The following is a 72,089-nucleotide window of genomic DNA, read 5'->3' as shown; positions in this document are numbered from 1 at the left end:
CCAGAACATAGCTTAGTATGGTTTTTGCAGTTTTGAAATCTTCCCCTTTTGAACCTAAAAGGACCTGCAATGTATACAATATGAAGAATAAGAAAAAGTATATACTTCATATCCTGGCTTCTGCTGATAACTTTAACTAAATATTTAGTCAAATTTCTTACATAGGTAATACATATTGGTTTGAGTTCTGCTTTGGGTAAGGCATTTATTTGCACTAACCAAAAGGCTCAAGCTTTCAAAGCTTTTGATATGGACTAATCTAGGTAATTGATTTTCAGGTGCCACGTTAGCGACACAAAGAAACGTAAACAAGGCCAAAGTTACTGATATGTTAGCTCGCACATCATTTATTTTGACCTAGTAACCGACAAACTACAGTTGTTTGAAAGTTTGGGGAGTTCTATTGAAACATTAATAGATAGAATGATAATGTGAACTGTTCAGTTCATCATACCTTAACAACAGCATTTAGAATCTGATGTTTTGTCTCAACCGACTCAGAAGGAAAGCGTCGAGCCAGATATCTTAGAATCACGGGTACCATCTTTGGAATGATATCGCCAACAGAATTGTATTCACCCACTAGCCAAACAATCAATGCACGGGCAACAGGAACCTTGATTGAATCCAAATTCCGGGCCAAAAATATAATGGCCTGTAGTAGAAGTGACTTGTCAGAATGCACTAACATGAAAACCATAATAAAATCATGAACAATAGAGGTGGCAATCAAAACTAATTTACAAATTATTTAAGCGTGTTTAACTAGTAAAAAAAGGGTAATGGAGGGAACCCTAGCCCCAATACCACAAATGGATAGGCATTCGACTTAATACCTAAAACATATTAGCATCATAAAGAACCTTGAACAGCATGATTGTTTAATAAGTTAACGATATACCTGAAATGTACTTGTAAGTGAGAAGTATTACAAGATCCGATCTGTAAGAAGGTAATGCAAGTACCTTATCATGCCTAAAAGGATCTTGTTTTATAATATCTTTGATGGATGTAATTGCTTGAATCAAAACAGCTGCATCATCTTCCATGGATCCAGAGGTACAATTTACAGATTCTACAGGTGTTAAATAACTTTAAGCTTAAAACTGAATATATTTTCCAGATAAAACAGACAAAGGATTGGTAACTGACTGGGTGATGTTAGAGCCAGTAGTCCCTCCAAGCAGGTGGTTGCTACTTGTGAATTCTGCTTAGCACACAGACCAATAGCAGCAACAGTATCAGCAGCAAATCTCCTGTCTGGATCTCTGACATAATCCTATAAGAAAGAATATATTCGATACAATTATATTAATGTAAACTGCAAAATTTTTAACACTGATTGACATGTGTGAGAAAGTAATTGCAATGCTCTAGACCTTCCGATAGAAGTGAAACTGTAAAAGTATTGACAAATTAACACAATTGCAACAGCAAAAAGTACCTGGAACTCTTGAAATATAACTGAGATTGATGCATCTGTGGCGATGGAAGAAAGGATCTCAAGCTTCAGTGCTTTAACTTGGTATGCATCAGAAGAGCTTACAAAGAAGTCTTCAAAACTTGGAGCGAAAAGAGAAGGCATCACTTTAGCAAAGACTTGAATGTTGCATAGGACCTGCATCAGTGATAATAACCTACTTAAAATAGTTAAGTAACCGAAAGTTATTACCAGTATGATACATATAAAAATATCGTAATCTCTGAGCAGTCTCATCTACGTTAAAGGTGGCAGAAAGTATAATCAATGGGTCACATAATGGTGCAAAACAGATACTTCTTTAACTGGTCAAACCTGACTGGTTCTGGTTCGATTGATCTGAAACACTTTCCATTAAATCGTTTAATCTTTTTTTACGATTAATAAAAATAAAACTTTTTTCAATAAAAGGATTCAGGAGGGTTATGCAAAAATAAATATTCTTTAGAATGCAAAGACTCAAACACATGTAATACACATACACTTGTGTCTCAATTAAGATTACTGCTCACAACCTCTTGGTTGACAGGCCACAAGATTACGTTAAGTCAAGGCCTGTTTGTAGGAGGGTTTAGGCATTAATAATAAAATAGACTAGTCATGATCAGTTTGACCTGTTTGACCCATTTCTTTAGAAAATATTTGTTTAAGTAACCCACTTGACCCATTCGAGAAAAAAAAAAAAAAACTCCAAATAGGTTTCATGAGTATTAAGGTTGTCAATCCACCTCTAGCATATGGGAATCAGGGAGCATAGGTCTACAAGATAATTTACCTAGCCACCTAGGCATGTAAAGCAGACATAATTCAAAAAACAATAAATACATGAGTTGGAATGCAAGAGCAATACCACATATTTTGAGGCAGTGGATGATCTCAAGAGAAACAAAAGAGGCTTGACAATTTTTGGAATGTCTTCCCGTGGAGCCATAATCCAATGTACCCCAGCAGCAGCAAGCACCACTGCACTGTTCCGACTCCATAATAAAGGTGAAGTGCACTGTAGCAGGATCTTCACATCATCGTCACTTTTGGATGATGTGAATCTCGATGAATCAAATTCCGGTGGTATCACATCTGCAGTAGTCGAATGTGGCAAGTACTTATCTAGTCCTGAAAGGTAACTTCGGGAGACCATAGCTACTAGCTCAGGATTCTGAATAACACTGTTGGCTTCATATGTTTTCTTGATTCCTAAATAGTTGGTATCCGAGTCTGAACCACTTTTTACATCATTTAAGTCTTCGGGACATAATGATGCCATAATAGATTCTTTTGCAAGCCCATGTCTTGCAATCACATAACGGAGCAGAATTCCTATTAAAATGATCTGACCCCACTCCTCTACATCAGGAAGAATCTCACACAGTCTTTTGTAGCTTCTACCAATAAGGGGTAAATTATTTGGGCACACAGAAGCAAATGCTGCTGCAGCAGCTCCAACTACTCCAGGGGAATTGTCATTCAATAGTATTCCAATAATCTGCAATTAACAGACACTACACGTTTACATGTATGTATTTTCCCTTCTAACTCTCCTCTATCTTTCACTTGAGAACTGAAACAAACTGTCTCCAACTTTGGAACAATCTCTACTTCGGGTAAGTAGTAACTAGCTTGTTTAAGGGCAGCCATATTTTCATAATATTTGGATTTATAGTAACCAAATTTAAAAAAAAAAAAAAAAAAAAAAATTAAATGCAGGTATCTGATCCACTAACAGGGCACACAACTTAGTAACTGACGTGTAGGTATTTTTTTTACCATGTTGACTTCTTCCTTTGACATGACACTGATTTGGCACTTAAAAAGCGGTTTATCTCAAGTAATTAAACTTAAAAAAAAAAACTAAAAACTATAATGTTTTTTATCTGGCCAATAAAGAGACGACTACCAAAAAAAGGTTCATACCAAATTTGGTTATCTTTTACCTAACTTGCCTTAGAAAATTAGTAGCACACTACAATGACTAACCTCGATAATTGCTGTAGCATTTTCTTCAAGACGCAAATCATGAAGCTTTGGGAGAGCATTAGCAGCACATTTTCGCACATATACAGATGGATCACGGGAACATTTCCTTACTGCCACCAAAACAAGAGGCGAGATCACATGCAGACGAATACCAGCCATAGTACGCAGTGCCCAGGCCCTCACTAATGGGTTCTGGTCCCCCAAATCTCTCTGGAAAATATTAATTGACAACAATGCTTCATTCGGACGCCTAATATATGGAACAAATATGATCAAATTATGCCTAGCATAGTTGTATATTGTAAGTTTGTAACTATAATTACTAGAATGGATAAAACAAAACTATGCTGACCATCCTCCTATCCACTGTTGTAAATTTAAAAGTATAGCACAAAACCAAATTGCAGGCCATGGTTTATAACTTAAAATCCTAGTAAACTAAAGCCTCTAAGAGAAACTATCTCGTCTTCACTAACCATGCAATACTTTACAAAGGAAAAAGGGTTGTGTATCATAAATTGTAGCACTTATGTAAGTTAATGGAATCATATATTCAACTAAATACAAGGTTTGGTTCAAGAATTGATATTACAGGTAAAGATTCATAAACAAAGAGCTTGCCTTTCAGCATAATGCAGCAGATATAAGTAAACTAGCTTCTTAACCTCCAACGACTGAGATGCAACATTCTTAACAACCTGTAAAATGAATCATATACACCATTACAAGTGAACTTCTCTGAATTCAAACTGCCATATACTTGTAACAATTAGAAAAACACAAACTTTTTCGGTGAACATATGTATATATCAGATTTACACACTCGCTAACCATGTATACACTTTTTTAAGTATTATCAAAGCTTGTTAATATTTAATATTGAAAGTACAACTTGACAGAAATTTTTTTATGATCAACTATTAGGTATTATAATCATATAAGTGTAGACGATGTAAGGTTTCAGGCAGTGGAAGAACTAAGCACACCATAACCGTGTGACCACAGCAGGTAAAAAGTGGTCCTGAATGTGGCAACTTTTTTCGTTGTTCTGGGTATGACCATACCTTCTACTCTAAACCTTCCATATGAACTCATACCAAAATGGCTACAAATCATCTAAACCTACATCTATATCTATACTTTTACATAAAGCATTTACCGCTGCACAGTTGAAGGTTCATCATTACATCATCATAAACAACTCAAAATTGGAGTGAAGCTGCTAATAGCTAGAGCTTAAACCTCCGATTTTTAGAGCCTCACTTTTGCGTACCTAAATGCCCGTTTTTAATCACAAATAAAACCAACTCAATTTTCACTCTCGAGACGAGTTGCAAGTCAAAAATGTACTAAGCTCTAACATACTATAGTAACTTTACGTAAAAATCTCTAACCGAAAAGGCCTTATTTTAGAAAGTCCCTCCTATTTCCAATGAACAAGTTCGTGAAATGTAAGTAGTAGTTATGATCGATTTAATTTCGGAATCGCCGCTTTTCTCGTCCTTAAAATGCTAGTTTGTTATTCTAACTAATTTCAGCTATAATTCAATTTTTGGTAAAATTTTATCTATCTATGAAAATATAACAGCAAAATAATCACAAAATTAGTGAATTGATTAATAATTAACATAAAAATAAAAATAAAAATGATGTGATAATTATTAGATTAAGTTACCTGAGGGAAATAATTAGATACATCTAAACCCTGTGCGATTAAGGCGAGTAATCGTTTAAGAGCTTCACATTTTTCGGAATCGTATTTGCTGTCTAAAAGCGGCGAGATGCTGACGTCATCTGGATCGTCGTAAAGATGAGCGTCTGTTCCGATCCGGAACACCATTGTTGATGCCTTGCTGAAGTTCTCAGCGGTGGTGCCGAACTGTGTGAACATTTTAGGTGTGTTTAGTGCGTGTGTGTGATTGAAATACACAGATCGGAGATTATTATAAGTGTATCTATAGTTGAGAAGAATTCGGGTCGGTCGGATTGGTGGCGCCGGCGAATGAGTACGGAGACACTGAGTTTTTTGTTTTTTTGTTTTTAGTTTGATGACGACAACGATGGGGGGAAATAATGAAGAGAACAAGTATGGACCTTGTAGTATATACAAATGCTTAAATTACCCCTTTTGATCATATCAAACCTTTTCTTTTGTTTCCTTTAGAAATATCCATACAATGCAACAACGACGGTGATAACAACAATTAGTGGTAGTGATATCTTAATGGTGATGGTAGCACCACTAAATAATGTAGGTAGCTCATATAAATGTAATTGATTTAAAGATAAATAATGTAGATATAATAAAAAATAATGTAGTATAAATATGCGATTTATGAATGTGCAAATTGTTTATTACTATCAGGTGGCAAGTGACAAAACTCATAAATTTTCTCCTCTCATGTATAGTGTGTTGACATCAATCAGTTAAGCCTCTCACTTTTGTAAAGGAGGTTTAGCACTTCAACATTTAAACGTTAATATGATTCTTATTTTGTTTATGTTCCATCTTCTATAGTGATTATTGGACAAATATGGGATGGAAGATTCAGATAGATTACTCAAAACTTGTTACAAGATACTGTTGAAGACGGCAAAGTCAAATAAAAATATAAGACAATGTTACCTTAATGAAAGTTATCTAATGGTCATAATAAAAGAGAAGTGTACAAAATCTCAGCCTAAAATATAGATTTGTAAGCTCTTATCAGTGTAATTCATGATTAGTTATCTAGTGTTAATGATATGTACTAGAATGTTACCGAGCCTTCATTTATCCTCGACTTTTAATTTTTCCCGATCATTCGTCTGACCTTTTCGAGTCCTAATACTTGTATACTAGTTTTATTACATCATTTTTAAGAACATTCTAATTGTCTTTTATTGATTTGAAATTTTTTGATTTTTCACAAAAAATTACATTATTTTTCTAAGTATAAAACTTATTCAAATTGTTCTATATTTTTTGTCTGTAAATTATGGGTGTTTTAATATTACGTTAAGTATGCAACTATTTAATATACTTTAAATATAACGTTAGGGTTTTGTTTAACAAAACCAGTGTAATTTCGAACTAAGAGCATCTCCAATGAAGAGTTAATTAGAAGTTTTTTTTGTGTGTGAAAAAAAGTCTTTCAAAAGTTTTTTTCCATTGTAGTAGATGACTTATTATTGAATAGGTCGAAGAACATCAATATAAAATTAAAGCATCTCTTTCATTTATACTTAATAACAATTAAATGTTTTTTAAGGTACTTTTCAAAAGCTAATTTAAAAGACTTTAAATGATTTATGTTATTTACTTGGGACTATGGCATAAGAGTGTAACTAACTATGACTCAATGGTTATGTAATGTAGTGACCTTTTAAAAAGCTTATCTGATGTAAGTACCTTACATTTTTGTTCTTTAAATGTATCGGGTGACCGGTTGTACCATTAGCCGGTAATAAAATTAAGAGCTTAAGGCACCAGAATGTAATCAACCATAACTGAATGGTTATGTAATGTAGTGACCTACGAAAATGTTAAATCGATGTAAGAACCTCTCTGTTTTGTTCATTCGATGTAATGGTTGACCGGTTCTATCAAATAAATAAGTACTACAGTATTATCTATATCTTTTTCTTCATATATTTTACCTATATCTATCAATGTGGAGGTGTCGTTCAAAAGACCATGCCGCCACCGGAAACAACCATTCTCTGATCATCGCCACCATTCTACAAATCCATACACACATCATCATACAGTGCATTTATAATTGATACAAATATTATATAATTTGACACTAATATATTGATACAAATATTATATAATTTGACATTAATTGATACAAATATAATACGATTGGTACGTACATAGCTATTTGTATGTTTTGGTGGGGTTAAAGATTCAAAGTTTAGAAATGAAAGTTATATCATTATTATTGAATCGTGTTCTAAAATCAATAAATATATATATAAATCTATGTGTATCTAGTGTTGAATTGTGTTCGGGATTGAAGTTAGACATTGAGTTACAGTTTCACATTTGTTCTCTGGGAAAACAAGTTATTGCCAAAGATAGTGTCAGAAAATTAGCTGGAAAAGATGATCGGAGTATAAAGTCGTCGGTTTAACCCGATAGCCGAGTGAACAAAAGAGAGAGGCTCTTACATCAATTTAACACTTTCGTAGGTCACTTCATTACATAACCATTCGCTCATAGTTGGTTTCATTCTGGTGCCTTAATCGTTATCTTTTTATGTCCAACGTGGCATTACCGATTACAAATAGAATGTTACCCGGTAGAATATATTAAAAGAACAAAAATAAAAGATACTTACATCAAACGACCATGGTACCCGCGCGTAGCGGCGGATATCGTAAACGAAGGTGGTCGGGGTGTTGGTGATGTTGGATGACGACTGTGGTTATTGACGGAAATAAACAGAGTGTGTGTTGTTTTGATACATTGTTTTGGTAGAGAGATAAAGAGAATAGAGATATTTGTGTTTTGTTATAAGAGGAAGAGTAAAAGGGTAAAATCGCATGTCCCACATTTGTAAACTTTTCAACACCCCAACATAACTTTTAATAAGGAGTATAGAAATATAGATAGTCATTTTAAAGAATCACTGTAACATCCCGAACTTTTAATTAACGGTTGACTTAAGTCGTTAAGTCAACACAACGTGTTCGTTAAGTCTCTAAGAGATTTAATGTTTATGTGTGATTAATGTGCATTATGTGTAAGTTTTAAAGCCTTAATGATTCATGTGTTAATTTGTTTAAGATGATTAATTGTGATTAAAGTGTTAGTAAGTATTCCCAATAGGTGTTTTGAGTTAAATATGAGCCATAAGGAAGCCTAAGGACTAGTTTTGACATAGGTGGAAACTAAAAAACGGGATTAGGGTCTTGGAGCAGGCCATTAGCTTCTAATTACTCATATTATCCTTTTCTCTTTGAGCCCTAACCATTCCCCATTGCCATAATCAATTCCTTGTTCGATTTCATCTTCGTTTGGTTGATTCGAGAGTGTTTTGATCAAGTTTTTACATTCTCTTTATAATCTCCAGGTATCCCAGGTATAATAACATTGATTTCATGTCCTTTCAATCCCTTGATTCGATTCATAACTGATCTAGGTCTTTAGAGGGTTGATTGGAGTCAAAAACGTCAGTTTTAATCAATTCGGTAACCTAAAATGATTGTTGTTGTGTTACAAATCAATTGGATGTTAAGGGTTGTTTTCATGACATCATTAGAGTCTTAAAATGATGAATTTTGAGGGTTAAAAGTCGTTCATAAGGTTTGGGGTCGTTTGGGGTGTGTTTGGTTAAGTTTTGGAGGTTAAACAATGAGGTTTGTGCAGAATCGGGGCTAGCTGCGGCGCAACTGGAAACCAGTGACACATAGCTGCGACGCAACTTGGTAGTTGCGACGCAATAGCGACGGAATTTTTCAAATGGCCATAACTTTTGAACCGTAACTCCGTTTTTGACAAATAAGATATCCACGGAATCGTGAGAGAGTCTACTTTCTAATGGAAATGTTTTTGAAAGATGATTGTAATGTCAAGTTTCCAGAAAGGTTAATTTAGTGAGTGTATCCCGAGTTTCGTCGAGTTATGTAAACTTTAAAGTATTAATCGAATGTCCGATGCATCAAGCATTGTCATGAGTCATGTTTATAGGTATTTAGACGTGAGTCATGACCATAAGTGAGTGGGTATTTATTAGCTCATTATGTCGTTTAATGATTATAGGTAGTCGGGAATACTTGCAAAGATCGGTAACTTACGTTATCTTTTGTTGTGTGCTTCTACGAGCTAAGATACACTACTTTGACATACTGAGGGTTCAACAAAAGATGGTTTTCATATAATAACTTCCCCTAATGATATCTTGGTTGCTTATGGGTATTCGGGATTATACGGGAGGTGATATGGGCTATGTAGATGCATATAAAAGCCTGAAATGCTACCCCAATGATACGTATTGCTATGAGATGTTATGTATGCTTAATAGATGATATGATATGAAATGATGTACGATCTAAGATGATAAATGTTATGCAATGTTGTAATGATATACGATATGCAATGATATATGACGATGTACGTGATGTAACAATGTATGCGATGTGATGATATGAAATGAAACGCTATGAAATGTGATGTATGATGATGATATGTGAAATGTGCATGATTACATGGCTTGTTCATCTAGTTCACTAGACTTATTAAGTTGCCATGACACGTGCACGTTTAAGGGCCCAAACGTAATGATGTATATGTGATGATTGTTTAGGTTGTGTAAACACCTAAACTATATGTGATGTGAAATCGAGCTCGTAAATTTGATGTGAAAGTGTTAAGCTTAACCCGTACTTGCCCTTGCCCGGTGAGTGCGTATATGGTTGCTTGGGTGGCTCCTTGCAACGTAATTACGTGGTTTGAGTATCTCTGGGTGGAGTGATTACCCACCAATGTCTTTGAACACACGGACTACTCCTGGATTGGCTTGCCATTCCTTAACGACATTGATGTACTACTGAATGGTGGTTCATCTAGTCGGGTGCGACTTATGTCACACTTAACGAGATGCATATGTTATATGAGATGCGTGACTTTTGTCACAATTATAAAGATGTTCAAATGTGATATGTGATGATGCAAAAGATGACTAGGCACATTTAGGATGACCCATCCTAATATAAAAGATGTTGATGCTATGATATGTATGTGAGATGATATGTTGATGATATGTGCCTTAACGACTTAATATGACTTTTATATAATGTTTTAAATGGACAAACGTTTTATAAACCATGTGTTAGCTTACTTAGCTAATTCGTTAGCTAACACTTGCTCTTTAAAAATGTGTTGTGCCCTCAGGTCCAACAATAGTGAGCAGGTAGATGTGTAAAGATGTGAGGCATGGGTAAATGATCTTGAAGCTAGCTATAGATTACCCATAGTGGCTGCTCGCTTTAGACATTTGCTTTATGTTTAAATATTAATGACTTGTATTGATAATGTACTCGGTTGTTTAATGTTGGGCAACCGATGGATTTCCATTTAGACTTATTTTGATGATATGGCTAGTAACACCATTTAATGAATAAACCAAACAGATTTTACTGGTTTGGACTTTTAAAGTTAATTCCGCTTCTTTTAACGCCGTTAGGCAAAAGTTTTTGGAAATCCTTATTTTTAAATGTTGGGTGTTACAATCACTATTTTACATAAGGGTTAAGTGCACGGAAATGTAATCAACTAAGGCCGAAAAGTTATTGTGTACATGAACTTACAAAAGGTTTATTGTATACATGAACCCTGCTAATTTTCTATTTTATACCGAAACCGGCTAAAGGCTTGATGTGGGCCGGTTAAGTGCATGAAAATGTAATAAACTATGCCCAAAAAGTTATTGTGTGCATGAACTTACAATCAATATTTATTGTATCAAGATTTTTACAATTTCCATTTTTTTTTTTCATCTCCTACATATAGATAAAATAAATAAAATCAAAGAGAAGAAGAAAAAACAAAAGACAGTAAAAGAAATATGTGTGGTGGTTTGACATCGTTTTTCATCAGTTGATTGTGTTTGTTATTTATTTATTTGACATCATCATCATCAAGATATAAGATCTTATTTTTTTTAAAAATTCTTATGGTTCTAAATTTTGATTAATGTGTGTAGTTAGAACTAGTTTTTTTGACCCCGGAGGGATGTTATTCGGGATCGACACTGCGTCATGCAAGCATTTATACAACCTAAAAGTTTGGACACTTAAAATTTACTATAGTTTAGTTAAAAACCTTAAAATAAGAGATAAAAAGTAAAGAAAAAAAAAGATTTGATGATTAAAGTTAAAAACTCAAAGTTATTTGATAAAAATTAAAAACTATAAAACTAAACTATAATTAAGTTTGTATACAAAAAGTTAGACTAAAGTTAAAAAACCAATAAATTAAGTAGTACAAATAAGTTAAAAGCGTTAAATTAAAAGATAGAAAGTAGAAAATAAAATTAAAAAAAATGATGATTAATGTTAAAATCCAAAGTTAATTGATAAAAATTAAAAACTTTAAAAGTAAATTATAATTGTATATAAAAAGTTAGACTAAAAAGTGATAAAAATAAGAAACTATAAAAATATACAATCGTTAAAAAAAAATGCAGAAACTGACAAAATAAGAATAAGACAAAATTGCTGACGTCAGCATGTTGTCAGCCGGTAGCTAAAAATTCAAAAAAGTTACCGGCTAAGAGAATAGCAGGTCAATCGTGTATTCAATAACGTTTTTGATTTTGTTCATGCATACAATAAACGTTCTGTAAGTTCATGCACACAATAACTTTTCGTCCTTAGTTGATTACATTTCCGTGCACTTAACCCTTTACATAACTATTGAGTCATAGTTGGTTACACTCAGGCTGTTTACCTTTAATACTCGTATTATTTATTTGGAAACTCAATGGACTTCACTGTGATTGGTCTCACTATCGACTCTTCCATCATACGCTTACAGTTTGTTTGTAACTTGGTATAAAAAGGTCTAGAATCTTGGGTAACATTGGGTTTGTTAAAGAGCTTGCTTACTGTACATTATATTCATGGTTGGAACTTTGCGTGTGTTTCTCCCATAGTGATCAAGGTTCTACTTGGAGCCTATATATACATTTTTCTCCAAAGTGAAATCTCTTCAAGGGTATGTTGTTTCTTGTATTCATTTCTCTTGTAAAAAGAATTTTATTTGGTCACCTATAGTTTTTAATCCTGCATGCTTCCGTTGCGTTATGGCACCGAACTCGAACAATTTAATTAAATCGTAAAATCGTAGTAACCGATATCAAATAGAGAGTAGTTGGATATACTTTTATGTAATTGATCTTGATGAAACTGTACCGAAGGTACCACATTCTTTTACCAAATTAGAATAAATTACTAATGTAGGCCCTTTTTTTTTCCGTTTGTGTAAATGGGAAACTGGGAAACCACAATGAGGCAAGTAAAATTTTTTTGTATGAGTAACTTATGTGGGCTTTAATGCATTGCCTATTATCAGTAGGACGAAGCTAGAAAAAGTTTCAAAATGATAAAAAAGTATCCCATGATAGGCCCACATCAAGGTATAATTTAGGTGTAGTACTCACTCCAAAAAGCAATACACAAACTAATTGTTTTTATCACGTCATTCTATTTATTGGTTTATCTATATCTATACTACATAAAGCATTTAGTTCGTTTCATTTTTTTTTTCTTGTTGATACCCCCAAAATGTTCCTACCTTTTTATTTGTTATTATAAAACCTCTCTATTTGAAATACCTATAATATATACTTGAAATACATATAATACCATTAATGAACTCAATTTAAAATGTCTACCCTTAATTCTTAAATAACTAGACTACCCTCTTTTACATCGATATTTTTACAACAATAACCACAACGGTATCGTTGCCGCCACCCGTCACCACCGCCGCCGCCGCCGCATCACGAGTGCATATGCCTAGTTGGTTTTAAATGGGGTTTAAACGTTGAAAATTGTTATTTTATCAAAAAAATAAATTAAACTGGTAAATAAAGGTGGTCTTTCCTGTTCATGTTAGGATGATAAGTCTTTGACTCAGATGTAGGTGTCCCAACCTAGATATCCTTTGACCTTTTCCGAACCCTTTCCATGGCCACCCCAAGACGTTAGCTAGGAAAGTTCAAAACAGATACCTCTTTTAAGAACATCAAGAGGACTTACCACTAGGCCATGTTGGCGGTGGTTAAAAAAAGTTTACACTATGTGTTGAAAACTGTGTGGAGGCTCTACTTAGGCTGCCCCCAAGTTGTCTCAGCTCTTGGTACACAAAGTATTTTCCATGGGATGGGTCATGTGGACCTTCAACATTGCCTGTAGTTCTATACAGGAAAGGATGTTGGTAGTGGGCGGCAGTTGTGGTGCAAGAGAGAGGGAAAAGGGTGATGTATCACACTCTTGCTGGATGGAGAAGAGACTATGATCTGTTATATTTTGATTATTAGTTTTGAATCTTGAATTGGGGGTGGGTGAATGCTTTTATCATTTTTAAGGGGAATATTTCACATGTACACTTGGAACTTGAACCCAAAATCTTTTGATAGACGGGCTACCTCGATAGCACTATGTGCTAAATGCATATTATACTATGGACAATAACTGGATATATATGTCAGTATTTAAGGGATGTATAATGTTTACCTTATTGGACTGATAATATAGTTGACAGAGATTATATATCACCAGCAGATGTAAGGATGGCCCTGCTGCAGCAGTTTAGTTACTTAAAACACCATTGAATTGCTTTAAGTTGTAATCTCTTTTAAAGATTTTGTTTGCTAATATGTATACATACCATTTTCAGGGTTAATAGGCTTTTGCTCGTTGATTCATAATGGAGGGTTGTATGCTTCAAGGTGTTGGAAAAGACGGTGCCTCAAGTAGTTGTGATATCAGGATCAAGACACATCCATGCGAGCTTTCCGACATTAGGACCATCTCTGAGATCATGGCTGAAAAAGGTCCAAAAGCAACTAAGCTCATGACAAATTTGACTAATATTATTGAATTCAAGAATAGGTGTTTGGAAGCCATGGAAAGCAAATACATGGAAACAAGAGACACCATCAGCAAATTAGTTGCTGAATGTGATGAGATTCATCAAGCTTACTACAAAGGTTTGTGCTTTTTTCCAAGCTTTATTGCTGTTTGCAAGTACTTGTTATAGTATTAAATTATGTAATCTTGTTTTGTTTACCTCAAAGGGACAATAACGTCTTTGGATTTTATTTATTCAAAGGTAGTACTCCTAAAATATAGAGTTAAGATATTGTAGCGACAGTAAATCTGCTATAATTTTATTTCTATGGTCTTACGTGAAATATATGTATTGATCAGAGATGAAGGAGATGCAATTTAGCATTCGAGAACATATCCGGTGGATCTATAATGACCATGAATTGATGGACTTAAAACTAGAAAGGCAAGAGAAAGAACTTGAACTTCGAGGCATTGATCTGCACAAACGTGAGGTTATAAATGAAAACAAACGGAAAGAGCTCGCCAACGATATTGAAGAGGTGTGACATACATGATTGTTATGAAAGTTATATAATCTAGCTGTTTGTTAGACTACTTATGCAGTCCTTTACCAATCGTTCCTGGAATTTTTTTCATTGATATGGGAATTGTCAACTAAAGATGCATCATTTTCTCACTTGTCAGAATGCTGCAAAAATTAGTTCACTCGATGAACAGATGAAAGCTAATACAAGAATGATGACACTTGCAGAGGATCACAAGGTGGTTTTCTACTATTACTATATATTACAGTATGTATATAAAGTTGAACATGTTTGTGCTTTATTATTTCTAATATTATGTGTTGTGGGGTGTGGTTATTTGTCGCTTTCAGAAGGAAACGGAAAACCTTCAGGAGAAAATATTCTATCTTGAGAACCAACTAAATGAAAAGCAAGCTTTGGATGCGAAAGCAGAACGTTTTATGAGGCAGTTAAATGTTGTGAAGCGCACCAAAGATGATAATTCAAAGGTTATGAAGAGAATATAGGAGATGGAAAAGAACTTAAAGGAAAAGGAACAAGAGCTTGAGGATTTGGAAAGCTTGAATCAACGTTTGATTCTCAAGGAAAGGAGAAGCAATGATGAGCTGCAGGAGGCTCGTAAAGAGTTAATTGAAGTAAGTGTTTTTTGGGTTCTAGTTATATTTCTTTTTCAATGAACTCTTTTAGTTTCAAGACTTATTTGTGCTTATTTTAAATGACCATGAAGTTTTGACTAAAATATTATGTTTATATTGGTCTCCACTCAATATGTGATAGGAAAAATTACAGTCTGTGTTTGAATTTGCTTTTTGAAAGATTTATATGTAGTCAATAATCTGCTTCTAATGTCTGAATAAATAGATCCTGCAATTTTGCATTTGACAATATGATTATTTAACAGTCAATTATAATCTGGTACTGGTTCAGATAATTAATTTTATACCAGTTGCAACATAAATGAGTTTCAAGGTAAAATGAAATCACCTATGCCTTCTTGTAAGCTAACTGGAGAGACTTTTAGTTTCCATCTCATTGTGTGTCTTCTCTTTTTCGGTCATTTTATCTATTAAGTTATTAAGTAATTACAATTTGTCAACTAAGTTACTTGAAACACACCCAAACACTATCTCCTTGACGCGTTGTATCTCACTCGAATAAATTGACACTGTAATTTAAAAACTAGATAATATTTATAAAATGCAACTCCAATCACCACCTTATCTGTTGGTTCTTTTATTCAGGTTTGAAACATGTATTCGTCAAATTGAGTAACTTGTCATTGTTTGTCAATTGGTTGAATGGTTGATATCTATGGTTTCTTTTCGCTTGTTAGCTCTTGATATATCATGCAGTATTTTGTAGCATGGTTTAAAAATCTTTGCATGATAATACATACAAAAACATATGATCTGACTAAATATAATACATGTTAGAACAGGCGTGACAAGCTTTGCTTGTTCTACTTTTTGGTTACTCCTAAAGAATGTTTATTTATTCAACTGTATCTCCATAATATGTTTTTATAAAGGGTTTCAAGGAACTACCGAAATCTGGACATATTGGTGTCAAGAGGATGGGAGTGCTTGAGAGTAAACCTTTCTATGAAGCCATAAAACTAAAGTCCAATAAGACAGAAGCAGAAGCTAAAGCTTTGGAAGTATTTCTATGTTATGTGTGGGAAGGGTACATTAGAGATCCCGATTGGCATCGCTTCAAAGTAATCACTGTCAATGGAGAATCACAGGTATTATTATCGACATTGTGATATTTTAAATCAGTTTGTATGTGAAGTTAAGAAACATATTGTAAGAAAATAATAAAAAAAATGAAATACATATTGTAATCACTCAGTGATCTTCTTAACCGATCTGAGTTTCACCGACCTATCGCCGTCACTTCCGTAACAAGTTCACCGATACAATCATCTTTTTCACCTACTGCTTTAACCGACCTTTACAATTGGTCTTAGAGGTGGCAAAATGAACGGGTTGAACGGATTATATAAAGGGTCAAATGGGTTCAATTCTAGACGGTTATTGTTTTATACAAGTTGAAACCGGTTAGGTGAGATCGGTTCAACCGACAACCGGAACCACTTTTTGTCCATAACAATATAACATACAACTTTTGATACGAAGATGCAGTATATATGATACTAAAATTATATCGTTTCAATATTAACCTAATATTTTAAATTTAAATGACTTAGAAGGTTGGATGCATTATAAGTACACCTCAGGTGACTTTTGATCTGTTTGGCCTTTTTGACTTTGACCCATCTGACGTGTTTCCTTGTAAATTGCTTGCACTTCGTGTCGATGCTTATTATCTTCTTTTTTCACAAGAACGTTTTTTATGGCCATTTTATGTGCCAATCATTTTAGATGATAAGAATCTGTCAAACAGAAATAGTTGATCTAGGAGGTTGTATATATGTTTTCACTATTTATCTCCAATTTAGATTATGTAGATCTCATATCAACACACATTATATCGTAACCATGTCATAGAGTATAATAAAATTGATTATTGCTGAATTAATTGGTAAGAATGTTCATTATTTCTGACAAACATGTATGACCTCAACTAATTTTTGACAAAATTGGTGCAGGAAATCATAGATGAAGATGATGAAGAGTTGAAAATCCTAAGGAGAGACATGGGTAAACAAGTGTACAATGCTGTGACTACTGCTATGAGAGAAATTCATGACTATAATCCAAGTGGAAGATCTATCGTATCAGAGCTATGGAACTTCAATGACGCCAAAAGAGCTACTCTGAAGGACGGAGTTTCTCATCTTTTAAAGATGAGGGATGCCCAGAAACGCAGGAAAGTGGGTTAAAGTTCGAGTTAAGATGACGCTTCTTTTATAATATGCAATTGTTTTGCGTTTTGATGGTTTATGTACTATCCTTTACTTGTGCACGGTATGTACCCGTGGGTAGTTGCTTTTGTTAAATGCTTAAACTTTTTTATAATCGTTTGCTTTCTTAAATCAAGAAATTATGAATATTTGCTCTTAAGTCATATGAGTAGAATGTGCCAGTTTGTAGTTTATCAGTCGCGATAATCTTTTCAACAGTTCCATTCTGTCAATTATGTGGTCATGACTCCAAGTCCCATTGGGATGGTAGTCTCAAAGTTATACACTGATGCTGATTTAGTGAAATTATGATCCTTCCTACACATATACTATGGAAAGTTTTAGTCATGCATATGTTGGGCCCAGGAAGGTTAGTGACACATAAATTGATTAAAATCATATTGTATTGGTGGAATACTCCAAGGTCAAATACCTTACTAATCCTTTTATATATAGAAGTTAACATGCCATAGCTAATTGATGTGCGAACGATGCATTTTTGAACGTTATGAGTGGTGAAGCATATCTCGGTTTGTACTTTGAATCCTTATAGTCTTCTTATTTTCCACGAACCCGTTAGACTATACAATAAGTATATATAATGACAAAATTTGTCGTAAGAAACTAGCACAACTTGTATAAATGGAGCACAATTACTAAAAGCCTAGGAAGTGAAGACTGTTGGCCAAAAGGGAAAAAAAATGAGTGGATTATTAATGGAAATACAAGCTTTTACTTTAGAATTAAAAGTGTGTTTTTTGAAAACAATCATTTTAATTATGTTTATCGATGAAGAATATTTGCGCTTCTTCCCGAGATGATGCAACTTGTCTGAATGAGCTTGACCAAACCTTTTACAGGTGGCAAAAAAAAAAAAAAAACCCTAACGCATCATTAGCCTCGTCGGAAGAAGTTTCTCTTTACCAAGCTCGAACGTGAAAATGAGTATAGTCCTCGTATGTACGACAAAGAATGAGTTCGGTTTTAGCTGACTTTGACTATGTTCTTTTAAGAATCATTTTGATTCAGCTTGCTAGCCGATATATCCTACCTACTAGTCCATCCTAGTTGTGGTTCTCTGTGTGTTGGTCCATACAACTTCATTTATATAATAATGTTTATAAAACAACAGCAACATTCCTCATTTTCACAAACACATTTTTTTCTTTTTCTTTTTCTTTTCTATTTTTATCATTTTCTGCAATTAGAAACGACAAATTTGAGCTGGCCTTGCCAGTTGTCACTCTACCTCTGCTCTCCAAAACCCCCATACAATACAAACCCCCCCAAAATTTTCTCAGAATTTGCAACTTCCTTATGTAAGTATAAATTCTCTCCCTCCTTCATCTCTCATTTACTCTACAATTATTAAAAAGTAAAATTTGTTAATAAAGCTACGTTAATACGTGGTAAAGTTTTGTACATGATGAAAATTATTTCTAAAAACGATTACTTTCATGTAAATCAATATCATTATGCTCCATAATAATACCCATCAAATGTTAATAAGCGTTTTTTTCCTTTCTATTTTTAGTATAATAATTTTTTAATTTTTATGAACAAAAGTTTAGTAAATAAACTGGATTTTAAAAATGTTTTGTTTTTGTTTCTATTTATTGCGAGGCATGTTCCTTAATATACGTACATCATTATTATTAGTTCCATTTACTACTTTTTAAATTTGGGTTTTATTAATTTCTATAATGTTATTTATTTAGTATATCTAGACTATCGATTATCTGTTATTGTATGTATCTGACTTCTTATTTATTGAGTAAATGTTAAATTTTTCGATATTTGCGAAGGTTTTTTCTTGATGATGTGTCGGCCATATAAGTTGTCACGTCATCAACATTATGCGTCATGGTCTAAGAGTTATATTCAAAAAAAGTATAGTTGGATATACATCTATGTAGTTAATTTATGTCATCCAAGGAGGTTTTTCCTCTTCAGGTTATCTTGTGAACGTCCGAGTTTTTGTCTTAGATGTACGGGGTCTAAGTTGGTATCCTCATGACCATTTCTAGACTAGTTCTCCGAGGTTCGAACCTAAGACCTCTAGGACGCCTAACCATCAGGCTACATTGGTGGTCGTTTACATATATGTAGTTTTTCGTGATAAAACTTTACCGAAGGGACCACACCCTTTTGCCCAAATAGGATAGTATGCTAATGTGGGCTTTTTTCGTTTGTGTAAACGGAAAAGCAGAATGAGGTGGGTAAATTTATTTTGTAGGAGAAACTTATGTGGGCTTAACATAGCGAAAATCTAGCCGTAAATCCCTGTAATAGCAGATTTTAAGTTTTGCATATGAATATATGTAGTAACTGGATTTCTGTGTTACCCAATGACAGTACAAAAAAATGTATATATGTACCATGTTATTGTGGCAATGTAAGAACTTACTGTATCTTTGTAGTATTGTATTGATAGCCGTTTAGCATACTTAGCTGAGGAAATCATATTATATGCGACTAATTACAATATTTGAAACCAGGACCTTCAGGTCATAGATGAGTAATATGACTTTTTGTCTGTTCATCATAATACAGCATTTGAAGTTTTGAAAGTTATATCTGATGATTAACATTACTGGATTGAATTTAGTTGTATTGTCTTTTGAAAATACTGTTTGTTTATGCCAAAATACTTGGATGCATCAATAAACCCAGGTTCGGTGGGGTAAATGCATTAAAAAAGGACAAAGTTTAGCGTGTGGTACTGCTACAGTTGGTGGCGAATTCGCTTTGGGGAATAAACGTATTAGTAACTTATATGCCAGGGAATAACAAGATTTACATTTACCTTTTTCTATGGTACAAGGCTTCGCAAAAATGGCTGAGGATTATATGGAAATAAGTTCTGGAGACGAAAGGGATGCAGGCGATGTTGAAATAGAGAATTCGTATGAAGAGCTCAAAGGTGGAAAACACAATGTCAAGTTGCCGGATGAAGCTTTCACTTGCCCATACTGTCCTAATAAGAAAAAATATGATTATCAGTACAAGGACTTGTTGCAGCATGCTACAATGATTGGGAAAACTAATTCAGAAAAACGAAGTAAGAAAGACAAGGCTAATCATCTAGCACTAGCTAAGTATCTTGAAAAAGATATAGTAAAAGTTTCTAGCCCATCACAACCTAAAGACGACGTTGATCCCCTTGCAGACCATGATGGTGATGAGATATTTGTATGGCCGTGGAAAGGAATTGTTGTCAACTTACCATTTAGATTGATACATGGACAGTATGTTTGGCAAAGCAGTTTAAGTCTGAAGGATGATTTGACAAAAAGAGGTTTTAATCCAAAGCGGGTGCATGCTTTGTGGAATTTTCGTGGTCATTCAGGAATGGCAGTGGTTGACTTTAGAGAAGATTGGATGGGGTTTGCCAATGCCATGTTATTTGAGAAGGCTTACGAGGCTGATCAGCATGGCAAAAAGGATTGGAATTCAGATAATGATCCAAAAGATGGTATTTATGGTTGGGTGGCCCGTGCCAGTGATTATAAGGCTGACAATATCCTTGGAGAGCATCTTCGCAAGGTTGCTGACCTTAAGACCGTTTCTGATATCATGGAAAAAGAAAAGCGTATAACAAATACGCTCATGTCAAGTTTGACTAATGCAATTGAAGTCAAGAAGAGGGATATAGAAGAAATGGAGAGCAAGTACATGGAAAAAGAGAATTCCCTTAACAACCTCATTGCTGAAAATGATAAGATTCATCAATCTTATAACGAAGGTTTGTGATATTTATCAAGTTCTATTATAGTTCTTTTTTGCTATAGTGTAATGATGTATACTTTGTATTTGATCAGAGATTATGAAAATGATGTTAAGCACACGAGAACAATCCCAGAGGATCTTCAATGACCATGAAAAAGTTATGTTGAAAATTGAAAGTGAAATAAGAGAACTGGAACTTCAGGGCATTGAACTGCAGAAACGTGAGGTTGTAAACAAAAATGAAAGGAAAAAGCTTGCTGAAGAAATTGAGCAGGTGTGACATATGTTTCAAACAAAAGGGTAACTGGCCAGGATTGAACCCCGGCCAATATAGTGACATTTGTTTCTACTTATTGTATGTTTTACATCTCCTTTCCTTCCATATATGTGATCAGTTATTGAAATATATTTTCCATTTATTTTAGGATCAAAATTGTATGTATTCAATAAAACATAATACTATTTTCATATCTACAGAATGCTGCAAGAAATAGTTTGCTTCAGATAGCGTCTGAAGAGCAAAAGAAAGCTGATGAAAGCATGATGAAGCTTGCAGATGATCATAAGGTAATATTAACTTTGATAATATGTACATACATATTATGTACATATATATATATATATATATTATACTTTTGATAGCGACTACAATATTTCATTTTCAATATTTTTATTTGGGTGTATGATATTAGAGGGAAAAGGAGAAACTTCACGAAAAAATAATCTTTCTTGAGAAACAACTGGATGCAAAACACGCTGCAGTGCTAGAAATAGAACGTTTGATGGGGCAGTTAAATGTTGTCAAGCACACTGGAGATGATGATTCAGAGGTTAAGAAGAAAATAGAGGAGATAAAAAAGAACATAAAGGAAAAGGAAGAAGAGCTTGAGGATTTGGAAAGCTTGAATCAAACTTTAATTGTTCGGGAAAGGAAAAGCAATGATGAACTGCAGGAGGCTCGTAAAGCCTTGATTGAAGTAAGCGTTTTTTGGGTTCTGATTGTATTTCCTTCTCAAAACTCTTTAAGTTTCAAGACTTTTTTGTGCTTATTTTGATTGTGAAGTTTTGACTAATAAGAGTATATTATTGAAGTATTAGTCTCCACCCGATATGTGATAGGAAAAGCAGTAGTCTGTGAATTTGCGTTTTGAAAGTTTTATATGTAGTCACAATAATCTGATTTTTATGTCCGGATAAATAGATCCTACAGATCTGCATTTGACTATATGATTCTCTAATGGTCAGCTATGATCAGGTAATAGTAGTTCAGATAATGGATATCATACCAGCTGCAACATAACCGGGTATAGTAAAATTACCTAAGCTTTCTTGTAAAGTAATGGGAGAGACTGTTTTATTTCCATCTTACATTATGTATATTCTCTTTATCACTAGAATGACTTTTTCAGTAATTTTATCTATTAAGTTTAAAAATAATTACAATCTGTCGGTTCTTTTTATTCAACTTTGAAGCATATATTCATCAATTTGAGTAACTTGTCCTTAGATGCTTGTCAATTGGTTGAATAGTTGAAACTTACGGTTTCTTATCGCGTATTAGCTCTTAATATGTCATGCAGTACTTGGTAGCATGGTTTAAAATCTTTGCATGATGCTACATACAAATACGTATCTATTCTGACTATGTATTACATGTTAGAGCAGTATTTTTTTTCTTTCTTTTTTGACTTTGCTTGTTTTACATTTTGGTTACTCTATAAGAATTTTAGTTTATTCAAATCTATCTCCATAATGTTTGTATAAAGGGGTTCGCGGACCTACCAAAATCTAGAGATATTGGTGTCAAGAGGATGGGAGAGCTCGAGAATAAACCTTTCTATGAAGCCATGAGACAGAAGTACAATAAGAAAGAAGCAGAAGATAAAGCCTTGGAAGTATGTTCTTTGTGGGAAGGGTACCTTGGAGATCCCAAGTGGCATCCCTTTAAAGTAATCACTGTCAATGGAAAATCACAGGTATGATTATTGACATTGTGATATATCAAGTCAGTTTGTATGCCAAATTTCAATTTCCTACACGGTATCTATATCTTTAAATTTTGTAAAGGGACAAAATGGGTTCAATTCTAGACGGTCATTGTATTTTACAAGTCGAAATATGTCAGGTCGAGTTCAACTGGAAACACTTTGTGTCCATAACATATACCTTTCTATAAATAACTTGGGTGCAAATATGATACTAAAATTATATTGTTTCAAACTCTAATGTTTTAAATTAAATACACCTGGGGTGACCTTTTTGACCCATATGATATTCCTTTTAAAATGCTTACACTTAAGTATCTTTTTTTTTTTCACAAGAACTTCCTATATGGTCAGTTTATGTGCTAATCTTAATAGAGGATAATAATTTTTTAAAAACTCAGATAGCTGATCTAGGAGATTGTATATAAGTATACACTTTGGACGAGATTCAACTTTCGTCACACTTTGAAAGAAACATCATCCTACTACAACCTATAGTTAAGTAAATGGTTCGAAATTGCCACTTATATATTTGTACCTACAACATTGAATATTTATGGCAATTATATCCCATGCTCTATTTACTTTTTTCCCCCTAGTCCTTTCCAACCAAAAGTAGTGTTTACTGCTTTACCCTTCATGAGCCTTGATAATAGAATTGCTTTAGTGAAAGAAAACTGTATTGAGTTGCTTTATTTGTTCACGAAAGTTGCACTACAGGAAAAAAAAAAAAAAAAAACTGCTTGAAGCATAAAGTAAAATGGCTTAAGTAATATAGTGGTCAAAATGTATTTTACTTGATTTAGGGGCGAACCAGGTACTTTTATGAGTTTATCTCGGCACACACATCATCGTGAAAATAATCCAGGGGCCGTTTGCAGCCTCTGTGATAAGATTCATCATGTGCAGAGATATGATATATTCATCAGTAATAAGTTCCAAGGTGCACATCACTTTACAATATTGATCACTATTAAGAATTTAATTCAAACATTATGCACACATTGTTTACGTAGGCAATACATTTCTATTATTTATCTCCAAATTGTGTAGATCTTGTATCAATTCTGGCACCTCATACAACACCGATGTCAAATCTTAAGTTTTTCTTACATTATAATATGAAAACTGAAAATGCTGAATGAATTGGCAAGAATGTTTCAGCATTTTGACAAAGATGCATGATCTTAAATAAGTTTTGACAAAATTGGTGCAGGATAACATAGATGAAGATGATGAAAAGCTGAAAAACCTAAGAAGCGACATGGGTGAAAAAGTGTACGATGCCGTGACTAACGCTTTGAGAGAAATCAATGACTACAATCCTAGTGGAAGGTATGTCATATCAGAGCTATGGAACTTCAGTGATGCCAAGAAAGCTACTTTAAATGAGGGAGTTTCTTATCTTTTAAAGACGGGCTGCCCAAAAACGCAGGAAACGCAGGAAAGGTGCTTAATGTTATAGTTAAGATGACAACGCTTCTTTCAAAATATCCAGATCTTGCTTGTTGGTGGTTTTACACACTATCTTATACTTGTTCACGGTATTAACCCGTTGATGGTTGCTTTGGCTGAATAATTAAACTTTTTGTAAAGGTTCGCTTTCCTAATCAAAATAAGTTATTATGAAGGTCTGCTCAAAGTTATACGAGTAGAATGTGCCAGTTTTGCGTTTCTCATGAAGTTATCAGTCCCGAAAGGTTTTGTCTAACTTTAGAGCTTGAGCTTCAAGGTACGAGCGAAAAAGAAAGTATTCGCTTCGTTTGTAGTATTAGAGGTTAAGATGATTGTATGTTGTCCTTCACTTGCTTGCACAGTGCTTGGACACCCCGGATGTTATAACAAGGGTCGTATGTTCGAATCTCATCTCGAGCATTGTTACTAGCCAATATTCTTAGCGTGCGAGTTGAATTTACCGAGTGGGGTGGGCGGGGGAGGGGATTGGGTAGGTTCTCGGTATCCAGTCCGGATACCCATGGTCCGAACCTTCGCTGTTCTAAAAACATAATAAAAAATGATTGAATGCTACTCAAATTAGTTTCATATCTGACAAGATTGCATATTTTTTGAGATTCTTATGATGTGTGTTTATTACAAATACAAGTGATAACAACTCACTTTTTATACCAAAATTGCAACAAAAATCACCTTTTGACATTTATACTTTGTTCATTTTAAGAACCAAACATGATTTTGGCCGGTAACCAACATTTAATGTATACTACCTATTAACAATTACAACCCCCTGTTGATAGTTACAGGGGGAAAAAAGTCTATTATACCCCACGTTACAAACGTCCCCTTTGGTAAGTATGCAATTAGTCCCATTTAGTAAAGTATGTGTAATTAGTTATGCACGTCAAAATTCAAAAGTCCATCTAGGTTCTTGATCACAATTCCCATGTGCACATATTCAAACGTCCCATATGGTAAGTATTTAATTTGTGTTTATCAATTACATAATTTCAAAATTCAAAATAACAAACATAACAAGGAAACATCGTCACTATATAAACCGACTATTGATCACCTACTTAATTGTGATCACCTACCATCATCGGTATATAAATCTTTCGATCTTCTTTATATTGTATGTCTCCTCGAATGGCAAAAAACGGACCATTTGTTTATGCTTCTTCATCGCGCGCAAGGAAACATCGTCGCCGCTCTCACATTCAGCCCCAAACGATATAACAAGGCTTTACCATGGTATCCCGTCGCAACGCACGGGTACCATACTAGTATTAATAAATAGTTAAAGATTTAAATGTTACACGTTAGTTAAAGTACATTATAAATAATATTCATCTTGAAACAAACGAAACAAATACCCATTTTAAAATTTAGCTCTCGGTTCAACAAGAAACCGTACTAGTCTCTTCGGCTCTGTTTGGTTCAGCTATCTCTGGTCTATGGTCCCGCACTCCCGGTTCGTCCGGTTTCAAGACCGTAGTATAATTTTCTAACTTTTTTATTCTTTTGCAATAAAAGTGGCAAGTGAGAAACTAGAAGGGCATAATTATAAAATTGTAAGTCATGTTTGGTCAAAAAAACATATTCAGACAGCTGAAGTTGTTAACAGAGTCATCATAGGAAAAACCAAAGAAAAATGGAGGAAAATAAGAGTAAAATGGAAACGGAAAGAGAGATGAGAAAGGCGCGTGGGATAGCGGTGAGTTTGGCGCGTGAAGTAGATATGAAGAATCAAAGGATATGGGAAATGGAGAAGTATGCTCAAGATTTATCTGCTCGTCTTAGTTCCATGATTGCTGAAAAAGATCGCATGAATCATTCCTTTTCTGAAGGTACATATACATATATTTTTATAATTTTAGTTGTTTGTTATGTTTTTTAAGCAATGTGTGTTTTTTTTAGTTGTATTATATATATGGGGTTTAATTTTGTGAAATTGAAGTTGTTGGATATAACCCTAGTTTTAAAAGAGGGGTTTTAGTGTTTTTAGGGAATAAAGTTTCAAACTTTAGCTAGAAATTATGTTCTGAAGTTTGAAGATAATTAAAGGAAATGTAGTATGATTACAGCATTAAGTATGATGGAGATGACCAATGACGGCACAGCATCGACTTTCCTGCTCTACCATTTATACCGTTGTTATCATGCATGACGAACCCAAAACGACTAAGAATACGCCTTGTTTGTTTTATTTAATGTGTGTGTCTGGGAGGGAAGATATCATAGAATGATAATTAGACATCATATATGCTGAACTACATCCATGCCAAACAGCCAGGTAGTTGCTGAATGACTTAGGACACAATGCGGTATGATGCCGAGCACCATGCCTGGGGCTCTTAAAGGGGTTTTTATATATATGTATATATATATAGTTTTATGTATGTGAGGTAGATCTGGAAAGGTTTATTGTGAACTTGGGACAAATATGAGTCATATGGAGGGAATTTGTTCAGTTGTTATGAATTTGTAGGTATATGTATTCAAAAGAACATGAGATCATGGTTGTTGCGTGTTTGAAACATGTTTGATCATTTTATGTAATTACAAGGAATACTATTTAAGAACAAGGGGTATTTTCCCTTGTAGTATTTGAGGTGACCCATCAACCACAAGGTTGTGGGTTCTAGTCCCATTGTGGACAAATTGTTAATATATGTGGATGTGTGTGGACTTTCCTTTCGAAGAGAAAGGAATACTAAACAAGATATTTTAATCATATTTTTAAGCATTGCATGGTGTTAAGAAAAGGGATGGTGATCAGTACTTTGGCTTGTTAAAATTTATTAAGCTCATTGTTAGCATACACTGATTTCCGAAAAGAGAACAACGGAAAGTGGTGCAGGACGTGTTTTCGTGACATCTTAGAGATTTGTATCTTATGTATTAAGTTTTAGTTACTCTGGTGTTATATGTGAGGGCAGCTGAGTAGCTTATGTTGTTTGGGTTAACTGGTATACAGAAGACTGAATTATTCTAGTTCCTTTTTACGTTTCTAACTTATTTTATTTAATACTACAGAAATGAGAAAGATGCAGGTGATCGGACAACAAAATGCCAAGCTGAAGACTGATTTAGAGTGTCAATTAAGTAGCATGCATTTACTTGTTCAAGAGAGCGAAAAGCTTAAGGAGGAAATGGCGTCTCAACGAAAAGAACTCGAACAACGAGCTAAAGATTTGGAGAAAAGAGAGTCACAACTTGCTAACGAGCGCACAAGTTTTTACATAGAGAAGGAAAAGGTATGACCCTTATTTTAGAACGAATTGGAGAAAAGAGTCACAACTCACCTTGGCTAAAAATATGGATGCTTTTTATGTTCCGGATGAATTTATATTTATGTAACTGACATTTAGCGTTTCTGAAGAAAGAATTATATTTCACCCTGCCTTTTGCTTGATCGGTATACGAATACTGATTGAATTTAACATCATATAGATAGCTCAAAATCCGTTCGATAGTGACTACAGTATTAGTGTCCATATCAATGGCTTAAAGGACAGGCTGACTGAAAAAGAGGAAGAATTGCATGATATGGACATCTTAAATCAAACTCTTATACTTCGAGAGCACATGAGTAACAACGAGCTGCAAGCTGCTCGGAAGGAACTAATAAATGTAAGTTTTCTTTGTCTTCATGCCTTCGAAATATGTAATTTTAGGGCTGCAGTTTCAACCCATTTACTCATGAAAGGGTTGATTTCGGTTATGTTTCATATTCAATAAGGGGTCAAATGGTTAGAATTGCATGAAATAGCTAAAAAGAGTATGGTCAAATGGGTAAAAATTGTCCAAAGTTTTTCTTGAACGCATAAAACCTTCAGTGTCTTTCTATTCAACAAGTTAGATATCTTTTTTTTTCCTGATCATAATTGACAAGCTATTCATGTGATTATGTCTAGAAAGTAACAATAAAATATTGAACAGAAAGTGTTTCAAGTGACTTGTAAGAATATGTTACTGTTTTGACCAATTATCTAACCCATCCAACCTGCCCATTTTGCCAACTTATGTGTTAATTTATTTGGAAAACTGTTTCTTATCATCTTTGGTATTTGTAATGTGATGATAAATGGTTCATTGCTTTTCTCATGAAGGTTTTACCTCAAATTCTGGAATCGACCATAATTGGCCTGAAAAGGATGGGAGAGGTTGCTCCAAAACCTTTTCAAGATGTATGCATGCAGAAATTCTCTGCTCAAGAATGGGAATTAAGATCAGTCGAGTTAAGCTCATTGTGGCAAGAGAAGGTTAATAATCCAAATTGGCAACCTTTCAAGCAAGCTACTAAAGATGGGAAATTGCAGGTATCTTTCACCCTTTCCATGGCATTGTTATAACGTCCCTTTGTCCATGAAGATCCAACGTATCAACTTTTGGAATTCTAACCGAAAGTGAAACATTTTGTTTTCTGGACTTGTTTTCAAGTTCATATCCTCCTGTATGCTCATTGTCATTGATGCTTTTAGTTTATATTAGAGAGGGTAGTTCCGACACATTTCTGTAAACGAGTCGATTTGGGCTATCTTTATGACCTTTCCCTAACTGGTCAAAAGAGCTAAGCTAAAGGAATTAGCTAAAAAGTAATGGGTCAGATGGGTTTTGTTTTGGATAAAGACGGGTCAGATGGGTTGAACGGGTCAAACAAGTTGAACATCAATCAAAGTGTATTCAAATGCATAAATGCTTCCTAAATCGTATTAGTAAAATATGTTAGATTGTGTTTGTAATCTTATATAGGCATATAGCACACTTTAATACTTAACATCCAAAGTATGGATAGTGTGTTTGTGTTTCAGCCCAACCCATTGAGCCTGACAGCCACAATTCCATCTCTAGTTTACATCCACAACTCTCCTCGCCATTGTTATGTACTCACTTCATAGTTTTTGCCTAACTATTTTTTATGGCATGTCCTGTGGGTGTTGCAACATTTTACGAAGGAAATTAAAACTGACATCATCTAAATTGTATATTGTTTTTAATAGTGTACATCATCTGCAGACTGTCTGCGTGGTTTTGTTCATTTTATTTAATAGTTTGCCATAATTTTTTAAAAATGATGTATATGGGACAACCAAATTATTTAGTATTCCAGTAGCAGTAGTAGTAATATATAGAATTCAGTGAGGGTACCAGACTCATATGAACAGAAAACAAAATGGGACAGAAAACTAAATAGATAGCTTATATTCGAGAGACGAGCCAACTCTCCCGATGATATAAAATCCGTTATTTAGCCTGGAATGAACTAGAACTAGTTATACTTGTTGGACAAGGAACTTATTCCCACATATTTAATAGTGGATATAAAAGTTTATGTTGGTCCAACCTAACCTGACCTTGTTCGTTAACCGATGCTAACAAATTCAGCCGTTACCCCCACCCCCAATCCATCCTTTCCATCTCTACAAAACACTGACAATGTTCAGGTAGCCTTTCACTAACCTAACGCACAATTTCAAAGGTTTGGAATGATCACATTAAGCATTAACCTAAGTTACACCCGCTTTCTTTTGGAAAGATGCTAACTTCCATGATTAATAAGGAGTATATCATATATGGCTATATATTCTTGGACTAATACATCTCCTATAGGAAATAATAGATGAAGATGATATCCATTTGAAAGAATTAAGAGACCAATGGGGTGAAAAAGCATGCGCTGCTGTAGTCACCGCATTGTTGGAGTTAAATGAGTACAATCCAAGTGGAAGATACGTAGTATCAGAGCTTTGGAACTTCAGAGAAGGTCGAAAAGCTACTCTTAAAGAGGTTATAGACTGTTTAGTGTACCAAATGAAAGCTACCAAGACACTTAAACGTAGAAGGGACGCTCAACGACAAAGTTGAGTTATGTTCATTGCATATATAAGTTAGTAAGCTCTCTAAATTACCTAGTGTTGTAACTTGTATGCTAATTTAAGCAGATGCAGTAAAAGTTGTAGCAATTCTCTGCTTATTTTAATACCTTTTTAATCAATAACTAATTTGTTTGTCTAGATGTATTCAATGCAAGTCCTATTTTCATGAGAAATATTGGTGCTGGATGTATGAATCTGGATCTCATTTACATTAGATAAAGATAGGGACCCACAGTTCAAACGGATAATAAAGAAAAATGGTATATCCCATGACCATTCATTTGTTTCTACTCCTTGTCTGATTTGATTGCCCTTTTATGTAACCAACTTATGTTTGGGCAAGGTAGGAATACCAAAGATTTTAACTCAAGGTAATCCTATAAGATAAACCCTCTCTAAGATGGCTTTGTAGTAACATGTCTTGAATGCCTCTGAAGACACCCAGGGGGTTTTAACCTCATTTTTGGTTAACATCTTGAGATGGCCTGAGAAAAAAAATAGGAAACGGCCCCGAATATCCTGAATATGGATCCAACTTTGGTATTTTGGATACCTGATTACCATAGTTATTACATAAGATGGCCATTTCCCAGGCATCACTTTTGCGTTACATTAGAAAAAAAGAAAGTAACAGGGTAAAACAAGTAATGGAGTCAAAGGTTCCCAGACTCGAGCCATCACATCACTATATTGGCATGTTAGCGAGTCTGGTCAGGTAACTCGGAACTTCTAAGAATTTGTAATCTTTAATGAAAAGTTGTTAAACTCGGATGGTTCTTTATCTACAAATTTGCTTATCACATCTTTTAACTACCATTTATGTTATTAGTGTAATTCTTTAGCCATTCCCAAATATAAAGTGGTTAATCCGCGGAGGGGTCTAGCTATTAAGTGAGAGGTTATGTTTGCAAATGGTCAAAATGCTGATGAGGGTGGATTTGGAATACATTTGATAGATGTGGTCAATAGAATAGAAGTGGTGATTGTTAGAGATAGATAAAAGATTTGATGAATGATTGATAAACAGAGGATCATCCCTGAAGAAGAATGGATATCACTTGGCATTTACCTTATTTCTGAATGGCTCAGTATCCATTATTGTGATATCTTGCAATTTCCATGTGACCATGTTGACATGTATGCATGGTACTCTTATTCTTTGACTTTGTTTATATTATCTTCTCCTATACATATATACATATACATACATACATAGGTACATTTTGTTATACATACCGTATTATCCTTGCAACAAAATATTTGGGTGTACATCTAACCAAAAATAATCATTGTTTATGCAGGGATAGGATTTCAGGGTATGCATCATGCATGTGCAAACATAGGTTTGTTCTTTACTTGGCATAATGGCATTGTTTTTTAAGTAATTGTGATATGATAAGCACCATTGGTTTGACTAACTAACGTTGTTTAATGTTACTTAAATGTTAGTCTGTCATTGTGTTGGAATAAGGATATCAAGAAACACAAGTTGGAATTACTTCTTTTCTTTTGTAAGAGAATTGAATTTTGTATATCACATACATTAATACGAGTATATATTTACAGTATGTTAATAATAAGACTGGAACTCACAATCTATATTGATTGATAACTCTAAATATTGTTGGAACAAGATATATTTATGGCTTAGAGGTTCGTGTTGAGAAATCTGAAGTATTGCTATGCCAAATAAAATTTTATTGAAGTCAAATCACTTGTAAATGAAAATAAAGATTTAATGGTTTGAAAATATGTTTGACCTTATGAATTAAGTTCCCATGTCGTTATCAAATATATTATACTTGTAAGATAAAGTGAAGTTGAAGATTTGTTCTGTTAGTAACTTCAAATGTCGTTAAAAAGGTAACTTCAAATGTCGTTTAAAAAAGTAACTTCAAATGGGAATTTGTTATATGGTTAGAAATGGTTTGTTGCATACTACCATTATTGGAAAAATACAATAATAATTTATCTACTATGAATTTTTTTTTTTTATTACTTGTTTATGCCTATAAGTGGATTTGTTCTTTACATAGAATTACCTAAGCTTTTAAGGCTTAAAAACTATCTATATATAAACAAATTTGTGTTATGATCAATGATCTATTAAATATAAATATAAATAAATTTGTTTACATATTGTTGTTAGTAATTAATTAGACAATAATACGTACACAATGAATATATAAAAACAAAAGATTTATCGTTGGCCATGTTGATAAACATTTCAATGAGATGAGGCTTGTATTTTGTAATCTTAAATGAGTTTTTCTTTACAGGTTTCTTTAAAAAGTGTTTAACGTTTAGCAACACAAATTGTAATTTAAGTTCTCCATGTGTCTCAAAATATATTTCTTAGGGATTAGTGGATAGGGATGAGTTAGATTAGGGTCTCCTTATTTTAAGACTGTTAGGGACTCGATCTAGATCGTCCATTTTCATCAGATTTAATCACTACTGATCATCTCTGGCGATATCTCCGGCCATATTTATCTCCGACGACATCTCAGGCGAGACTTATACATGTGTAAGTACAACTTACACATGTGTAAGTTGAATAAAAATTATGATTCGGAACAGGCTTCGCCCTTAAAGATATTCATAAACCAAAGCTGGTGGGGGTGATAGGTCATTGAGGGTGATAGGTCATAGCGTGATAGGTCATAGAGGGTGATAGGTCATAGGGGGTGACCGGTGATGGGTGATCTACCTAAAAAGAATTGTATTTAAAACATGTGTAAGTTACTTACACATGTGTAAGTCTCGCCGGGGATGGTCGCCGTCGCCAGAGGATCATGGTGGTGGTCGGAGATGATCATGGTGGTAGTGGTGGTGGTCAGAGATGATGGTGGTGGTGGACGGAGAAGGAGTCCCTAACAGTCCCTAAAATAAGGAGTCCCTAATTTAACTTTTCCATTAATGGATATATCATATGTTATATGTATATATCAACAACTTGGTCTTTGCTAGTATACTCCGTATTATATTCCGTTTTTGTGTCAAACAGCCTAAAAAATATCATTCTTGAGTACTTGAAATTATAAAAAAGTCACTCACTACATTTATAAGAGTGCATTATTAGATTGTATTTAAAAACTCCATATTACAAGCATTTGTATAGTTTAGATATAAAAATAGAATAGTAATACAAATCAATAATATATGTGGGGTATATATAGATTAAATATTGTGGTAAGGATATGAGTATAACTCCCCCTTCTACATTTATACTCCATAGTTTACATTTTATAATGCCAATTGGCTTCCATGTTCCAACCTTTATACTTCTAAATTTAGGTCCCATTTTAACACTTAATGTGACAACATTAGACACCTATTAAAAGAGTCTAAGGGATAATTTGATTACCTCTAATGAATTTTCTTGCTCGTTGTTTAAACATAAGTAGAAAATGAAAAATTGACTAAAAAAAATATATTTTTTTAAAGCTAGTTTCGATTCAGACGTGTTGGAGACAATTTTAACCAACAATTCGCTGGAACTCCAACCCCTCCTCATGGAAAATACCTTGAGATGGGAAACCCAATACTCGAACCCGAAACCTTGGGAAAAACTCACCTCCGGGGCCCACATAGTAGATTTAGAAGATACTCCTGACCAACCCACTAAGTGGAGTTGGTTGACTAAAATAAATACTGATAACGAGTTATTCTCCTTATGCTTTCCATCTTATAGAATGTTAAAATATATGCATCGTAACTATCTCAGAGAGATTTGTATTTGTGATTGATGCCAATGAAATAAATGTCTTCCTTGAATCAATATATATGTTTTATCTTGACAGTTGTAACTTGTGATAGTCTTTAAGCCCCAATACACACTTCACATATGTACAAACATATCTTGTGATCTTATTGTGGTTAGTGTCTATTCGGTTATGGTTCAATGTGAGTCTCACGAATATCTTATACATAATATCATTGTGGTGAGATGTGTATCTTATGGTTATTAAATGTTTGCACTTGCAAAACATAAATAAAAATAATGACTATTTGCATTTACATTGTGATTTGTGAGAAAATGTAATTTTGAAAATGCAAAATTTAACTTTAAAACCGCAATAATACCAAACATCCTTAAGCTGTTCCACATTGTCGATTGACTATTATCAACGTTTTACAGGTACAAATTAACATACTTTTATGTATAAACACCAATGAAGTATATATAATTTGTATATTATATAAAGAAATTTAGTTTAAAGCTGCGGGCCCCTACAATGAGGCATAGCCACTTCAGCTTTCCTTGCAAGGATAAAGCACTTCATAATAGTAAAAAGTGTCAACAAAAAGCACTCTCCTATTTTTCACTATTTTCCTTCTAATATAAAAAGGTTCTTTTTCCCAACATAAAAATAGATATAACTTTAACCCACCAACCAATTCGGATCTTAACCCGCATCAATGTTCAAACCCGGAAATTCTTCCCGGCAAAAGTTTGTCCAAATTGCCAATTCGAAGGTACTAAGTTCTTCGAGGTAGAAGTGCGACCATCACTGCCAGTAACTCTAAACGAAAGTGATTGCCCAATCAATACCGCATTCGATTGCCAATTTTGTCCCCAATTTCGGCTAAGACTCATCCATTCGGTGTTTGTACCTTTGACCCATGCCCGTGTAATATCACCAGCACCCGCAACATTGCTTATCAAAATCAAGTTGAAGTAGCGAAAACCATTTATGGTGAACCTTATCCCTCCTTGTTTACGGCATGGCACCCTATTTAAAAAAAATAAAACATAGTTAGCAACTTAATTAGCAATTATTGTACATGTATAACGTATGTATTATTTCCTAGTGTTACATACATTTATTTCTCAAGGCTTGCCTATAAAACTTATCAATCGAGTCAAACTTTTCGAAAGTACTAGCTCATTATTATTTATTCATAGTTTGCATATTTCATTTTCACCTCGGTATTTATAATGGAATTTAATATGGTAGGTTTTAACCATTCAAAAAAAAAATATATGGTGGGTTTTAGGACTTCAACTACCTTACTTAAAACTTTTCCAATTTAGCCCAAAGTGTAAACATATTTCACATATATTTTACATATATAAACTATATATAATTATGTGTAGTCTCATATTACTTTTAGTAACATCTTTTTACCAATAATATAACTTTGTTACTAATCATAGCATTGCAATACTCAATTAGTATACCCTTTTGCCTATTATAAGTTTTAACCCAAAATTGTTAATAAACCGAAAGTTACAACTAACCTGCGGTAACTAACTGGAACAATACCAGCACGATACTCGGCAATCTTGAGAAACATAGGCATTGCAAGATCGAAATGAGGTCGAGGGGGATTACACCACCCGCCATTGTCACTTGGTTGAGCGAAATTCGGTGGGCAAAAATTAGTTGCTGTGATGAAAATTGAAGGGCTGCCTGGATGACACCATTGAGGGTCATCCGTACACTTCATTTCAAAACAAGCACCGCAGCTAAGTCCGTTGTTAAACAACGCAGTACTTAGTGCTGCGGTGTTAACTCCATAGCCTTGGCTATATAGATTACCATATCCACATGCTCCTCCTGAAAATATCACACGTTAAAAAGTGTCAAAAAGAATCACATTTGTAACTTACAAAAATTAAGTCATCGATATTCTTGACTATTTTACCCTTACGCAACAAGGATATTTATTTTTAGTTTTATCGTTTTTTATTGTGTAAAAGATATCTAATTTTTAATATAAAAAAAAAACAAAACAAGCATTTAAAATAAAATCATGACAGTTTTGTTTGGATTGCAAAAGAAGTTACAAAAACATAACGTACGTTTTTGACACAACCAAAATTAATGTACACTTAACATATATTTTGTTTAAATATTTTACCTTGTACAACTGTTTGATACGAGGTAAACTTGTTATAAACAAAATATTTATTATGCGCAATTGCGTATAAATTACCGTTTTAAAACAATTTTCATAGTTTAAAAAGGAAAATCAGAAGTAGAAATGGAAATGAGACATACCCATGGTACCCGAGGCATCACTACCACCGTAGAAAGTGGCGTGTGCGGACTCCCATTGGCCGCCGGTGTAGACTCCGGGAATACGGGCATTAACCGCCGTCAAAGTGGTAGTTAATAGTAGTAGAATGTATGACACTAGACTGAAGTTCATTTCTTGAAGCAAGGAAATATTAAAACAGAGAGAAGAGTAGGAAACTGGAAGGTGTGAAGAGAATGAATAATGTGAAATGGCTACTTATAGAGGAAATAAGGTAAAGAGGGAGAGGGCCAATTTGGGAATCTTTTTGGGATTGGTTATAAATAAATTGTTAAAAATTTTGTTTCCATTTATTTATTCCATATTTCCATGGTAATGTTGTATAGTTCCAAACAACTCACTTATCGAAAAAAAGAAAAACAAAAATTGAAGTCGTTGTAAAGAAAATTATTTGTTTAATTAGAAGGGATAGTAATTTAGTCATTGCTTAATTCACTGTTATAAACTTAAGAAATATGAAGTTAAAATTAATTAATTAATCAATAAATAATGGATATAAGTTATAAATTAAATAATTAATGTTATACGTTTATTAAAAAGAGAGATCATATATAGTAAATGATATAGATAAACTTGAATGGTAGATTAGGGAACGTGTGGTCAAGCCTTAAATTGCATCTATTATCAAGAAGTTATAGGTTAAATCTTGGCGTTAAATATATCCGTGATTTTCATCTAACAAGAATAATAAAAAGCACCTAAATTCAAAAATGAAAAAATATGAATGATTGGATGAAGTTATTTTATTAAATTTAAGTCATTGATCATAAAAGATGATGTCATGTTTGACTAATCTTTTAGTCTAAGACCAACTTTAGTCTTTCAATATCAATAGTTTTTTTTTGGTAAATTACATTTTTGTTCCCTGAACTTGGCACGTTTTTCACTTTTAATCACTAAACTTTAAAAATTGCAAATTATACACTAAACTTGCCACTTATTTTCACTTTTGGTCACTGCGTCAACTTTGTTACCTTTTCTCTGTTAACTTGCCTAGATTCGTTAGTTTTTTTTTCCACTTTTCGTCCTTTCCATTTGTTCCATTATTAAAAGTGATAATCGATGAAAAGTACATTCAAAACTCAATCCATTTATATGATTTATTACAAATATATATAATACAAACAAACATACTTACGGTTAAATCATAAGACGTTATCGATTATTCAAAGAAAAAAAAATCTATAACACATTCCTCCGGATAACCGTTACAATATCTTGTTTTTATTATGGTTTAGCAAAAGTTAATAAAATGAATTAAGGAAAACTATATAAATTTAAATAACACAAACAAAAATATTTAACAGAGAAACTAAATTTTTTAAATTGAAATTAAATTTTAAAAATTTTTTAAAATTGAAATTAATGTAAACAGAGGCACTAAATTTTTTAGATGCAACACAAAGTCATTCCTTATTTTATCTGCAAAATTAATTTCCTTAAAAAAAAAATAGAAAAAAAAAAATCTTTTTCCCTTTCAATTTTTCAGATGCAACACAAAGTCATTCCTTACTTCATCTGCAAAATTAATTTCCTTAAAAAAAATAGAAAAAAAAATCTTATTCCCTTTCAATTTAAGTACCTCTGGTTAAATTTTTTGGTCTTCTTATATTTACTTTAACCGTAAATATTTTTGTTTGTGTTATATAATTTATATAGTTTTTCTTAATCCATTTTATTAACTATTGCTAAACTATAATAAAAATACGATATTGTAACGGTTATCCGGAGTAACGTATTCTAGATTTTTTTTTTCTCTGGATAATCGATAATGCATTATGATTTAACCGTAAATTTTTTTGGTGTGTGTTATAGAAATTTGTAATGAATCATATAAATGAATTGAGTTTTGAATGTACTTTTCATCGATTATCACTTTTAATAATGGAACAAATGGAAAGGACGAAAAGTGAAAAAAAAAAATAACGAATCTGGGCAAGTTAACGGATGAAAGGTAACAAAGTTGACACAGTGACAAAAAGTGGCAAGTTTAGTGTATAATTTGCATCTTTTTAAGTTTAGTGACTAAAAGTGAAAAACGTATCAAGTTCAAAAACTAAAAATGTAATTTACCCTAGTTTTTATTTAACCCCTAAATAAATAAATTATACGAGTATTTTAGAATTAACTATATTATGATATTTTGAAAAACTCTAATATTACAACATAAAATTTATCCAACTTATTTCACTTATGAATTTCAAGGTATACATCGATTTTAAGTTAATGGTTCGTACATAAAAAAATCAAATTTCTACAATATTAAAAAGACTTAGTTAAACATTAAGTATTAAGTATATATAATATTGACACATTAGAAATCAAATGGTTAAAATGTTTTAGACAACAGACGATCATAAAATTATTAACGCATTATTTTGGTATACATTGACACATTAATAATGTTAAAATGAATTAAAAAAAGGTTAAATAAAATTTAAGATATTTTATTTACGGTGTTAAAAAAAATTGTAGCTTTCGTATCAAAAGTGTATTTCCTTAAATTTATTGAAATGTATAACTATTGTATACATTATAAAAAAAGTTATACACCTTAACTACAACCGGTATAAGTATTTAGTATAGTAGTACCTAAAAGTTTATAAAGAATATAAGATAATGAGGTTATTAATGCATAGATAGTTATTATTTGGGTTTGATTTCTTTTTATTGTACTGTTTACCTTAGATTTTTTGTTTCTACTCGCTTTGAACATTAACTATAATAAGAATACGTTATGTAGTAAGGACAAACGCCAAAAAAAATTGGTTGACATAGATATGTAAGATAATAAATTATAATGTCAGTACGTTATAAAGTTGATTTTTTTTATTTTACATTTATTGTAATGTTGAAGTCTTAATAAACAGTGGGTGTAGAATATTATTCAAGTAATAATATAATAAGGATAATTCTTGAAGTTTACGATTGTCATTAAATATGTGATTAGTTAAATATAGTTCGGGTATATAGCCATTCATTCAATCAAACTATCTCTATACTAAATAAAAAAAGATTGTTATTACATCATTATTTTATATAAATAGCTTATTTGTAACTTTCAAATTTATTCTTAAAGTTTTATTCTTTTTTATTTTATTTATTTATGATGTCATAAACACTTTTTTTTTAAAACTTATTGCCGTTTCATTTTCGTTATTTTATGATGTCATTATTTAAAAAAATATTTTTATTTTCACAAAAACAACTCTAATAATTTATACATGTTCTTTTAAGTTCAATCATTTAAATATTTTTGTCATTGTAGATTTTTAAATTATCCGCATATTATTATTCGGGCTAATAAGCTAATTATAAGATATACTATTTCAAGGCCGTTGTACTGCCACAACTTCAGTGGCGAAGATACATTGTTATAAAACTTTTATTAATATGTCCGGGTTGAACCCGGGTCAATTAGCTAGTAATATAATAAAATAAAGTCGGATACCGAAATGGTCTTTTACTTATTAGTGAATGATCAATGTGGATGATAATTTATGAGACAACAAGCAAAGAAGATTGTTATGATATCATTATTTTATATAAATAGCTTATTTGTAACTTTCAAATTTATTCTTAAAGTTTTATTCTTTTTTATTTTATTTATTTATGATGTCATAAATACTTTTTTTTAAAAAACTTATTGCCGTTTCATTTTCGTTATTTTATGATGTCATTATTTTAAAAAAATATTTTTATTTTCACAAAAACAACTCTAATAATTTATACATGTTCTTTTAAGTTCAATCATTTAAATATTTTTGTCAGTGTAGATTTTTAAATTATCTGCATATTATTATGCGGGCTAATAAGCTAATTATAAGATATACTATTTCGAGGCCGTTGTACTGCCACAACTTCAGTGGCGAAGATACATTTTTATAAAACTTTTATTAATATGTCCGGGTTAAACCCGGGTCAATTAGATAGTTTGTTTATATAAACAACCTCTTACGTCTTTTGTCTCATAAAGACGTTGTAAAAACATAAGAGGTTGTTTATATATACAGTAAACGATCTCTTTTTTGAATTGAATATATAAAAAAGGCGCATATTCGTCTCACACGAGTACTAATTTGGGAATCGAAAAATTCATACCAATACTATTTTTATGCAACATAATTCCAGAGTAGTCCAGCCCAGTATGCAAAGGAAAAAGTCCGTCTACGGTTATATGTATCATAGTATTGAACAATAAATTTAATGATAAAGATCTCAACGTGATATTTAGCTTTTAAAACAAAGTATGATGATTTTGAAGTGAGGGGCTGAGAGCAAAATAAATGTGTGAAATCCCTTTGCTATATCTTTGTCAAGTGGCTAATATTACTCTTATCCTTCCCATTCTTGTCCATTTGTAGTGTTACTCAGATATAATGCCACATGCATTTATCTTTTATCTTAGAAAAAGTATACTATGCCCAGATTGTGATGGTTTACAGAGAATTGTATTTTCTCCCTTATGTATCATTAAGTAGAAGTAGATATCCCACTTGAAGGCTATTCAAGGCTATTTAAATTAGTTAAACTGGAGATTGTATATTATATTATTATTTTTTTGAACGGCAGTCTATTTTATGTAGTTATGTTTTTAAGTCGTGGTTGTAACATTGCCATATCTTTGCATGACCAATTAATGGAACAACATATCCAAGGCCTTACAATCACTATAACGATTAATAACCAACTCAAAATTGTAGTCAATCAGGATATCAAACTTGAATCCCCTTTAAAGATTCTCGATCTCCTAACCGAGCTAACCCCCCTTGAAGTAAAAGAATTATTGAACATTACAAAGGATCATTTATTAATTTAGATATCGATCTAGCTATATATGTTGCACAATGTATGTTATGTATCGTAAGAAAAATGATATATACGACTAGCTTGATAAGCAAACATGATCAAGAATATGGAATGACACAAGTCATATCAAAAGTTAAGATTTAGAGAGAAAATGTGTATAGAATTTATGTCATTTCCAATAGCATATACAAACTGTCAAAGCATAGGAGTCATCTCAACAACACGTTAACATATTATACCAATGCACTTAACCTTAATTTCCTAATGTTAAATCATCATTCATATTAAATTTGAAAAACATTATACTAAATATACATAAATCGATACACATACATACTTAAAAATAAAAAAAAAGTTGAAGCAGGTCAATCAATTTGCCTTAATTGTTTATTTGGTTTTGATATGAAAAACTGACAAACAAACTGACAGTGTAATGAAAACAAAGTGTAAACTGAAACAAACTGTTCATTAGAAACAATTTAATCATAAACTAGTGTTATACCCGGTCGTTGGCCGGGGATAACAATCAGACATATACTTTAATGCGGGTCATAATTTTAATATATCAACTGTTACCATCTGACAAAGAAAACTTATCGTTAAACAATACAATATAAAGCATAAAACATAAAACTTTGATGACGAAATAATAATTGCAACCTTTCTTGAAAGATAAAAATAAGAACATAAAACTTTGACGGTGAAAAATAAAAATAAAACTGTAGTGACATAAAAACATTACTACTTTAAAAAGTTATTAGTTAAGTGTGAAACATTAAAACATTATTAATCTAAAAGTAATAATATAAATCAAAATAAAAAATAAAAACACAAAGAAGGCAAATGACATCAATAAAACACAAAGAAGGCAAGTAACATTTACACAACACACAAACTAAGAAATGAAACAGAAAAAAAAACAACCTAAGCAGGCAGGCAGGCTAGCTGCTGAGCCAGCAGCCAGCCAAGCTGCTTCACTATTCACGCAAAAAGTTTTTATATAGGTTATAATATCATTACGCATATTTGAATTTAATTAGTATTTCCTACAAAACAAATATATGAATAATAAAAATATTATAGCGTGTTTACTTAAATTCTAATTAACCAATTCCAATTAGGTGGGTTAGCCAGGGGTATCTTTTAAATCCATTATGTGGGCCCCAGAGGTGAGTTTTCACAAGGTCTCGGGTTTGAGTCTTGAGTTTCTTATCTCAAGGTATTTTTCATGAAGAGGGGGTTGGAGGTCCAGCGATTTGTTGGTTAAAATTGCCTCTAGCACGTCTGAATCGAAACTAACTTTAAAAAAAAAAAAAAACTTAAATTCCAATTATATAAACAACTTTTCTCCAAAATTTAGTACATTTGACTTCATTTGGCATACAAAATCACAAAAACTTGCATGTGAAGCATACTTGATTAGAACAAAGTAAGGTAGCTTCTATATAACTCTATTAATTTTGCTTCCGTTTTCATTCATCAACACTTCGATTTGGTTTTGCTTGCATTACCTCCGAATTGAGTACTTAAACATCATGGCGAAAATATACGAGATTTTCTATTGGTATTTAATTACTTTCATAATGATGAGTATGATTCTACATATATATTTATGAATAATTTTTTAAAGGTTATCGCTATTAAAATCCAACTAGAAGGGTGCCCACACGTTGCAACGACAACGATTTATAACCTGTGAGATGCCGTAACGGTAATAAAAGCTGTTTATATTACTTTCATGAGATGCGACGATTAGACATCTAACCGTGGTTATCATTTTAAATATAAACCGAACATTAAATGTAAAAAATAATAAGGTGCAAAAATTAACAATTTTAAATATGTTTGTTAGAGCTAATTAGGGCTAGTTTGGGATATTGAAAAAAAGGCTGAATTTATTAAAATAAAGAGGTCAAATTTTTTTTATAAGGGACGAGCATAGTACCCACACGTTGCGGCGGAATTTTATAACTACTTTTGTGGATGAATACATTAGTTACATAATGTGTCAAAAATATAGATTATGAGATTGTGTCGATTGTTTTCAAACTATATGAAAAGATCAATGTTAATTAAATTAGAATCAAAGATCGCTTTATTTTTGTAGGTTTAATTTAATTTCGGTAGTTAGGAATAGAATGTGTAAAATATAAAATAAATGTAAAGGGTATTATGGGAATAAAAAAGATGCTTAAACTTAATTTCAATACTTTTATAAAGGTTTATAGATAATAGATAATACATGATAATTAGATAAGGGTTCCTCACTTCTCCTTGTGTCCCCCTAATTACTACTTCGATATCCATAATGATGTAAGTTGATCGGTGCTTAGAGTCTCTTCATGACCTAATTAGTTTATCGAAAGAAGTAAGAGCTTTTGTTTCGACGAGGGGCAAACACTCCCTGTTTCGAGTTCATTCTACCATAAAAAATAAAGGCTTTTGTTTCGTTACGGCATAAAAAAGGCTTTTGTTTATATTGTTAGTCTTTATTCACAAAGATTGTGTTTACATATATGAATTTACTACACGCCATGATTTGTTTTTGTTTTTTGCATTTCGTTTCGTTTTGAGCTTTCAACTTCTTAGGATCAGATCGACATGAAGAAGAATTTAAACAAGTTAATTAACAAAATCATTTTCTCTACATTTTTGTAGCAATGGTAAACGAGGCCTCCATCGGGTCCATCACGTCAATTATTAACTGTAGAGTTGATATGGTGTGGGTCACGGCGAAAATCGGCCATTTGAGTTTTGTTTTGTCAACCATTATTATAAATCACTATAAAATGGCTTGAAATCCTAAAAGAGTAAAATCTAATTTTTAAGTTTCCAACAGTTAGAAACAGCTGAAATTATGGGTGAAATTAGATGTATCTAATTTTTAATTTTCTTTCATCCTTTCTCACCTCATTTCATTGATGACAACTCAATTTGTAAACATTTGTTTGTAAATTATTTGTATTCCAAGCATTTTTCACAAGAAATTAAGAACATTTTCATGACGAATTTAATTCTAATTTTTATATAGTATATAATAATTTGATTGTATAGACTTTAATAATGACGAGATGGGAGTATAAAGTTCCATATTAAAATATCAATAAAAACGTATAAATTTAAGGGTCTGTCAATCCGACCACCATTTTACTCATCCGATCACACATTTATGCAGCGATATTGTTAGCAGCAACTTTTTTTTTTTTTTTTTTTACAATCACATTTAGCAGTGATACCTTTAACACTGATGTCGTTGCTAAAAGGTCGCCGAAAAAGTGGCCCGAGAGGACATTGGTTTGGCGAGGAAGAATATAAAGATAGGTTTTTTATATTTTGAAAATTATATAATGTAGAGACAATACCGTTTATTAGCAAGAAAACACATTTAAAGGGCCCTTTAGCAACGATGGGGTCAAAGTTAAAAAGCATTTATATAGCAGTAAGTTGTTTTGTTTCGTACTATACCTTTAACTGCTGCTAAAAGATAGGTATTCAAGTGAGTAAAAATATATGATGGGACTAGAACGCCCGAAGATGATTTGATATGCGTACAAATATGGTTAAAAATTTGGTGTTCACATGTAGAATGAATATATATCCGTGAAGTTTAGGAGGAGAGAAATTACATAAAACTATAATTTTTCTCGTAAACACTACAATTTTCAAAATATTTATGCGTTCTCAAAATTCACATTATCATTATTTTAAAACAAAAAAACATACCAATACTTGAAGAATTAAAGCATGAACACTTTCCGTTAAAAAAAGTTACATGTCACATGCATGACGGTTTTTATGATGATATGTTGATTCTTGATTTCCTTTCACCAATCGAGCCATAAAGCCTCGTATGCACAAAAAGTTTATACAATTCCATGTTAATTAAACTGTTTTGTCTTCTTTCGATGGACACAGGACCCCAAAATATATGGATTCATATAGGATACATGTCAGCTCTTGTATTCATGTTACTTCCAAAATATGAAAAGTATCCTCATGAGAGGGGTTGGAGTGGAGACGGGGAAGGGCACGGGCCCGAGTAGGGTGATGCAGGCACCCCGCCGCCGAGTGTTTGGGGTGGAGAAAAATGGAGCGGATTTGGTGTAGTGAACCCGAGGAGAGAGAAAAGGCAGTGGGGACCGCACGCGAGGAAACAACCAACCATAGGTGGCCACGTGGACCTTTGACCAAGCCCAACGGCTAGAATTGTTACTGTTTGTTATTTTCGTTTTTAAAAATCTCACCCATCTCTTTCATTTCACTATATATAACCTACACCTTTTTTAAACAACACAACACTTCAAATACAAAACTCATCACTTTTATAAAAAATAAACACTCCATCTTTATAAAAAATAAATACCCATTATCAATGGATCCAAGTATTATTATATATTTTTTTAACTATTAATGAATGTTTTTTTATGTTTTAAATTTATAGAGAAAATAAATGAAAATAAAAATGATGATGTGAAAATTAGGGTTTGGGATAATTTGGGGTGAATTGGGAAAATTTGAAGTGGAGGGTTTTTATTGGAAGATGGTGATGTGGAAATTTTGGGAAGTTTGAGGTTGGGGAAACTACTCCCACCACCCCCCCCCACCCCACCCCCGCCCCCCCCCCCCCCACCCACCCACCCCGGAGACCTATACATGATATGATCATAAAACATGTGTGACCATAATAAAAACATTCGAGTGTTGCCATTTTATAAATAGTACCCAAAGGTATTGAGACATATTGCATACACAAATATCTGTAAAACACTAAAACTAAAACCGATTAACCTATCACATTGATGATGCCTATTTTTAAATTAAATGATGACAATAGAACATGTTTCAATTCATCTGTTTATTATGGGATTGAGATTTTTTAAAGTTATTTTTCAAGTTGAAGCAATGTCTATAATATCTTCAAACTAACAAGAAACGATATATTGAAGATGCATAATAGTGATAATACTTATCTATTCGAGATAACAACTTAGATGAACTTTGAACTAATTAATATTCTACAATTTTTATAGCAAGTTAATTATACTCTTGATTAATAAAGAATTAACGGACAACTTTTTTCAAAATAAGTTAGAATGAAGAACTATTGTGTTGACTTTTTTCATAACTTGATTAGTACTCAACTATCAACTATGGAGATATACTAAGCATTATACTTTCGAATTATTAAGTAGTAACTAGTAAGTGATAGTCACATGGAAATTTTGATTGAATTGTTCTCTATGTTCTTTTATTTTACGAGTTTTATGAAGCAAAAAAAAAAAAAGTTTCGTAAACAGGCCTAAAAATATGTGTGGTTACAACAACGTTTGTTACATTTTGACTTGCCATTTTTTTCTTGTTGGCGTATAATTAAGCATTTTTATACATCAATTTTGGGAAGCGATATTAATACCATAAAGATTGATTTTTTTTACCACACTAAACAACTTTTATAACATACAGTATAAGTCAGTAATGCATATATGTGTTAAATAATCAACTATTGTGGTACTAATATCACTTTTCTAATATTTTGGATGGGTGTGTGTCAACAAACTCGTTAACCAATAATTTCAAACGCATACAATTATAAACATTATTTATGGGAAAATGATTTATCCTTCAAAACAATTAGCCTAAAAATATTTCTAATAAGATGATATATGGATACCACTAATTCTCTTTCCTAATCTCACTTCTGATTTTCCATATGTCCTCGTCTAAAAGTTAATAGGATTTTTAAGTTATTATATTAGGAGGATTAATATTTTTCATATTTACGATGAAGAGTTTCATTTTGTTGACTTCACAGGAAAAATTCAAGAGATAAATATTACTCGTATAAGATATACTAACTTATCAAGTTATCTATTAAGTCAAAATAGTTTAGTCTCTCAATCATTTCTTAAAAGGACAACAACGTACATCATATCACTCATTATCTTAAATATAGTACTCCGTAAACGATAAAGTTGCTTTTCTTGTTGAAGAATATTTTTAGTTTAACGGTGTACTAAACTTATTGTTTATGTCTTTGCACATTTATTTAAATAACCAAAATAACAATTTATTAAAATATCTATACCTTTTCAGTTTTCTCTAACTTTAGTGTGTTTGTCAATCTTCATTCTTCAACAATTATAGACTTTGAATTCGAAATAAGTAGATTCATTACCAAGCCTTCTTGTAGACGTCACATCATAACCAGGGGCGGAGCCAGTAGGGGGACTGGGGGGTGTTTAGCCCCCGCCGACCGTCCATGTTTTTCATTACAAGACTAGCTCATAGCAAATGGTAACAAGGTTTTTTCCGAACCGAGTCACCCCCAATCTATAAATGTTGATTTTTAGTCATGATCACAATGCAACTAAATTTTTTACATTAAGCCCATAAAAGTAAACATTCGTAATAAAATTCTATTTTACTAACATTTTATTAGATGGTTTTGTCTTTCACATTATATTGTATACAACGATCGACAAAAAAAATACGGTTGAGCCCCCCTTAACATTAATTTCTGACTCCGCCTCTGATCATAACTAATGATTATGGCCGAAGTAGCATCGCATAAACATAATAAACATTCACGAAACATAAAATTTCATGCCAAGTACAACTTACATGCTCGGTGGATTGCCAAAAGCAAAAAAAGTTACTAGTAAGGATCTAACAAAAGATATAATCACTCACTAATTCACACATAAAGTATGCGATATGTAATGTACATGAAGGAGGAAGTTGGTTTTTTATTTGGATAATTTGAGATTAATTTGTTTATCAAATGAGTTATTCAAGATTGATCTAGCATTTTATGCATAGATTATATAAGATTAGTTTAGTTGTAAATGAAAAAGATTTACTATTATCATGTGTAATATGGATGTCGCGTATTATAGATAGACAGGCAATTGTGTGCTGGTTTAGTTGTTGGTTATTAACATTTTACCAAAGCAACATTAAAAAAGTTTCAAAAGAATATAAATTTATATGCATGCCCAAATATATGTAATGCTAAAGTTAAAATCAAAACCGAAGTAATCTTATGTGATCTATGTGCAAATTGCTAGATCAATATTGATTAAGTCGTTTGACAAAGAAAATCAATCTGAAGTTAGCCGAATCAGAGTAGGGAGAAACCAATTCCACAGAACCCTGAACCATAAAAGTCCAACAAGATAAAACTTTAGCCCACATAAAATCCAAACGGATTTGGACATTTGGTTCCTGAAAGGTCCATAAAGGTTTTAACGGACATTTATGGAAAATTAACCCACATAAGATCCAATTTGTGCTATAGCCTTCTTTTATAAATAAAAAATAAAATAAAAAAACTTTTAATAATGGCAAAAGCTTAAAAATAACTCAAAATCCTCTATAGTTAATAATGGCAAAAGCTTAAAAATAACTCAAAATCCTCTAAACTATAGTTAAATATGAAAGAGATAAAATGTAATAGCTTAAAGTTTTCTAACCTATTGCCTTAAATCCTTTTTCTTTTTTCAAAAAAAAAAAAAAACTTAACTAGTTCATCTCTAATTTTACTTGCTATAGTAGTGGATACTTTGAAAAACTTAGAATGGAAGTTAGAGAGACACACTAGAGCTTCTTCTACGAGCATGATAATTGTCAAGATTAATAATATATATGTCTAAAAAATATGTTTAATAACATTTTTACTCTATTCATCATTTGACATATGGATTGCATATTTTTACTTTCTAAATCTCCATCATTTCTTTTGACATGTGTCTACTTCTCCTTATTAGGTACATATTTAGGCATACTTTTTAGTCACATTAATCATTTTCCAATATTAAATGGTAAATACATATGATTGTGGGTATTGGGTAATAGCTTCTGGTTCGTTGATCTATAGTATATAGGAAATGATATTCCTACAACAAAATAGGCAATTCACAACAATATTTGCATTATGCAGTTGTACCCTATACAATAAAATTTGTATTTTTGTTGTAGATGGCAAAACTTTGTTGTAGGAATATCACTACCCATAGTATATTAGTATCATAGCCAGTGATAGTGATGTAAGAGAACGATATAGCTGATGCTATGCTTAAACTTGATTTTTTTTTTCTTTCAAAAAGTCTTTCTGTTTAACAATTTTAACTTTGAATATTTTTGTTTGTATTGTATATATAATATTTCATATTCCAAAGTCAAGAGTCAAACTTTCCCGTATGAGCATTCAGTACAATGAAAGTTATATAAATTGGTTAAATCATACATGTGTTTTTATTAGGTATTGATGATAAATGCACGAAGAGTAGCACACCTGGCCTATGATGAATAACAAACGAAGCCTCATGATAATTAAGTAATCCAGATACATATCACTTCCTATTCACGGGATATAAGAAGATCTACGAGCCTTCTTATGAGATTTGAGATAAACATAAAAGGCTGAAACCTTAGCACTCGGATTTTACTCCAACGTCTTTTACAAAATAAATCTCTCCTATAAAACGAGGGGAAGAAATTCTTGGCAGATCATGTTTTTAAAAAAATTAAACATCACTTATCAATTGGCGTACAAAGACATATTACCTCACTAATAGGAAATCGCCATAACAACACAATAAACACCCTCATTCCTCTTTTATAAAACCTTCGATGGAGTCTATATTATAAGACACGGTTTGGTGTACAAACAGGTATAATGTTTATCAAGTATGATATGATACAATAAAAATATTTAAGGTCAAAATTATAAAGAATTCAAAACACGGCAATTTTAATGAGACGAGAGAGTTAAAAATATTGCGTACTTCATAGTTCATACCAATTACCAACCAATCGTCATTTGGGCCGCATGTTATTATGGACCCAAACGCCTCAGTGAAAATTTTGTGGTGCTGGTCCTCTATATTTGTCTGGTCATATCCAATCATACTTTCTACAACATATGGTTTAATAGGATAAGAGAATATCATAATATTCTTACGTGTTATACTCTTATTTCCTTTTACTCCGTATTGAATTGGTAAATTTTAATCTGCATCAGTGCATCTACATTATTACACCATTTTTTTATTTTTTTAATTTTTTGAGATATAAACGTGAGGTTCAATTCTGATGTCAATATATGAATTTTTCATCTCAAAAGACAAGAACATATACCAACTAGGTTATCGAATTCTCCTAACATTGACAAATCCGCTCAAAGCAATACTTCAGTCAAATCACATTAATATCATGTCAATACACTTTTAAACAGACACACAATCACTAACAACACTTTTTCACATTATTTTGTACAATTTTCCTTGATTAAACATAATAGTTTAAAAAATGCATATCTATATAATTAAAACATTATATAAGTTAAATAACTTTACATTAATAAAAATAAGTACACTAGTTGGAACAATTTATATTAAAACATTTGTGCTCCGACTCTTTCATTTCACAAATATTGCAGTAGATTAGCCGTACGTGTTAGCTAAAAAGTATTTTTAAATTGAACCACCACCTTGGTGGTAAAAAACTTCTTATGTAAACATGTTAGGGTGGCAAGATATAGTTCAAAGTGGTCACGATATCCTCCTTGGGCCACATACACGAAAAACCTCATCCATATATACGTTTATTTATTTATTGTTTTAAATGGAATAAATAAGTTGAAGTTGTGGTTCGAGTTTCATGCTAGATACTATAATGAACAATAAGATGAAGTTAATCCAATGTATGACATGAAGGTGTTATTTGGATGGACAACAAGGATATTTAATTATTGGATCAGATTATTAGCATTTATCTATCAAATTAAATGAGTTTCAAGATTAGATTATTTGGATTTAAACCTATTTTAAATTGATCTAAAGTTCATAAATAATAATGCAAGCTATCGATAGGTAAACAATAAATTTTTCAAAAGTTAAAAATGTTTGTTAAGGAAATTCTAATGTAAACCAAATCAAATACGATCATATATAAGCAACTCATTTTGGTATATCTTAATAGATTATGTATATCTTATATTTAATTAGTAGATACATATCTTGTAATTTAGGAGATAATATCTTGTATTGTTTATTATTATCTTCTCCCAAAAATAGTAGAGAACCTCCTGTATTTATAGGGATGATTGATTCAATGAAAAGGGATACGAATTACATAAACCTTCATGGTATCAGAGACAACCAAAAACACGGAGATGAGTATAAGAGGGGTGAGTGAGATAGAGGAGTTGAGTGGGAGATTTGTAGTTGAGAAGTTTGCTAGGAAGAATGTTTAGAAGATAAGTAGCGACCTCTAGAGCATGATGCCAATAAATATTAGGCATGGAAGCGTGAGCGAGAAGAGTGCGAATAAGATTGTTAATGGTCCGTATTTTGCGCTCGGCTTTGCCATTTTGAGAAGAGGTGTGTGGACAAGATAGGCGAAAATGCATACCATTTGTGTGACAAAAACTTTTAAATTGAGCATTAACAAATTCCTTACCATTAAAACACTGGAATTGTTTGATTTTACGTTCAAATTGTGAATTGATGAAATTGGAGAAGGTTTGAAACGTGGAATAAACCTGAGATTTTTTACTTAGGGGAAAAGTCCATAAGAAGTGAGTATGGTCATCAAGAAATAAAATATAATAACGATGACCCCCATTACTAAGAATGGGTGATGTCCATAAGTCACTATGTATAATATCAAATGGCATAGAAGTTGAAGTAGATGAATTCATAAATGGAAGGCGAACATGTTTGCCAAAAACACAAGACTGACAAAATGGAGGTTTCACTTTATTACAATCAATAAAACTAGACTTCCTAAGAGAATATCGGAGCCAGGATGTCCAAGACGTTTATGCCAAAGATCTTGAGACACCACGGCAAAGGTAGATGGTGAGGTGAACTTTGACACTTGTGTAGGGTCCAACGTGTAGAGATCACCATAACTATTGCATCGGAGGATAGGGGTACGGGTCTGAGGTCCTTAACAATAAAACCAAAAGGGTCAAACTCAACAGACACATGATTATCTTTAGTGAAACGACGGACAGAGAGCAGGTTTTTGATTAAATATGGTGAATAAAGAACATTAGTTAATTTGTAAGGTGGGAATGGTGGCTGTAACTTTTGGTCAGTTTGTCCAAGGACTGGTATAGTTTTGCTATTACCCACGATAATATTATGAGACATGTCATTATGAAATAAAGACGGGAAATTAGTAGGGGAAGGAGTCATATGATCTGTCGCACCTGTGCCATCGTCCAGTTTGAATCAGGTGGATTAAGGGCCATGTGATGTAGAGCCTGAGTGAGATCCGTTGGAGTATATCCATCAACAATTGATTGTGTTTGACTAGCAGCATAATTCTGGGCAGGCCGAGGAGCTAGTACACCAGGTCCAACATTGTTGTATCTTGGAGCTGTTGGATAAGGACATGGGGGCACCATCCAAGGAGCCCATGATTGTGGATTGTATCCGACCCAAGGCTGTGAAGAAGAACCTGTCCAAGAAGAACCAGAAGAGGAAGTCCTTGGTACCTGTTGTGAAGAATAATTGTTGCTGGAATAATTCCAATTTCCAGATCCATGAGAAGTATTATTACGTCCTCGACCACGGCCACGACCACGACCGCGACCGCGGCCACGTTCTGCTAATTCAAAACGGTTTACCCCTTGGCGAGTTTCCATAGACCGAGAGGTGTTTGTGCGATCTGTAGTGGTTGTTAAAGCTGTTCCGGCAATTTGAGCAACCTGTTTCGCTTGAGTGTTCTTTTGAGCTTCAGTGATGCAAAGTTGAGATCGAGTTTCAAAAAAATTCGGCAGGGGCTTGGTGCGTGAAAGAACGAGAGCAACGTTTTCGTATTGTTCGGGAAGTCCGGTAAGGATTTGCATCACCAATTGATCATCAGTTATTGAGGAACCGATGTTAACTGATTGATCAAATATGACTTTCATAGCTTGGCAGTAGGACGACATGGAGGAAAATTGTTCAAGTCTAGTGGTTGTAAAACGGATGTTAAGATCAATGGTGCGAGTGGCTTTGTTATCTTGGTAAAGATTTGAGAAGGTGGTCCAAGCGTCATGAGCAGTAGTGTTGGGTTTCAGAATGGTGTGGAGGAGATCTGTAGAGATTGTGCCATAGATCAATTGGAGAACAATGGAATCCAAGCGTTCCCAGGTCTCTGTGGTTGGGGTTTCCTGATTCGGTGGTGTTTGTTTTTCCTTATTTTCGGATGAAGAAGTGGCAGGGGTAACAGGAGGTTCTAGATGATCATAAACCTGAAACGATTTGCAATGAATTTTGAAAAGTTCAGACCAGGTAATGTAGTGACCGGTTTCAATATCAAGAGTGATGGGAATATATGTCCTGATGTTGGTAATTGTGACTGCGGGATGTAAGTGAGAAGCCATGAGAATTAAAGAAAGAGAGGTGAAGAAGGGTTTTAATGGAGGAGGCTTGCCAGCAAAAACAGAAAGTTGCGGCAGAAGAGAATGAGCAGAGGATCGTTCAGAATTCTGATATAGTGGAGAACCTCCTGTATTTATAGGGATGATTGATTCAATGAAAAGGGATACGAATTACATAAACCTTCATATCTGAAACAAAATGTTTAAGTTAAAGTCTTGGTAAAGAGTTTTTTCTATTAGAGAGTTTAAATAAAGTGATATGTTCGTCGAAAGACTCTTTAGTGTAAACTCAGTTAAGACAACATATTTTTTTTTGTAAAGTTAGTTTCGATTTAGACGTGCTAGAGACAACTTTAACTAGCAATTTGCTAGACTTCTAACCCCCTGAACCTCCAACCCCCTTTTCATGAAAAATACCTTAAAATAAGAAACTCAATACTCGAACTCGAGACCAACATGCGTAAAGTCATTCGCGAATAACACATATTTTTTATATAAAAAAAATAAATAAAAATAGCATACCATTTTTTTATAGGCACAGATCAATATGGCAATGAAAAATCAGACAATATTGTATTCACGCTAGTTATGAAAAAGAAAAACCCCCTAATATTCATAGCTAAATACAATATAGTGAGTATTACGCAAAAGCCAAACATTATAAAATCACCATTAATCCGAATCTAAATCCAAATTCCAATCCAATTCTAACCACATCAACTATGTGAAAGTACAATTATACCCCCATAACTAACACATACACACACGCATCCATGATCCAAATCATCGGAATCTATGGTACCAGCAAATATATATGACTACAAAAAACCACATCTATCCCCCCAAACCACACCACAGGGTTTAACTTTAAAACCTCCACATTTTCCTTCCCTCAATTACGTCTAAATTCAGATCATCTTTTACACAGGTAAATAAATTCTCAATCTCTCTCTCTCTCTCTCTCATCTTTTTTTTTATCTCATTTTTTTTTTTGTCAATTTCGTGTATATATAGATATATATTGTTTAATGGACAAGATTTGTTTCGATCTTAGTGGGGTTTACGCTTAGATCGGATCCGATTCGTAAAGTTTACACCTTTTTTGTTTTTTCCTACCTGATCATGTTGAATTTTGTTGATCTGATTTATAGAATTCTGTTTAATTCTGTATAATTATGGAATTTATATATATATATATATATATATATATATATTGTGTATATGTATGTTTGCAGATTTATAATTGATGTAAAAATGTTTTCAGTAATTTTATTTTTTCTTACTGCTGACCATGTTTGACCAAGTTTAGTTTCTGTCCGAAATTGATGGTATATTTATAATGATAATAATTATTATATTGATCTTATATATCTCAGATCATGAGATCCTGCTTGTGGATTAGTTAGTTATTAAGTTATCTGATACTTTAGGAATTTTTTGAAGAAAAGAAAAAGGCCGTTTTTCAAGTTTGTAGCTACGTTTCTGGAAACCGATTTTTATCTATGTCAACTAATTTTGTATCCAGATGTGGAAAACTGTTATCTTTACTGAACTGGAGAATGAAAATATTTTTGAGCGATTCCGAATTTTTCTACACAGAGAAACCGCATCCCATTCTGTAGAAATGCCAAAGGGAAATAGAGGAAGTTTTCTGCAATTAAACGCACCTTTTTTTGTTTTTAGCTGAAATGCTTTCTAGTGGTTTTGAAATATAGGTCTGTAGATTTAGTTAGATACGAATCATACGATTTTTCGATTGCCTTATAGTGTTCCCTTGTATAATACCATGTTGAATGTCGAGTTTGTTAATAAACTTTAGGGATGGCTGGTTTATGTTTGGATTTTGTGGCTTTGAGATCCCTTTTAAGGAATTATTTGCTTACCTAACCGTTTTGTTTGTTATATATACAAAACAGGCCTAGTTAGTGCTTCATTTCGGTTGATGATTGTTTGTTGGCATGCATACCTAAGATATGGTGTTAAAAAAGAGAATATATTATGGAGGATTTCGTGATTTACTGCCCCCGGTGATACCCAAAGCTCCTAGATCCTTGAGGGTGAGTGTAACTTCAGTTTCATTTATTTTTCTGAGGAAGTGTAGATTCTTACTGAGTCCCTTTATTTATTATCTATTATTATTTTTAGAGGAGGAGTTTGCATAACAAATCATCAGGAGGAGGTGAAATCTGCGCGTTTGAGTTATTAGCAGCTGTAGCTGGGCAGTTGTTGCAGGAGAGTGAAAGTTCTACTTCAAGTACTAACATTCCCAAAGAAGGTGTCAACCATGAACCACTTGAAGTCAAAGCCGAACCCATAAGATCCGAACATCATGATCAAGAAAGCGGTGTGGAGAGTGAGCTTGCTGCTCAACCCACTAATGTAGGCACGCCCGTAAACGAATTGACACAATCTGAGAATGATTCTGGTTCAGAACATGCTTCTGTGCTTACATCTTCTCATTTCGTGAAAGAAACCGATAACAGTTTAAGAATTGTAGCCTTTGAAGATAAGAATGGAGTTAATGAAAATCTTATTAAATCCGGCAGAGGATTTTCTAGTCTTGGGAATTTACATGATGTTATATATAGTGATAATAGATCTGAAATACATGCCGAACGCATAGAGAAACAAAGTAGGGGGCTGTCTCGTGTGCCAAACAAGTCATCTAGCAATGTACATTTATCCTTTTATAGGGATGCTGTAAGCGGTGCTTGTTTTCCAACTCACAGGGGCAATGTAAATATTAGTTTTAGAGATGATGATGAAAAATACTTTAGGTACATTAATCGTAACTCTAGACGGAGGGCGATGGGGTCACGATCACGTGGTGGATATAGAAGAGCAAGGAAGATGATGGCTTCTAGATACTGGAAAGCAGCTCCAAAGATGAAAGATTATGAACACACCAACTCTATTATTAGTAAGTGGAGAATACTAGTGAACTAAATATATTGATTAGAGGTGGCAAAATCTTTGGGTATGGGGCATAACAGGTTTTGTTCAGAATGGGTAATTTTAATACGGGTTAGATGGGTTGGGTCAGGTTGAAACAGAACTCTTTGTCCAAACCAAAACATTCTCCTTAAATACTTATTGTGCAAATAGGATAAAAATAGCATATTAAGTCTCTAATATCTTATTATTATCTTCCTCAAAACAAATTGCTCAAAAAGATTTTCAACAAAATGATTTACAAGGTTTTATGAAAAAAAATACACTGGGTGACTTTCTCTGTTTAATCCATTTGTCTTGTTTCAATCTAAGGTATCTATTACAGTATTATTTTACAAGTTGTATGCATTATAGATAAAACATAATCTGAATGAACCTATAAATAGGTAGAAATTGGCACCTGTGATTTTATGTAGAGTTAAAATTACATGATTCTTGTTCTTATGAAATCGTGTTATTGCTTCTTTTAGGTGGTGGAGTTAGGTCGTTTTACCATAAAAGGAAAAACATATACATGAGAGAATGGTGTCAGGCCAATGATGCATCTAAAAGAAGGAAGGTGTTTCATCAAAATTCAAAATCTGCATATATTAAGGATGCAAGTAGTGAAAGCATAACTAATTCAGTAAAGTTTAGCATAAAGTCCTTTACAGTGCCAGAACTATATGTTGAGGCACCCGAAACTGCTACTGTAGGTTCATTAAAGGTATTTTTTAAAACTGAGGTCTATTAAGGATTATATAAAATCTTATCTCTTGATTGTTTTGACTCATTGTTCAAGTCATTTTTCACAGAGGAGGGTCATGGAAGCTGTCACGGCTATTCTACAAGGTCAATTACATGTAGGGGTACTTCTTCAAGGAAAGAAAGTTAGAGATGACAACATAACACTAGAACAAACTGGGATTTCACAGAATTGCAACCTTGAAACTTTAGAATTTACACTGGAGCCTAGTTTTCCGGAAGTTTCTCCAACTTTGGTAAACAAAGCTACTCCTTTGTTGCTACCCAGGTATTAACCAAGTACTTTCTCTTCATAGCTATGATTACATGTATGCTTCTTTTCACATGCTTATGGGACTACTACCTAAGGAGTTACTGGCTACTGCATCAACTCACATGGTCCTTTTACTTCTGCATTCATGCTGTTGACTCTTTTTTTTGACATGGTCAAAGTTGAATAAATTGATTTTGAAAGTTTTAGCGTTTATAACATAATCTAGAGCAAAGTCAGTTATCTTTTATGTGGTAACCCAGTAGGTAAATATGTAATTTTGATTCATGTGAAAAGCCAAAACCCCCAAAGGGTCAACAATGCTATTCACATTTGGAAGTCCATTTACTCCTAGTTTAGTAAAGAATGGAATATAATGCTTCTTAGTTAACATGATCTCGTCATATTAACAGGTCCCCTTCTCCTATTATCGACCCGTGTTTATCAAATTCTTCTCCCGATCCTCCTTCTCCAGCTTTTACTTTGGACAACCATCTTGAGAAGAATCAAGAAAGTATAACTTTCTCAGCTGAAGTTACCACAGAAGAACATGTGGCAGATTCCAAAGCTCTTGTGGTTGCTCCACCATTGGATGCTGAGATACTCGCGGTGGTTCCCTTGAGTGAAAAACCAATCAAAAGACATGAGCTTTCACAACGGAGAATTAGGAGACCGTTCTCTGTTTCAGAAGTAGAAGCACTTGTGGAGGCAGTAGAAACTCTTGGGGCCGGAAGGTGTGAACAATCTTGAGCATTATCATTAGTATAGTATCTCTATCTAACATGGCAAAGCTTTACTAGTAACTTACTTTTGTTAATTTATGCAGATGGCGCGATGTGAAAATGCGTGCTTTTGATGACGCAAACCATCGTACTTACGTGGACTTGAAGGTAAGAAATCCACATCTGTTACTATCTCTATGGTACATATTAGAGGGAGAAAATGGGCAGATTTTGGGCGGGTTCAGTAACGGGTTAATACAGGCAACTTTTGTATGAATTGAACCAGGTTGGGTTGGGTCAGCCTGGAAGGTTTTTTGTCCAAAATGTATAGTTTTTTGTCAAAAACAATCTCAAAAGCTATATTGTTTATCTTATTATTAATGATCTAGTAGTTTGAGTGAAATTATCTCATTATTCAGTTATTGATAAAACGTGTAGGGTATCACCATTTTCTTATAGTTGCTACCTTTTGGAACTATTTCATGTTTTATTTAGATGACTAGGTGAGTAACACGTGAATGGTGATATTGAATACTGAACCAATGGCAAGACAAAGAATGCGTAAAGCACTAAAGCTAATAGATTGTATATATACAGGATAAATGGAAAACGTTGGTTCACACAGCAAGCATCGCCCCTCAGCAAAGAAGGGGAGAGCCGGTGCCCCAGAATCTTCTTGACCGTGTCTTGGCTGCACATGCGTACTGGTCTGAGCATCAATCTAAGCAGCAGCATGTAAAGATTCAGAAGACCTTGGAGGCTCCAATGTAAAGATTCAGAAGACCTTGGAGGCTCCAATGTAAAGTTTAGAGATGATGTCGAAAAATTTAGGTAAAAGGATTTGTTTAAAGTTGATGTAATATGTTAATCTTTTAGTGATTGTGATTCATTTGGTGGTTCTGTAATTATCTGGGATTGGAAAATAATGGCATTCTAATACAACTGTAAGATTGCTGGTTCTGATTTAGTTTGTAAAACATTGTTCATTTTGTAAATTTTCTAATGTAATTTCATTTTATTTTAACACATGATTCAGCCTTTTTCTTTTTTATTTCATGATTACCTATTGTTTTTCTAGTGGAATTAGATATATATAAAACTATTATTGATTAAAGCCATTACACTTTACTTTCGTACTTCTATCCAGTGGTGACTAGTGAGTGATAAACTCAAAACATAGTAATATACTAACAATTTCTAATTTCTGCTTTAAACAGTCGTACTTGTTATGACAAAAATGAGTCGTGAGTTTATCACTAGCCGTTCCTTTAAAAGCTTCGATGATTTTTGACTTATAACTTTAACTACTACTATATTCATTTTTAAACATGATTTTCCCAAGTAACGTCGCCTTTAAAACATCTTATTTGGACAATGGACACGACATATTGTAAAAGAATTAGAAGACAAAATGTCTTGTTACAATGACAACATACATATGATCCCAATGATATATACTCGTTTGATTTATACGAAGAAGAGTCGACAATGATTATCAATAATGTATCGATCAATGTTACAAAGCCCATCGACTACACCTTAACTAAAATGCATTCGACGATCTCGTACTTTCAAGAATCTAATCCTCCTACAGAAATTTGTCAGAAATAAATTCAAAAAGTCAAAGATAAATGTGTGCCACCTCTACAACTTTGACAAGTTCATTTATCATGACTTCATCAAATCAAAAGTAAATCCAAATAACAATATTTTGTCCCTCCCAAAGTTACGGTCCCAAATCGAAAAACAAGGTTTATAAATAATGCAATCATTAAACCCTCACCAAATTATTGATATTTACCACTTATATAATTTTATCGGAGGAATTAAAAGGTTAGACACAATAAATTTTGAACCAAAAAAATACTACTCAAAGCTTTAAAACATATTTATTCTCTACATGATAATAGCTAAAAAGCAATATATAAAATCCAGAAAATTGAAAGAAAAAACCTCATACACTTATTACACTAAAGAGTCAAACCCAAAACCCAAAACCTGTAATTAAGAACCAAGAAAACATCATCATTTGTCTCCAAATATATGTGAGTTAATCTGTGCAAATATTAGAGTTGTCTATTTTTTAAATATTAAAGGACACATATACCTCATTAATTTTGGCCCTTTCTTGGCCCATTATTGTGCATAACGACTATTGGATTGCGACATACACAATATTTCAGTGTTGATTGCTCAAATATTTATATTATTATACTGTGCATTATCACATAATATATGTTTACAATTCTCAAATAAACAATAGCTATTATTAAAGTTCGCTTGATAACTAACTATTAGTAATTTAACTTAATATGATATAAACCTATATTATAGGACCTATGTAAGTTTTGGTTGAGCATGTGAGTGGTGACACGAAAGGTACGTTTTTATTATATTAAATTATCTCTTTTTAATTTTTTAATTTTATTTTTATGCATGATGTGCACAAGCCACAAAATGACGAAGGATACTAATATTGATACAACATTAATGTAATGTTATGACAGTTAGAAATACATATGATGTTTTGTTGAAAAAATTGAGTATAAAAATATGATTACATAATCTATTATGGACATCATGAATATGTTAAAAGTTCTGAAATTGTGTATCTGGGAATCAGTAACCTTAATCAGTTTATTACAAATTTTGTCATGATTTATACGTTCGTTATACATATACATGAAAGAGCTATCAGTTTGAATTTGCAACAAAATGAATTAGTTATATTATTTTTATTTTTATCTTATTAATTGAATGTGAGAGTGATCTGTAGAAATAAATAAGATCATTAACTCGCTAGAAGCCTCAATGAGCCAATAATGATAGAGGAATTTAGGATTATTAGTATTTCAATCAACGAGCATGATACCCGTACAATGCGGTGACAATGGTAGGGAAGACAGTCTAGTGGTGTCAGTGATAGTACTATTGGTGGTGGTGGCGGTGTCAAGTGGTATAGGCTGATATAATTGTGATAGTGAAAATTTTTAGAAGATAAGAGCTTAAAATATTAGTTATTAAAAAAAAAGTTTAGATTGTAAATTAATTTATTAAGGGCAAATTTGGTATTTTATAAAAACTTTTTTCATAGTGGGCGATTATTAAAGGTAATTTAGTAATTACGTATGTAACTATTTCTAAAAATAAGAGGTGTGATAATTTTTATAAAAAAGTATAGATAATGGAAATAAACTATCAATCTTCCCATTTTCTTTTTACTATTTTCTTTCTTTCCTTTTTGTTTTAAAAAAGTTAACTTTTATTAACACCTACCAATAATAACAATCAAAACTCACAAAGTTACACCAGTTATCCTACACACAATATTTTTATCTATGTCTATACCAAAGAAAAAATCAATATGATATTTTGAAAAATCTTTCTCCGTATTAATGATGTCATTGGCAAATCTTATCTTGTTTTGGTCCTTTCGCAAACACAAACACATGACAATGATGATACCTTTTAGACCGGTGGGAGTGGATGTGGGGTGAGGCGCGGTGAACCCCGGCCCCGCGTGGGAACACTGCCGCCGGCGGGTCGGGATGGGGAAGAGGGGAACCCGATTGGGGTGAGAACACCGAAGAGAGAGAAAGTCATGGGGGCCCCGCCATAAGTCAAACAACCAACCAGCCTGTGCCACGTGGACTAGCCAACGGCTAGTTGTTGTTACCTTTTTTTTTTTTTTTTTTAATCTCACCCATCTTTCTTTTCACTATATATATCCAACACCATTTTTAAACAACATTACACAACACAAACTTCAAATCCAAAAATTCCACTTTTATAAAAAAAAAAAACACTTCTTCTTTATAAAAAATAAACCCATTACCAATGGATCTCAAGAAAACCAAAAAAAATCCTTTCAACAAATCAAAATCCTTTCAAGAAACGCGAAATTGCCGCAAGACATGGATGACAATGCCCTTTTTAGTTTCGTTCGTGTAATGTTTTCATTTGAATAATTGTTGGACTTGTTTTTAGTTTCGTCGTAATTTTTTTTTTCAAGTATTATTATGTATTTTTTTAATTATTAATGAATGTTTTTTTATGTTTTAAATTTATAGAGTAAAAAATAATAGAAATAAAAATGATGATTTGGAAATTGGGGTTGGGGTGAGTGGTGCCATAGTTTTGGGGTGATTTGGGGTGAATTGGGGAAGTTTAAGGTGGAGGGTTTTTATTGAAAGATGGTGATGTGGAAATTTGGGGAATTTTGGGGTTGGGGAAACCACTCCCACCCGTTAGGCTACCTCCCTTGCTCCTTTCCCGAACGACCATGATCTAAAAATGTTGAAAATGTCTCTAACAGAATGTAGAATAATTAGTGTGTACTTAATAACTCAATAACTAAATTTAATATGGAAATGAGTTTTCTAAAGTTATCTCAACTTGACTAGTGAAATTAAAATAACTTTAAGAATTCTTTCCCATTTAATATATTAAATCAAATTTCATTTTTTTCATTTAATAAATATAAATAATCTTCAATTATTTATTTTATTTAATACATACAATCATTATTTATACATTTAGTTACTTAATAAAACACTTTATATCTAAAGAAAGATGACATATTTAGTCAGAAAAAAGGTGTTAAATTAAAAAGAGAAATGCTAAATACAGCCCTAACGTGAATAAAAAAACTTGTACCTTCCATATTAAAAGTTCACCCCCTGATTTTCATGGTAAATGTACAAACAATTTATACATCTTAAACACCGCCCTAAGAGCTGTATTTAGCAAACCCTAATTAAAAATCATGTATTAATTATATGAAATGAGAAAATCTACTTCGTTTTAATTGCCTATTTATTCTTTTTTTTTAGATATATAATAAATATGGGTCGGTTGAAGATGATTATGAATTGATTAAAAAAATATTGAGTGGTACCAAACAAGTTGATTCATTGGCTGATTTTATATAATGTTTATTTATTTAAGCATTAAGCTAAAAATTATTTAAATAAATCATCAAAAGAGCTATTGGCATTGGCTGATTATATCTATACTTCCTGGTGTTAATTACCTAACATGCGTCTTTTTAAATATAATAATTTAAGGTTATCTAAATCTAAAATCTTAAATAAAATATACTTTTTTTCTCATCAGACCAATTTATGTCATTGTCGGTCATCTGTTTAACATATTTTATCTAATCTCATGAACACTTAACATTAAATATCAAGGAATTAGATATAATTTAAATCGTTAATGTATTTACTTCTATTATTTACTTTTTTTTAAAAAGAGTTAATTATTAGTTAGCAGTCAACATTCGAGACACCCCCCACCCAACCCCCAATAATCAACTCCTACAAATGTAAGAAGTACTTCTATTATTTACTAGGTGATAATTAATAGAAAAGAAACCATCTAGTTTCAACTGCGATGGAATTTCCATAATAGAAATAACCGTGCATTGTTGCGCTTCTTTTAGAATATTAGGGGCAATGGTGTAGTGCCGATCTTGTGGCTAATTGGCAAGTTTTAGCAACTTTCAAACCAATCATAACGTGACACGTGTCGAAGTCAAACTTTGCCAAAAACTTGCCAAAGTAGATATTATAGTGCCACTTTTTTGCCAATTCTTGCCAATTGCAAAAAATTTACAAAACAAACCTTAAACTTTTATTAAACTTAAAAAACACAATACAACTAATTAAAACATCACATTTATTTAAAACATAAAACACATAAATACTTAAAAATAAAAAACAAGATCACTAAACATCGATATCTATATCTCTCACGTGCTCCGTAATATCACGACGTAACATGTAATGCGTCTCTTAGTTACGTAAGTTATAGAGAAAATTAGGGTCGGTAGCACGAAGATCGTTAGGAGGATCCCTGATATACACCGGTGATATCACGTTGTCGTCGTCCTTGAGGATCATGTTATATATGTAAAATAACACACGCATACATCGCGTTAGTGATCTTTTCTTTGTCCCTCATCTGTGCCAGTCGATCGATGATAACCCACTTGTTCTTCAGAAGCCCGAATGCTCGCTCAACGTCTTTTCTCGAGGACTCTTGAAGTTTCCTCTTTATCTTCTCCTAACGAGCGACTGGGTAAGCATACGCCTTCACAAAACAAGACCAATGTGGGTAAATACCATCCCCTAGATAGTATCCTCTGTTGTAACGGCGCCCGTTTACGATAAAGTCGTACTTAGGAGACTTCCCATTCACTTCGGGAATAAACAATGGCGATTGCTTCAAAACATTGATGTCATTGTTTAACCCTGCAACACCGAAATACGCATGCCAAAACCATAAATCATAGGAAGCTACGGCCCCAAGTATGATAGTCGAGCGTTCATGATCACCCCGGTAGTATTGCCCACGCAAACTATGTGGAAAATTTCTCCAAGTCCAGTGGATACAGTCGATGCTACCGATCATGCCAAGAAAATGATGTCTGGCTTCATGCACCTCATATAAACGCGCAACATCGTGGCTAGTCGGAGAACACAAATTCTCTTCACCATAAAGATGCTTTATGGCGATGCAAAAGTTGTCTAGACACTCACGTGCCATTGTAGTAGAGAACAACAACCCCTCATCATAGTTGTCGGCGAGGTTGTCGTACGCTAGTTGCCGTAGCGCGCACGTGCACTTTTGAATTGCCAAGAACCCTCTAATACCCGTAGCATTTGCCAAAAAGTGAAACCATGGAAATGATGCAGTGATATCTTCCACGATTTTCAAAAACAACCTCCTCGACATACGATATCTCGTATGGAAGACATCGTCCTCAAACATCGACTCATCCACAAAGTACATGGACATCAATCTTTCATGAGCCGAGTGTCGATCTCTCCAAATATATCTTCGTGTGTGTGCAGTGTCTTCTTCTAAGGCTGCAAGAGCAACAGAAGCCAAAAATTCGAAGCCGTCAGAAGACGATGATAACGACGACGACAACGACGATGAGAATTCAGGGATTATATACACGGGTAGTTCATCGTTAGACATTTTGCCTTATGAAATTTGATAGTTTGGTGTTTGATTGTATGTGATAGTATAGTTGTTTAGTGTTTGATTGTATTTGAGATGGTAAATATGTGATAAATATGTAATATCCTATAAATTTAAAACAATATAAATAAGTTAATTATAATTAAAGGGATAATTTACCCCAAGCTTTGTATAATTATTCTTTTTATCCTAAGACAAAAATAAAATTACATAATAAGGTTAATTATTTATAGTAATGAATGGAGTAGCCTACTAGTAAAATTGTTACATATTGGAAGTAGCTAAGAAATTTTTTTTTTAAAGTAAAGCATGATGACAAAATAAAATAAATAGAAGATAAAGGTTAATTGGCATCTTAATCGGTTATGGCTATTCAAATTACGTACACTAGTCTTCATGAATTTTAGGTGTAATGTAATGACAATTAATTGGAATTAAAATACATGGCTCTTGATATGCTTAAGTTTACGGGTAAAAAGGAAACGAAAAGGATAAATTGTTAGACCAAACAATCTCAATGTTTAACATCTAAACATCTACTCTCTAAATAAAAAAAATATCGTTTGCATCTTGTTCTATACAAATACAAATAATACTATAATAAAAGAAATTATCTTTTAAGGCTGTAAAAAAAAGGGAATAGCAAGGATATAGGAGCAGGAGAATTTGTCAAAGTGTGTAGCATATATATATTGCTAAGGCATCCAAAGTATCAAACCTTATGTTAAAATCTTGTCGTATGTATCGTTTGAAATGCTAGAAGGGAAAGGTTAAAAAGGAAGGATTTTATATTTGATTTGGGGCAGAGAAAGAATTACAAATTATATGGTTGAATTTGTTTGTCAAAGTAAATTAGTACAAGACGTCTTTAGTATCATCTAGTATTATTTTGTTGGTAAGTTACTAAGCCTTTTATATTTTTCTTTTTATATATAATAAACTGTATAAAATTTTTATACACTTGATAGTCATTTTTTTTTAATGGTTGTTGACAAATTATTATGTTATCTAGCCAAGATTACATTTTCAACCTTTTAAAATGATTAATATTATATATATATATATATATATATATTTAGGTATCATGTTCACCTGTATATTTTTAGAATGATTAATTTCTTAAACTTGGATGCAATATGAGTTTTCTTGTATTTAATTAAATGTATATTTATATATTATTTTAAGTACGTATCTAAATGATGTTTTTAGAAAAGTTTGAATATTTTCATGTTATAAGTGGAATCATGTTTCTGTCAAGCTAATTTATAGAAAAATAGCTAGATGGTATATGCATATTTTTATCAAGCCGCTAGTCTTTTAACAGGTGACTAATTCGAAATGATTATATCTAAACTATTGATTATTAATAAGACTTAACATGATAAATAATTAGTTTTGGTGGTCACTGTGTGATCGAGGTGAAGATGTATATATAAACGTGGCTTCTAAATATCATTGTACACAACAGTAAATTAATATTCTAAAATTTCGTAATGTGTGGTCCGAAATTTGTATAAGGATAAGTATATAAAATAAACCATATATTAAACTCATAAAAATATCAAGGATATTACATACTCCCTATTTAAATATATTTTGTGCTTATACTTTCGTATTTGTTAGATTTGGATAGGTGATCATATTCCTTCGGTGATTCCCTCGTTTTGGCAATATTTGTGATCGACGATAAGGTACGGATATTCTAGGTGGTATTAGGATCCTTCTGGTAATATCTTCTTCTCAAAGCTTCATTTAAATTTTGTGAAATTTGTATGGATTCGATATATCCTTTGAAAAAATATTTGTTTGTTAACCTTTGAATATATTTGTTGATTCGAAAATTATAATATTTTTGATATATATTAAGTGTGTCAAAACCATCTCTTGAAACCCAATTTGATAATAGTCCTGAAAGAGTTGCGTTTTGGGTGTTACATTTGATGCGGTGATTTGCACAAGTGTTCCCCAATTCGTACACTCATATATGTCCCTCGATTAACGAAAATTAAAATTAATACTGTCGCATATTATGGAGTGATAGAGATGTAATTTTATGTTTATATTTAAATGTCTTACAATATTTTATTCTAATTGTTCAAAAATTCATTTGTTTCTTAAAAACTTATTCGATATATTTATATATATAAGTGGTCAAAACGGTTTCTTAAGATATGCATGTAAGGGTAACCTATCCATGGGGGTTCCATGGGCGCGTTATCGTGACACCGATGACGTGGCACCGTCCGTAGGGGTGTATTTGATTTGTTCTACGGCGTCTCCTTTTGATAACCCGGTGTGGTTCGAGCTCATTATATTATATTTGATAGGAGGCGTATGGATCGGTCCTAGGTAATATTTGTTTGATGGTGGGCGCTTATCGTAGTGTCAGACGAGACGTTTCGCACCATAAATGAATGATTAGTGGAGTAGCTACCCTATTATTTCATTCGGCCCTTATTTGTTCGACTCTTAGATGCATTATTTTATGAAACTTGGTTTTATATTTTGATATATATATATATATATATATTTGATGTATAATATATTGTGGAAATTATACATATTTGTACATTGATTTGAAATAAGTTTGTTTCGAAAATAAGTTTATTATTAAAAATATGTTTCACTTTTTATACTATACTCCTACTATTGTCGTATCCGCTCACTGGGTTTTTGCTCAGCCATATTCTTTTTTTCTTTCTTATACGGCAGGTAATCCAGGGGGCATTGGGGACGAGCGAAGAGTGTAGAACGATTTGGACCTAGCACCTTTGGCCTTAGAGTTCTAGTTCTTTATGTTGGATTATAAGTACTTTTGAATATTTTGTTACTTTGACTTTGGTTTGATTTGAATAAGATTAATGCCCCTTTTGTCCTTTAAGTTCCTTTTGATATCATTTTGTACGTTATGTAAGTTAGGGGCGTTGCAAAATATGTGTATGTTTATATAGAAGTTAGAAAAAGAAGGAAAAAAAAACAGACACTCCAACGTTCACAATCACTAAAAACAAAAAACAAAAAAAAAAAACGGTCACTTTCATACGCTCCCAACGTTCACTCGAATCGGCCAAAACTAGCCGATGTTGCTTGCCGATTAAACTTGCCAAAATAAATCGATGCATGTGTTATAGGTTTGCCGATTTAGCCGATGCTTTTTGCGGATGATTTTTGCCGACTATACCCTTGCCCCTTATGTATCACTTTAGAATTTATAAAAAAAAAGGGATTTTGATAGATAGTTTTAGAACTCCGAGAAACAGATTATGTATACTCTCTTACAAAATTATACGGGTGGTGTTGAAAGTTTAGAATTTTGAGACATGGAATATTATCAATTTGCCTATCCCTTAAAACAAAACACAAATATCATAATTATCTTTTTCTCTGCCAAAAACAACACACACACAAAGTATTTTTTCTTTCTATATACCAAAACAAAACACACCCCTTTATTTCCGTCAATCACCACCGCCGTTGTCCATCATCACCAACACCCCGGCTACCTCCATCCATGATATCCGTAACAACACGCAGATACCATGCTCGTTCCATTTAACGAAAACGACGAAAAAATATTGAGGAACTTTAGTTCAATGGTTGAAAGGCCATCCCCATTTAAGAGGTATTGTGTTCAGGTCTTGAGGAGGACATAGGAAGTCCTTTTATGAGGGTTTGACTGGGGTATACCCATGTTCAAGTCTGAGGGGCAAGGTTGACCCATGCTAATCGTCGTGCCTCTGGATGGATTAGTAAGGGGTTTTCCCCAATCGAGGATTTGAAATAGACATTTCAAGTTCAAGAGAGCTCTCTAACACAAACTTGGTTAAGGCAACGTATGTTAGACCTCCCATTGTCGAATCACGACACGAAGTTTTCAGCAAAATTCACTTATACACGAAGTGATATATTCACAAATCTAATAAAAAGTATAGTAATCATATGTATGTATTACTTATACAGTTCATTGTAAATGTCATCTCTATTGAAAAAAAAATAGAATAAGTGTTTTAAAAATTTGAAATTATTTAACAAACTTTTATTTATACAATATGTTTAGGTGGTATACCTAATCATGTCTATATTTAAATATTTCAACAATAACTAACAAACATAACTTAATTGACTAGAAGGGCATCCGCGCAATGCTGCGGTGTAATAGTGACGGTGATGGGTGGTCATGGCATGCGTTGGTGGTGGCGATTGGTGGTAGCAACGACGATGATGACGGTGACGTTGATTTGGCAGTTTAAGCAAATTGGTACAAAAACTTAAAATTAAAAGTAAATATAAAGGGGTATATTGAAATAAGAAAAATGCTTAATTATTTTATGAGACTTTTAATATAGATATTAGTGTGTTGGACAATCTAAAATCGTCTGTTATAATCTTGTGAGATTTATTAACTAATTACAAATTATTCTTAATTTTTAAAATAAACACTCATTACGATTATTGGTAGTATTAGTAATGTTGGACTAGGATAATTAGTATTTCTAAATATATATAAAAGAGAAACCTTAATTTCAAAATATAAAAATTTGGACCCTTAGATCAATTTAAATTTCAATTAGAGCCATTAGATCAACTTGATGAAATATATACCTTATTTAACCTTTTTAGGTTTAACTTTAATTTAATAAATTTAATACGTCATTAATTATGAAAAGTAATTCTTACATTATATAACTAGATTAATACTCGGTCGGTAACCGGGTAAGAAACAACTGATTTATCTTTAGAGTTTCTAAAACATGTTCTACACGTTCTCATAAAATATAAACCAAGTAATGATATACGATAAGTTTAAGTATAATAAATTCAATGTTTATATCTATCTACATTATAGTATAAAGAAGGGTTGTCATTTGTCAATACTCAATCCGACTTAAAACCCGACCTAAAACCGTACTCATAAAATCCAAAAAAGTTTGGTTATTTTTGACCCACCAACCCACTAACCTGATTTTTCTTAGTTCTGGTTCAGATTGGCTTACCGAGTTATAAGGTCAACCCACCAACACCAACTAGATTAATACCCGGTCGGTGACCGGGTTACCCGAAAACAACATATTTGACCCGTTAAACCCACTTGAGTATTTGACCTAAAGCCTACTCGTTACAGATCGAGCCGATTGACAGCCATAACAATTTGGACTGTCAATACTCGACTCAACCCGAAACCAAAACTGGAACCCGCACGAAAATAACCGAGTTAGGGTTGTGAAATCTCAAACTGCGAACCCACTAACCTTATTTTTCGAGTTAGGTTACGGTTGACCTATTGGGTTAACAGGTCGACCCTCCAACGTGAAAATATTTTTAAGTTTATATAATTTTTTAAACAGGTCGACCCATCAACCCATTTGACCTGAAATCGACCCACCAACCCATAACCCATATGGCCTATTTGACCTAATATTAAGTCGCCAACCCGTCAACCCACCAACCTATTTGACCCGACAATTGAAAACTCGACCTATTAACCCGCTAAACCAATTTTTTTCAAGTTGACGGGTTGGTTTGGGTTGACATGTTGTAGGTAAGAGTTGAAATTTATAACCTGGAATTTTTAATGGGTTGGGTTAGGGTCACAGGTTTTTTACCCGTCAACACGCCAACCCGAACTCATTGATAGCCTTACTAACAATAGCGGTTATTTACATATCTACATACCTTTTATAAACCACAAAAAAAGTTGATTTGATATTTTTATTTAAAAATTAAAATAAGCTGTTGATTAACCTATGAACTCGCCAACCCATGTGAACTCACCAACCCATGTATTAGTCAAGTCGACTCGGGTCGACCGGAGTTGGATCCAGGTTGAAGTGTCTGATATTAAATTTCAACCCGCCCTAGTTTAATACCCGAAATGATGTTTAAAATGAAATCAAACATACATTTAAGATAATCTTTAAACACTTCTACAATTTCAACTAAAATATATATAGAATGGGTTTGATACACATAAAGCGGGTTTTATGACCTTTTATAGTTTAAAATTATTATTATTGAAAAAAAAGATTATAATTATAGTTTGAAAAATATTTATTATAAATAGTTTTAATAAATATTAACTATTGTGTATGTATAGGGAATTTATACATTACTCCATTAAAATGTTGTAAATGAATGATTAAGTTGTTTATAGGCAATAGCCAGACTGTCAATACTTGACTCAACTTGAAACCCGACTTGAAACTATCAGATATTTTCAACCTGTTAACCTACCAACATGATTTCTCGGATCGGTCCACGTTGAGTTTTCAAGTTGTTAAGTCGACCCGCCAATCAAAATTTTTAAGTTTTTAATGATATTATTGATAGTTTTTTTCAAGTTCCATGAGTTGTTTAGGAGAAACGTATTTTTTGGTAATGAACATCTAATTATATTATATTTGAAAGTAGTTAAAGTGTTGAATTACTTGCGTTATTTTATTCAATCCTTTTTACAAAACACTTCATGCCAATAATAAGATAAATTCGGTTAATCAATTAGGGCTAACTCTTCAACTCTCGATAGCCGATTTCACTAAAATGTGAAATGTCGCGAGGATAGAGTATAAACAAAAAAACTTTATAAACATTCTAGAAACACATGCACCATTATATTAAGCCAATTTCACTAAAGTGTGAAATGCCACGAGGATAGAGTTTAAACAAAAAACAACTTTATAAATATTTTAGAAACAGACATACCGTATTAAATTAAAGGATTTTTAATTAATTTTATAATCTTA

General features: G+C 32.8%; 5 protein-coding genes and 1 long non-coding RNA gene across 6 annotated transcripts in view; 3 read left to right on the top strand and 3 right to left on the bottom strand.

Annotated features, from left to right (window-relative positions):
• LOC122585000 (AP3-complex subunit beta-A) overlaps positions 1 to 5,502 on the bottom strand; it is an 8,155-nt gene extending 2,653 nt beyond the window's left edge. Inside the window, exons 1-9 of the mRNA XM_043757094.1 lie at positions 5,130 to 5,502; positions 4,076 to 4,152; positions 3,455 to 3,704; positions 2,331 to 2,963; positions 1,445 to 1,618; positions 1,153 to 1,279; positions 966 to 1,075; positions 455 to 655; positions 1 to 64 (exon numbers count right to left, since the gene is read on the bottom strand). The exon at positions 1 to 64 is cut by the window's left edge and continues 922 nt beyond it. Of these exons, the coding sequence (XP_043613029.1) occupies positions 1 to 64; positions 455 to 655; positions 966 to 1,075; positions 1,153 to 1,279; positions 1,445 to 1,618; positions 2,331 to 2,963; positions 3,455 to 3,704; positions 4,076 to 4,152; positions 5,130 to 5,345 (1,852 nt within the window). The 5' untranslated portion in view covers positions 5,346 to 5,502. The remainder of the gene's footprint in view (positions 65 to 454; positions 656 to 965; positions 1,076 to 1,152; positions 1,280 to 1,444; positions 1,619 to 2,330; positions 2,964 to 3,454; positions 3,705 to 4,075; positions 4,153 to 5,129) is intronic.
• A 14,570-nt stretch (positions 5,503 to 20,072) lies between these two features.
• On the top strand, positions 20,073 to 30,634 carry LOC122589284 (protein INVOLVED IN DE NOVO 2-like). The gene is made up of 11 exons (XM_043761562.1): positions 20,073 to 21,155; positions 21,232 to 21,413; positions 21,617 to 21,706; positions 21,832 to 22,116; positions 22,906 to 23,115; positions 24,341 to 24,582; positions 26,218 to 26,429; positions 27,619 to 27,839; positions 28,036 to 28,215; positions 28,695 to 28,904; positions 30,196 to 30,634. The coding sequence occupies exons 1-11, from the start codon at positions 20,225 to 20,227 to the stop codon at positions 30,448 to 30,450; spliced, it is 3,018 nt and encodes a 1,005-aa protein (XP_043617497.1). The 5' UTR covers positions 20,073 to 20,224; the 3' UTR covers positions 30,451 to 30,634.
• Positions 30,635 to 31,230: 596 nt separating this feature from the next.
• On the top strand, positions 31,231 to 32,073 carry LOC122599998. The gene is made up of 2 exons (XR_006323982.1): positions 31,231 to 31,607; positions 31,763 to 32,073. It is a non-coding gene; the product is annotated as an uncharacterized LOC122599998 (long non-coding RNA).
• A 2,476-nt stretch (positions 32,074 to 34,549) lies between these two features.
• LOC122599949 (expansin-A6-like) lies at positions 34,550 to 36,682 on the bottom strand. Its single transcript, XM_043772573.1, has 3 exons — positions 36,470 to 36,682; positions 35,707 to 36,025; positions 34,550 to 35,197 (listed from the first exon to the last, which is right to left on the bottom strand). Exons 1-3 carry the CDS (start codon positions 36,618 to 36,620, stop codon positions 34,888 to 34,890), a joined length of 780 nt encoding a protein of 259 aa, XP_043628508.1. The 5' UTR covers positions 36,621 to 36,682; the 3' UTR covers positions 34,550 to 34,887.
• A 17,815-nt stretch (positions 36,683 to 54,497) lies between these two features.
• On the top strand, positions 54,498 to 59,387 carry LOC122601906 (telomere repeat-binding protein 3-like). The gene is made up of 8 exons (XM_043774642.1): positions 54,498 to 54,619; positions 55,608 to 55,748; positions 55,837 to 56,611; positions 57,114 to 57,349; positions 57,438 to 57,655; positions 58,051 to 58,371; positions 58,464 to 58,527; positions 58,957 to 59,387. The coding sequence occupies exons 2-8, from the start codon at positions 55,665 to 55,667 to the stop codon at positions 59,128 to 59,130; spliced, it is 1,872 nt and encodes a 623-aa protein (XP_043630577.1). The 5' UTR covers positions 54,498 to 54,619; positions 55,608 to 55,664; the 3' UTR covers positions 59,131 to 59,387.
• A 5,038-nt stretch (positions 59,388 to 64,425) lies between these two features.
• Positions 64,426 to 65,346, bottom strand: LOC122589274. The gene has a single exon (XM_043761551.1). The coding sequence runs from the start codon at positions 65,344 to 65,346 to the stop codon at positions 64,426 to 64,428; it is 921 nt and encodes a 306-aa protein (XP_043617486.1).
• Between the last annotated feature and the right edge of the window lie 6,743 nt (positions 65,347 to 72,089).

This window comes from Erigeron canadensis, chromosome 1 (genome assembly GCF_010389155.1).
Source record: "Erigeron canadensis isolate Cc75 chromosome 1, C_canadensis_v1, whole genome shotgun sequence".
Lineage (NCBI taxonomy): Eukaryota > Viridiplantae > Streptophyta > Magnoliopsida > Asterales > Asteraceae > Erigeron > Erigeron canadensis.
This window is presented reverse-complemented; position numbering and strand designations above follow the sequence as displayed.

Excerpts from the sequence above, each read along its gene's own strand:
- LOC122589284 (XM_043761562.1), top strand. The coding sequence starts at position 20,225 with ATGGTACAAGGCTTCGCAAAAATGGCTGAGGATTATATGGAAATAAGT. Across the intron at positions 21,707-21,831 it reads AGCTTGCAGATGATCATAAG|AGGGAAAAGGAGAAACTTCA; the intron begins GTAATATTAACT and ends GTATGATATTAG. Across the intron at positions 27,840-28,035 it reads TTTACATAGAGAAGGAAAAG|ATAGCTCAAAATCCGTTCGA; the intron begins GTATGACCCTTA and ends AACATCATATAG.
- LOC122599949 (XM_043772573.1), bottom strand. The coding sequence starts at position 36,620 with ATGAACTTCAGTCTAGTGTCATACATTCTACTACTATTAACTACCACT. Across the intron at positions 36,026-36,469 it reads TGATGCCTCGGGTACCATGG|GAGGAGCATGTGGATATGGT; the intron begins GTATGTCTCATT and ends TGATATTTTCAG. Across the intron at positions 35,198-35,706 it reads GTTCCAGTTAGTTACCGCAG|GGTGCCATGCCGTAAACAAG; the intron begins GTTAGTTGTAAC and ends TTTTTTAAATAG.
- LOC122601906 (XM_043774642.1), top strand. The coding sequence starts at position 55,665 with ATGGTGTTAAAAAAGAGAATATATTATGGAGGATTTCGTGATTTACTG. Across the intron at positions 55,749-55,836 it reads AAGCTCCTAGATCCTTGAGG|AGGAGGAGTTTGCATAACAA; the intron begins GTGAGTGTAACT and ends TATTATTTTTAG. Across the intron at positions 57,350-57,437 it reads CTACTGTAGGTTCATTAAAG|AGGAGGGTCATGGAAGCTGT; the intron begins GTATTTTTTAAA and ends CATTTTTCACAG.
- LOC122589274 (XM_043761551.1), bottom strand. The coding sequence starts at position 65,346 with ATGTCTAACGATGAACTACCCGTGTATATAATCCCTGAATTCTCATCG.